We start from the raw sequence: 72,089 nt of genomic DNA, 5'->3' as shown, positions 1-72,089 counted from the left end.
TATTGCAGCTGCTGCATCCCAGCCTCAACTATGTGCTCCCGTGCTCGCTTTCTAACAACCTTCTTTTAAACAGTTGAAAGCAATTTTTCTTAGCTATCCTTTCCCAGGCTAAACAAGCCCTGCTTCCTCAGTCGTGGCCAAACGAGTCGAGCTGGGGAAAACGAACTTAATTTATTGCCAATTAAAATAAATATTTAACTACTGATTTGATTAGTGGGAAAGAAAGACGCAAACTCTGAAACAGCTTTCCTTTCCTTGTTCCCAAGGCCTGGCCTCCCCCCACACTGCAGTGCACAGCGACGCAGTCAGTCTGTAATGGCTTGCCTGTGACACTCTACCTCCCCTACGCTTCCCTCTGCTCCGGTGTGGGACCCTTTCCCAGTGCTGCAGAGGAGCCCTTTGTCTCCAGCCCCGGTTTTCCCTAAGGTATTTTCCTCCTTTCTCAGATACACTTTCCCTGAGGAGCGATTTGTTGGCTGCAGGGTTCAGCTGTGCCCTGCGGTGTGTGGGTCAGAGGCAACTGGAACCATCTGTGCCCGGCACAGGGCAGCCCCCCACTGCCAGCACCTCACCACAGACACTCAGCAGAGCCATGTAATTAGATGTTCCCTAACTCAATCCTCTTCCACTGCAGATGGAAGGCATCAGCATGACGCTGCCAGGAAAGATTAGGGGGAAGACGCCATTGCATGCCTCAGGCTTTGTTGTGTCCTTCACTGCTAAGTTGCCTGCTCCTTACAGAGTTTTAACTTCATAAATTGTTTATCCTCCTTTACCTTATTTATCTGCTTCTGGTACACTTTGAGAAAATGGGAGCTAAGAAGCACAAGCCACACCTGACCATCCAAGCAACAACAAAAACAAAAACAAGAAAGGGATCAAAAAGGGAACATTTTCTTTACTAAAAACAAAATAGGAATCAAAATCCATACTATTACCTCTGAAATTTAAATAAATACTGGAAGAACATGAAGCCATTTAGTGACATGGATTTAATATAAAAACCAGAAGGTGATACTTAATACTAGGATAATAATAACAGTTAGTATACATTAGCAGTGCTTCTCAGCATGGAAGACATCTGGCCAAATCCTGCCTAACTGATGGCTTGGGTAGTTTGCCAGGAGGCAGAGAGAGTGCCTCTGATTTGTATACACTGGGAAAAAAATTGGTGAATCAGCTTTCATTAAAAGCAGGCTTCATCTAGAGCCGTATCTTCAGCTGTGTGAAGCTGCCAGCAGTTACTCTCAGTACTCATTAGGAAATTATTTTCCCTGGGACTGTGGGCCTTGCAGACCTGCAGCTTACACTTACTGCCTTTATGAGACCATGATGAGAGCTGCATCCTACCCCCCGATGGCCATGTTTTTAGAGGGTGTTCAGTAACTGGGGAGGACTGCTGTGAACACACAAGAGCTAGAAATAAATTATTACCATTAAAAGAACCCCAAACAAACCCAAGCATAGAAAACTCAGTCCATTTTGTTTACAAGAGGAAAAACCATAGGGTAACTTAATTGCTGTGGTCAAATTTTGACACAAGAAGAAATGCAGTTAGTGAAGGGCTCTTTAGCCTAGCTGGGGAAAGGAAAATTAAAGGACTTGAAATTAGAGTCAGATATACAGAAGTAAGAAATAGAATGGTTCTCGTATCAACAGGGATTTGGCAGCACCCAAACATGGTTAAAGGCATTAGAAAGTCTGATAATTGCTTTTGACCTTAAAAATCAATGCATCTATACAGACAACATCAGCTAAGGCCTCGGTACACTTTGACTCAATATCGAGCAAAAAGCCCCATCACTTTTTGTTGCCAAAGCCTGAGCTGCAACAAGCCTTCTAACTAACCATCCTAACACACACTTATTTCAAATTATACACAGAGGTTTCTTCTACAGCTGAAGTACAATTCAAGACTGTTCATACCAACTAACTTAAAAGGTTTACTGGTGAAACAAAATAAAAGCAGTATCTGCTCAGCAGGATCCTACAAAGCACTTATTAAAGACAGAACAAATACAAGTGAGACAATGAATTAAGCAAAAGAGTAATCCTGTTCTCTGAAAAAGAAGCCATGATCCTGTTCAGCCCCTGCACAATGGGACCAGCACAATAAGACTAGCCACTCATTTCAGTCCAAGTGTTTACTGATGAGCAGTGGAAGCTGCATGTGTTTCCTTGGCTTCCTAAGTGCCAAGAGATCTTTCCTCAGGAAAAATTAGGAGTCAAGCTCTTTATCAAAAAATGGAGGGTTCTAGGCAGAAATTATCATCATCCCTGGATGCAGAGTATGGCAAAAATATTTGTAAAATATGTTCCAATCCTAAACTCTGATCATGAAATGCAGGCCCCATTTGATGGCTGTGTGAGATTCCATGAAGATTTCACTAGTTGAAGATGGGGCAGTCAGTAAAGTTAGAAAACAGAAATCTAGTGATGGCCTTTAATCTCTATCCATTTATAGATCAAGGGCAGGTGGATTCATTACACTCAATACTGTAATGAGCTTTCTTCTTTAGCTTTAATGTTACATTGAATTTTATACCATTACACTCAATGTCACTCTTGAGTTTTTCAGCACCTTTAAGATGAGTTACCACAAAGAAATTCCCACAATCTCCTCAAGCATCCTTACAGGAATGATCACTCCTGTCTCACCATACCAGGAAAACCAGCAAATGTTCTATTATTTTTCAGACACTTACGAACTAACCTTGTGGAGGCTTTTCCCATCCCAAAGCATCCACAAGTTTCTCCAGATGGAGGAATTTTGCTTAATGTTGTGTTGTGCTAGAGACAATTCAGTACAGTATTGATACAATATTGACAGCATAGTCTTTATGATACTTTGATTAATTAAGTTTGGTCTGTGTTGGGTTTTCTATAGCTTTAAAAAATTGCTTTTCTCTTTACAACTCAGCTTTGAAAGGTTCTGGAGGTTTCATCTGAAAATACAATAAAGGATTTTTCCACAGTTAAGTGCAGTCAGCATTTGCTTTAACACAAATGGGACTTACAGAGATCAGCAGTTCCCATATGGTAAAGAGATAATGATATTCAACAGCAGAACTGTACATCACTCACTTACTGCCCAGCTCAGTGGGAACACAAGCAGTGGTTATACTATGAGTGTCATGATAGCCTGAAATCCATGCACTAAAACAAGAAACCATTTACAGAAAGTTTTGTGAAGTAAAATCTGGCAAACTGCAGCAGAGCTTTCTGCACTGATTACTTGCAGAAAAAATAGGGCAGTCACAGGCTGTTTACTCCCTGTTGGGCTTGTCTTTACACCAAGTGATACAGGACAAGTAGCCAAATGGAAGATTAAGAGCCAACTTCATATTTAAGACTGAATGCAGGGAGATACTTTTAAAACTGGGTGTGCCCTGCTCAACACTGGTGTGCCAGCCCTACCCCACGGGATAGTTATTACTTGCTGGCTCTGGGCCAAGAACCTGCACAGTGTTATTTATCCTGCTGGCAAAGGAGCCTCTGCAGGGCCACATCATCCTTCCACTGCATTTGAAATTGTGAGCAGTCATCAAATGACAAGGGAGGAAGGAGTACAATATCCAGCTAGCAGCGCACAGGCACGTGTGGAAAATTGCATTTGTTCACGGGTGCTCAAGTGCCTACTGAAGACATGCCTGTGTGATATGAACACCCTCTGCTCCCCCAAGTACCTCTTTCATTCAGAGACAACACCACCTCCTGAAAGCTGCTACTGTTAGCCAGAACAAAACATTTTTTTTCCTCTAGCCAACCTCTGTGGAGTGTCTCAGGCAGCCCACACCTCTGTGCACATGACATGTAGTTCAGCAACTGCCCTAAAACAAATCTGTACAAACACCTGCAAAAGCTCAAAGAGAGTAAGGAACACAGGCTCAGTCATAGCTCAGCAACATAACTGTCCAAGGAGAAAACATTTCCCTTTGACTTAAAAAGCTTCACTGAGAAGTTTTTTATCGAACTGTTAGACACCGCTGCAGCACCCAGATGACTACCCTGGATAGAAGTTTTCCACTGACTCTGACAGTGCAGCCTCTGCCTTCTATTTAACAGGTTAAAAATGAGAGCAAATACATTTTAGAAATAGCTGCAGAAAAAGACAAGTATAAATCTGAATGGGCGACCAGGTTGTGAAAGTAAAACTCAGTTCAAGCTGGGACAGGACAAAGACAAAACAACCAAGATGAAAAAACTACCCTTAAATACCTGAACTGGGCAACAATTGTCATACATAAACACTCTTCATATAGCTAGATTACACTGAAAAAAACCAAAACAAAACAAACTAGCATTCAAATTTTCAATGAGCAAAAGAAACACATTCAAACTTTAAATTATAGGTAATTTCCCCCCTCTTTCCTGCACAAACCATACAGGATCTGCAATTTTAAAAGCATTTCATCTGCCCAACCTGCAATATAAGGAGCCACTCCTGCATCAGACTTGCTTCCACAGAAGACTTATGTAATGAATATTAGCAGAGCACTTTCTATCATCTTTTTATCCTCTCTGAATCAAGCTTTAGGTCAATATCAGTTATCCTGACTTTTATAGCAAGGGAGAAAAAAAAAATCTTTGAGAAAAATTTTGATAAACTAGTGCAAAGCTTCACATCCAAGACTAGAGATGTTCGGAAAAGATAATTTATTTTGTCTAAGCATTCTTGGATCACCAGATGTGAGAGCTAGGCAGCACAGCTGACAACCTTACATTGCAACTTTGCTAAATCCTGGTTACATTTCACGAAAAATTAATTGAACAAAACTGTGCTGATGCAGCGATCCTGCATGTTGCTGGTCTACAAGCAAACCGTGTAAAAATGAACCCAAGAGCAAACCCTCAGTTGGGCTGTGACCCTTTTGGGGAACGCTGAGGTTGGCTTTCCCTTCAAGCCCCAGACCAAGGATGCTAGTGCCCTCTTCTGGGCCTGTCCTTCGGAAACCATCAGGATACAGCGTCTTTCTGGTTCAACAAAACAAAAGGCTCAAGGTTTTTCCTGCACGGCTGAAGCCAGCTGTGCCTCTTCAGTAATCAGAGGTGACAATACACCAAAACAAAAGGCTCAAGGTTTTTCCTGCACGGCTGAAGCCAGCTGTGCCTCTTCAGTAATCAGAGGTGACAATACACCACGCACTGGGACAGATGTGCTGTCGGAAAGCGTGTGCTATGCAGATGTGCTCCAGAGTGAACCTGCTTCTGCCACCTCAATGCCTCACTCCACTGTCACATGCAGGAACGGCCCCACTGCTGCTGCTCATCTGCACTCTGTTTTCCTATCCATTCCATTAGTGCTCAGAAATTTCTGTCCTCTTTACAAGGGGGAAAAAACCCCGCAAATGGATTATTCTCTTTTGACATACGTGTAGCTACGTTGTCTACCTACACAGGGACGAGTTTACATTACTACGCTGTAAGGAGCTCACGTCGTCTGTTGAATGCTTTGGGGTCTAGCGCCCTCTCTTACTTTTCCAAGTAATTTACACATCAAAACACAAACAACAGTAAACAAGCAGAAAAGGCAGCTTGGCTGCAGATGGTGGAGGAGAAGACTGTTTCTTGCCAGAACTCAATGCTTCATCAGGAGCCTGGTTTTTCAGCACTCGGCTCCAGTAAGGCTCCTCTGTGTTGAAATAAAGATCAAAAAACAAGGACCGAGGACTCCTTTATGGTTTAACTAGGTATTTACTGGTATCAATGGCAGGGACACCTGGTCATTCTAGACACACTGCTAAGACCAAAGACTGCAAGCACAAGCTCTGAGCACAGACACCCGCACAGCCTTTTAGCTCACACTGAGTATTTTGTCTTGCTCCAAAAGCACTCTCCAAGACAAACCTACTTAAAAAGCTAGCCAGCCCTAAGAATCATGGAAACAAAGCCACATGGAGACAGACATTCGGCCAGGAACCAGTCCTTGCTCAGTCCACAATTATTTTTCAATACCAGCACAGCCTAACTAGGCAAGTGTTGACACCCTGTTGCAGGGTCCATACTGTTGTTTTCTTATCACAGAAGTTCCATACCTTCTTGGTGTTTCTCGTGCGCAGCCCCTCAGAGCACTGACTCCTTCTTCTTCCCAAAGTAGCCAACTGACTCCAGTTCCCTTCTCAACCAGTCACCCACTCTTTTATAGCACTCTTTTTCTGATTGGTTACAGCTGTGGCCTGTTAAAGTCAAGTTTGTTCCTAAGCTTTGATAATTGGTCTAGCTGCAGCTCCTTAGGGGTAAGATTACTTTCTGAACTATCTTTATTTTCTTATGTTCTATCCCTCAACAGGCAAGCACTGTACAAAACTCCAAGACAGAGCCATAATTTTAGCATCTTCAGAGAGATTAGGGCTAGGACTGCCTGGTCTTTCTTGGCCCAGACACAAGTTAATTTGATGCAGGTAGGCACGTCCTTTAGGATTAACCCTATCATGTGGTCAGTATCGGTCTGTACACTGTCCTGTAAGTCTGTCTGAAGTTTCTCTTCAATGTTTGCAGGGCTGCCATCTACAGGGAAAAACCACAAGGAAGAATAGCTGTGACTGGCTATATTACTTATCACACAGGTCTATGCCTAATCCACTGTTTCTGTACATCTCTGCAGTGTACATTCTCCATAAATTTTTGTCAGGGATGTTCATTGTGGACATTTCATCATGCAAAGTTTTGTCTTTTTTGCATTTTAAATAGATGCAATATAAACAAACATCCAAGAGAAAGTCAGAACTTGCCATACAAAAGAATTATGAAACAAATAACAGCTAAAAATAAGTATTCAGTGCATTTCTTGTCTTATGCAATGGGAACATTCATCCACTATAAACACTAAAGGACCCAAGAAACTTCAGAAGAGTTAGCTTAACAGCTCTAGAACATCTGAGTAGTACGGGATGGGTCTGTACTGCCTCCAGGTCACATCTGCTTAGCACAGTTTGTACAGCTCTTCAGTATAGGAAGATGATCTTGCTCTGGGGATGCAGGTGCTGAGGAAAATTGCAAATAAAAAGCTTAAATCCAGGAAGCAATCACTGATGTTGCTGGCTTGTTTCTCATGCTTAAGAGCAGTCCCACAAGCTGCTTCAAGGCCAGTGGCTAAAATAAGTACCCACCACAGTGATCAGAGCCAATTTGAGTCACTTGTAGAACTGAGGACAAGCAGGTATGCACACAGACTAATCACACAGCCAGATTTCCCAGCAAGGAAGACAACCTTCTGCAGCTTAACTGTTCTGAACACAATCAAAGCATTCTCTCTAAATACCTAATTACCTTTCAGACATCCTTAACTCACCCCAGAGAAAAGGAAAACAAAGGCAGACTGTAGCTTTTAAACCAGTACCTTCCCATAAAGTATCAAATTGCACTTATCCCTGTTAATCTTAGGGGAATAGTGGATCCACAATACATCTCCAGTTATAAGGACAGCTTTCTCAAGACACCAGAGATGGCTAAAATATTGTTAGAAATTATTGGCTAAAAATGTTAACTACAACACAGAAAACCACTATCATACAGCCAAGTCTCTTGAAAGTCACAGCATGATAATGTGGAAATTGCTAGATTAAAATTAGGGATGTTTGTGTTTGTTCTAATACCAGTGTTAAAGACCTTTTGAACTGAACATCGTGGGCCAAAGATAAAATCCTCAGCACCTCTCAGTTCCAACCTACTCCACCAGGAGTACTGAGTGATCCCTCAAAGCTGCTTGGATGTGTTCAGCCTGCTGTTTCACCGGTAGGTTTTGTCCCAGTAAATTTTAACTGGGGAAAGATACTGTGACCTGTATAGAAGTCAGTATTCAGCCTTTGAAATACCCATGCTGACATTCAACAGACTGACCTTCACAGCAGGGATAACTGAACATGATCATCGTTGGCATTTCCAAAACTGCCACAGTCAAAGTATTTCCTGAACAAAAATAACCCCAAACAAAAAAAAACCAAGAATACAAAAAAAAACCCAAAACCCAACCAACCAAAAAAAAACCAAAACAAACAAAACAAAACAAAAAAAAAAAAAAAAAAACCACAAAAAAACCCACAAAAAAAAACCCCCAAAAAACAAAAAAAAACCCCAAAAAAACAACCTAAAACAAAAAACCAACTAACCAACAAGAACAACAAAAAAGTTTTATTTGTGGCCATGGTCTACAAGCCACTAAGGATGATGGTCAAGGATTGAGACTGTCTCAGTTTAAGCTTTAATGCCCATTACCTTTTATTTCTTTTCCATGATACGACTGTCTTCAAAAGGTCTGGTTTTGTTTCAAGGTTCACACAAAGTTGTGAGCTTTATACGTCTTAGTTTTCCACACAGCACAGGCACTACATCATTGAAAACTTAAAGCTTCCTTTTGGGTTGCTTTCATCTCCCTCCTTATAAATCCATCTTCCCATATACCTGATTTTCAGTGCAACATTTAGTACTTCTACATGTTTTTGCATCTGTATTCATGTACTTAATCCATTAAAACAGCATTATTTCACCTTCATTACCACTTTATGCCCAACTGTGGCATCTTTTGTCACTTGATCTCGGGTATCGTCTGCAGAGAACAGCCCACAAGGGGTAGGCCAGAGTAAAGTGTGATGATTCACACTGAAGGAAAGGGGAGATAGCACTCAGTTTTCACCTTGGAAGAGTCAAGGCTCACTCCTATAACAGCAGTAAGTCTTTTTTCCTTGCTCTGAATAAGACAAATTCGACAAAAGGAAGTGAGATTAGAGTAGGAACTTTCAAAATGACATTATTACAGATCACAGATGAGACCACTTCAAGATGAGGTTCTTGTATCTCACAAATTAAAATTTAATCCATCTTGCCCAAACTCATTATTAGCATTCAGACTGCAGTATTATGTGATTCTGCATCTTAACTACTTTTTTTTTTTACCCTTTTTAGCCTTGGACTGAAACAATATTTAAGTGAAAAGCTGAGTTGAAAAATAATTACAAAACAAGAAAGCAGATGAAGTACAGTCTTCACATATTATGGCTAAAAAAAAAGCCAAAAAGCTCCAGTATATTTGTATATCAAAGAATTCAAGCTCTGAGAATGTGAAGATGCTGCAATAGCCCCACAGTTCTACGTTAAATTTAAGAAGGTAAAACAGAACAAAAGTGTGGCTTCTAGAAAGACTCCAGATGTTAAAACACTTAATAAATTCAGACTCCTACTTTGTTAGATGCACCAAATCTACTGCCCAGGAACATGAGGCATGACTGTGGTTATAGACTGTTTATAAGAACAAAAACTCATCTCTTCCCCATTACTGCTGCAGCATTACCACACGAATCTTTAGTTTCCTGTATCACAAGGAAAACATTCCTGCCCTTGAGACATTCATTTCTGCTTTGAAAATACCCAACACTACAGTTAGCTGCAGTTCAGTGAGCACAATTACTTACAGGTAGAATCTTATTAACATGGGGTTGCAGAATCTCTTATGTTCAGCCTGAAACACCAAACAAGCTGATACTCATAAGCTGGGCAGACTTAGCAACACTTGCTCAGGGCACTCAGCACTTCCCTGTGAAACAAGCGACCAAGAGTTGCCTGTTGTAGGTAGGTGCCACTGGCACAACTTTGCACTGAGGCAACCTCTTTAAAGAAGCTGACTGCAGGAAGGAGTGAAGTTCATAGCCCACCTTTAGGACATATGTCCACAAGCCATGAAATTCAGTGCATGAACAAAATCTACAGATTGAGTCCCCCACCACAAAATGAATGCCACAGACATCAGCATGGGATATCTGGTCACTTCACTGTCCATTATCATAGACATATCAAGACAAATTCACTCTACTGATTAGAAAGTGTTTGAAACAAGAGACCAAGAACTAGACTGAAACTACAGCACAAGACTGTGCTAGACTGAAATGGAATACTCTTCTCCCTTAAAGGATGTTTACTTTGAGACAAGTGAAGCAGTCACAACCACTACCTCCACTTCAGAAAAATACAAGAGTTTGCATTACTAGAGACATCCATCAGGCTGCATCAGGGAGGAATTAAGGGAAAGGAAGTCTTACATACATTGAGGGAATGCCAAAACTAAGAGCCTCATAACACACATATTGGCATAATCAGGTTTTAAAATTAAAATAAGAGGCTTGTTAGCTGCTACTTAATATGTCTGCTGAATTGCATCCTGGTATCAAGTGTTAAACCTGTTCTTGCTTGGAAACTCATAATGCACTCACTGTACAGATCACTCTCTTAGGAAGCAGTAAGTCCTGAAGTTTTAAACTCTTGCAGTACCAAGCACACCTCAGAGTTACCTTACCATTTATATGAGTAGATTATAGTTCTCTACATGTTGACCAATATGACCAACTGATTTTTAAACTACTTTGGACAGGGGTTGTGTTTGAGAGTACAAGGTGGTGTCCTGTTTGGATGTTTGGGGGTTTTTTAAGCGCTACCTAACAAATAACTGACAGTGGGACACAAGACCATGCAGCAGCTCAGGCTAAGACAGCAAATAGCTCTGTCCCATCGCCCTCCCTTCACATATGATCATCAGTGCTCTAGTGACATGAGAGGTCGTCTCAGACAGGTTTGTTATAACTACAAGAATTACTCAGGAGCCATCCAGATCAATTCTGCTGTTCCAGTACCTCATAGCTTTTAGCATTGCCCTCTAATGCAGTCTGTTCACCAGTGTATGAAAAGCTCCTAATGCTCTGCCAGCCACAATCTCCCAACTCCCTGCAGGGCCATCCCCTATTTTGTTTCCATAAAGGGAAGTCTGACTTTTACCTCAACACTGATGATCTACAAACATATTCGGAGTTCAAAGACCAATTGCATGTGGATGTTCTTGGTCTGATACGGTAAACAAGTCGCAGAAAATAGCTTCTGTTCATGCCCACAGGATCTTATCTCACTGGAGAAAGAACAAACAGGACTACAGCAAATCACCTGTGCCTACAGGGATGTCAGGTTGTGGTGGTTCAAGCTCTGCTTCATCCACTCCAGCCAGCTTATAAGCGCTTACAACTATTTAGTAAAAAACAAGTCCCACCCCCCCACACTCCCCCTCAAAAAACTAACAAAACAAAAACATTCAAAAATTCATTCCACTCACTCCTACTGCAGGTATTAACTGAAGTCAGAAGATTCACAGAAGTAGAGTGTAATAAGACATTTATTAAAAGTGCTTTCAGTTATGTTAAGAGCTATAGTCTAATACCTATTTTTAAAAAGGCATCTCATTAAAAAATATTAGCTTAAAAACCATTCTGATCACTGTGGTTACAGACACATGACCCGCAGTGCTCTATGAAATGTCAGACCAGCTTTGTTGATTGGGACACAGTAATCTTCAAGTCCAGGATCCACAGTATCTAGCGTAAAGGAAGAACAGCTGGGAGCTCCAGAAGAGACACCTGCAGGAACCTGGAACAGAAATGAAGTGACTACAGATATTGGCTTCAGATTTGTCAACTGAACTATAACCTGATTGTGCAATACATTGGAGAAGCATAATCCTGCAACATTTCAGAGAGAAGCATAATCCTGCAACATTGCATTGTCTGCAATGTTGCAGATATCCAATGTATCTGCATACTTATGGATTAATGACTTTTCTGGTCAGAAAAGTTTTCTCCTCAAGGGGCTGATGGAGGCTTCTATTTCAGAACTAGAAGCTGACAACTTTGAGAGAGCTACAACAGCCCCAGCCCAAGCTGGAGAAAGAATCATCCTATGCTTACAGCTATCCAAGACACTGGCATACTGGTTACTTACTTTGGGTGCTTATACTTCTGCTTAATAGCTTGCAGCTGGCAATGGGATGCATCAAGGCATGCTTTGTGCAGGTCAGTCAGGCAAGGCGCTATCTCACTTAAGGAATATCCAGTAAATGCAGCAAGTGCTTCTGGCTGGTCAGATGAGAAAAAACAGTGTTATTCTATTGTAGCCAGCAGCCATCTAGAAGATGGGTTTCCCACGGAAGCAGAAACTCTTCTCACTACATCAGAGCTCACTCTAGACTCTTTAAGCATGAAAAAGATTCAATTGTATTGTGCCATCAGTTTCACTCTAGGTCTTCCTTGGTGCCATGAAGTCTGACAAGCTCCTTCTGCTCTAAGCATGTGCATCCATTACATCTCTTCTGGATCTTACTCTGCACTAAAGTTATTTCTCCAACATACAGCTGGAAGGTCTACCAAGGCTTGTGGCAAAGCAGCCACAATTACACAGCAGGATAATCACTCAAGTAGACAGAATCAATTCTCCCCTTTCTCCCAGAAAGACCCTGAATTGTATCTGGGGGTGTAGTTTTGGACATTTGTGAGGCCTTTGGTACAGCCTTGATGTAAGTGAGCAAGACAGTAAAATCCCTTCTGTTTCAGAGAAGAGGCATGGTATTTCAGGTTTACTTAACAGTCATTTATCAGGTAGTCTCATTAACTCAAGGACAGCTACTCATCCTAGGATTTCAGCCTTCAGAACAATATACTTTGGAGCTACTCCTCCTCCTTCTCAGCTCAGTTCTAACAATAACAAAATGCTTGAGCTATTTATTAACGCACAGTTGTTCTTCTTACCCAAAAAGATCTGTTCACTGTATAGTTTGCTAAACAGTAGGCAGCTGCAGCAATTTGTGAAGGAAGGTACTTCAGAAGAGGATCAACTTGAAGGAGACTCAGCTCTGCAAGATACTGAACAAGAAAACCCAAGTTTTTCAAAAAGAATCAACCTAGTTTGTACAGTCAGTCCAATACTGCAAGTTTTAAAGTTAGTCAATGGTCTCAGTATGATGCACAAAAGCATAAACTATATATTTAGTGAGAAGAATTAGCATAGCAGTCCTGTTGATCTTACAGAAGATCCTTTATCATGTTTCAGGGGGGACAGAAAGACTACATTTTGCCAAAGCCTAACCCATCTACTCTAATCTAATCTGAAATTCTGGTTCTATCATCAGATCTGACTTGATTTTACAGGAAGAGACTCAGAAAAGTCAAGTTTTTTGAAACTGACAGACACACTTCCTATCTGCTAAGGCTCTTGTTAATATAGATAAACACCTGGACATCAGGGATAAATGGACAGCTCTAAGAGGCACAATATGGGTTCTGTTGGAGTAGAGTCATTCTGCAATCCTATACTTTTTGCAGAGAAGCAGCTGGTCAGATGTTTTACTGCAATTTTGTTGTTTCTAAGCATGGTTGCCTACTCCAGGCAACTGCTATGCAGCTATGCAGGTATATTCTGTGTCATTGTGGAGCAATACACAGTAGCACCAAATCCAGGACAGGCTTGCTACACAGGCACTGTTGAAAAAAACACCAGATTTTTACCACATAATTGCCTGGTCAGTGAATTATCCCTGACCAGACAAGATGGACCAAACCTAGGATTTCCATGAGGTACCTATCCAAAAGTCTCAGCACACAAGCCACTGCTATGAAACATGCGGTTTTAGGCCTGTTGCAGAGACAGTTTCAAGAAATGCAAGTAGTTCTCCTTTAAGGATCACTTCTTCCCCCTCAGTCCAAGAAGGCAGATAGTCCATACCCTTGCAAAGTTCTCTGTCCTCATACAGATTCCACGCCTCTGAATATACTGAAGAAGGAACTGGTTGATGGTTGGGGCTGTTAGGTCAAAACCCAGCACTTTGAGAAGCAAGTGTTCCATTCTTAGCAGCTGCTTCTTTGTGTAGGTATCATCTGTTATATAGACAAATTCATCCACATCTGGTGGGTAGATCTCTTCATACTTCCTGAAAAAGGAATATAGAAGCCACATTTGTCAGCTTTGAAGTTATAGTAAAAGAAATCTTTGTGCTGTACCCATGTCAGGATGAGAACATTACATTACTAAAACTTGTGGAAAGCTGTAATTTTACTTGTTCCTCCAGGCTAGCTAACAATTTAGTTTCAAACTTGGGCAAATATACTTAGAGGAACTTGAGTCATCAGTCTAGACAGACATACACTCACATTGTTAGGTCTTAACAGCAAGCTTTCAGTGGGCAACTCTCAGTAACACAGCACACTCCAGTCAAACACCCATGCACCCCTAAGCTATGTTGCTTACTCTGTCTAGTTAGAGCAGTTAAAGGCCAACTGTAGATTACAAATGAGTCCATAACAGCTTTACAGGCTAGCAGTTTAACACTGTACTGCTTCTGCTACTGTCTTGTTGGTTACAAGCTTTCCCCACTACAGTTCTTCACATTCAACATTAAATGTTTCATTTTAATAGCACCGAAGGAGCCCATGTTGCTAATCTTGAGACATCATGAAAAGCTACCTACTAATGCAACCTTTCTTCCTTCAAATTACATTACAAGACTAAGCCCAAAACCAGACTTCATATCACCAGGATTTCAGAAGATGAAACACTTACGCAGCCAGAAGAATTGCTGCTGTTCCTACAAGCTGTAACTTCCCTCTGAGAACAGACATGCAGGAAAGAAACCTGTCCAGGAAGTTCACTGCCAAGTACAAAGTCTCTGTCCGAAGTTTGTACTCTTCCCCTACTTCCACCAGCCAGTCTACCAGGATAGCACGCATTCCTGTTGTGATATCTGGCTGCTTCTTCATGTAGTAGGGCTTGGGCCTAAATCTTAGCTGTTTGGAAAGAGTTGAAGAATCAGGATGATCACTCTGAAGAGAACCATGTATGGCTGAGCTGATGAATATTCTTTATACTTACACTAAAAAGAGCAGGGGGTGTCCCACTCTTAATAACTGTAAGTACTAACTACAATTATTGTGCTATCTCTAGAAAATAGTATTTCTACACTGAAGAGACAGATTGAAGCTTTGGTGTTAGCAGGAGAATAGTAAAACACTTCCTGGACTATGGACAGCCTTTGCCATCAGTTGAGCCATTCAGAAGGACCTGAAAATGAACCAATCAGAATTTCTGCCTTCTTCCCATCAGGAGACTGCACTTCACTGCTCAGACACAAGAAGGCAGGAAAACCTACTGCTATAGCCAGAGAGCTGTCAGTGAGATCACATCAAACTGCTTTAGCATTTTTTCAGCATTCTACTCCCATTTGCAAGAATTCTTCATGCCAAACAAGTCAAGAGATGCTCCAATCATAGGAATTAACAGGGATGCATTAATCCTGAAAGAACTTATCACTGACTATATGCTGCCTTTTGAAATTACTTTTACTATTTACTTTATCTTCTTTGTATTCAGTGGCAGCCCTTGATCTCTGCAATATTGCAGCCTACCACAGATACCTATAAGCTTCTTACAGCAACTTACTTCTGCCTCTCGGAGGTACTGATGAATGTCTTCTGCATACTCTCCCACAGCCAGAGTTACAACATCTTCCATGTGATCCTCTGGCTGGGATTGGAAGGATGTGTCCACTATCATAGGAGAGCCTAACAGGTAATAGGAAGCAGCAAGACATTTGTACAATTAATCTCTTGACTTTCTCTTGCTAATTTTAGCTCAGAAGTATTGCCTCTCATGTAGACACAATCCAAGTTAGCTTGCAGTGTTATTTATTGTCACATAAGCTACTCACTAGCTTACAATTCACAACTCATAACCACCCTACATGTGGTTGTGCTTTGGACACCATCTGAGTAGTAACAGGAGTTACCTGAACTCAGATCCAGCAGCCGGTGAATACTGGATGTCATTGCACTGGTATCCAGTTCACAGTGGCTTAATTCCAGCTCTTCAGACACTTGGCAGCTGTAGTTTTCTTTATCTTCTGAGTCATCTATGTAGATAGCAAAACCTTGCTTTGATGCAGCACTGATGATGCAGTTGGGCACTTCATCTTTTCTAGATGAAGTGATGGTGTTTTCAAAGCCAGAGAAGCGCTTGATAACAGCAGCACCCTGAAGCAGAGCACACAGTAATGCTGTGGGAGGGCAGCTCAGGAGGAAAACAGAGTGTGTCACTTGTTTTCAAAAAGAAAATCACTTTCCTTGTGTAACAGACACCAATAACAGAAGTTCATATGAAAAGCCACCAACTAACTACATTTGATGCCTCTGAAGTTGGTGCCACTTGTTGCTGTCTTGCTGTGACAGACTCCTCACAGAAAGAATTAAGAGTAGTAAAAATCAGGAAACCAGGGGAGCAGCATCATATTCAGTGCCTCCCACCAAGGAGAACGAGAGTGCTGCTCATTTCCAATGGGACTGGGAGGTGCAGTCTGCTACATATTCAGTTCTGGCAAGGAGCAGTTGCAAGTGCAGCAAGTTAACAAAAGTGCCCAAGCACTGCCAACAGACTTAGGAAGGACTGCACTGGCAAGAAGGCACTTCAAGCACTTACAAACTTAAGTTTGAATTTTTGAGCTTAAGCATTGCAACCCCTAGGACTATGTGTGACCAGGCTACAATCCCTCACACCATCTACTGCCAGTAAGCCACGAGCTGAGTTAGGGGCTTTACACAGCCAAAACCAAGAAGAGTTTGTGCACACACACCAGCGCTATTTTAGGTCCGGACAATAACATTATCCCTGCCCCACGAGCAGACTCCAGGAGGGCTCAAGGGACAGAAAGGCACAAAAACGACATGTAATTAACTTGAACTTCTCGAAGTCTCTGGCACCCTGGAATGAGCACGGCTAGCCACACACCAATGAGAGCTTTGGGTCAGTGGACAGCCCTTCCTTAAACCACCCACAGTGTGGAGGGTAAGCGGCCGAACAGTATCCCTTCCTTCCAGGACGAATTATTTACGCAGACTACCTCCACGGGGAAACACCCGCAGGTTAGGGCTGTGCGGTTACTAGCAGGGTTTCTCGGGAAACTCACGCTGAAGAACTGGAGCCCGAGTCACCTTCTCACCCCGCCACGCCAGGTCTTTGCCGGCAGCCTCGAGGCAGGTGCGTGCACCGCTCATGCCGGCGGCTGCCAGCCCAGGGCCGCGGAGCTCAGCCGGGCTCTGCGGGCAGGGGGGCGGCAGTGCTGCGGGCAGCGGGGCTCACCTGGCCGCCGGGCCGCTGCTGCTGCTGCCCGTTCTCCGTCAGCACCCCCAGCACGGCCCGGCCGCCGCTGCTGCGGAGGGCGGCGGAGCAGGACTCCCGCCGCCCCGCACGGCTCTTCTCTCCGGTGCGATGCATCGCCCCGACGTCGGTACCTTTCGGAGGAGCGAAGAAACCCACAGAAATAAAACGAAATCGCGGGGGGGAATGATTAATAAAAAATCCCCCGAACGACCACAAATGCGCCCCTGGCAACCCCTTGCTCCCGCCCGCCCCGCAGGATGACGAGTGGCCCACCGCGCTGCCCGGGTCCGCTCGCCACCAGCCCACGGAAGGGATCGGCCGCCTTGCGCCGCCCAGGCCGCCCGCCGGCCCTGCGTAGGCGCGGCCGCTGGAGGCGGCGGCTGTTGGCCGCGGCCGGTTGGGAGCCCGGCGGCTCAACCCCCGGCGCGCCGCCCCGCCAGCCCCGCCGGCCGCGGGTCGCCATGGTGACCCCGGCAGGGCCCGGCCGCGCCGCCCGGCCCCGCGCGGGCACGGCCCGCCCCGCGCGGCGCCCGGGCCCGGAGCCGCCGCGGCCGCGCACCGGCTGCGCTCCGAACGCGCGGAGCGCAAGGATGGGGTGTGCGAGCCACAGCAGCGGCTGTGTGCGAACAGCTGGGCTCGGACTTCGATAAAGTTTGGTCTCTCTTTGTAAAGGGCGCGCGAGAAAAAAGAGTTTTTAGTTCGTGTAAGGGTGGGTTTGACTCCCCTGGTAAGTCCAAGCCGAGGGACAGCTATGCGACGACCTGGCTGTGCTGTTGCACGGCTAAGCAGCGCTCAGCTGCCAACACGGGAAACACAGCAGTTCATTCAGTCAAACCAGCAAAGTTTGTCACCAGTGATGCGCATAATGATACCTGCAGATTAAGCACGTGTGCTCAATTTGTGGGAAGGTTGTGGCCATTCTGGGGAACAGGATTAGATTTCTGAAACGATCTTGGCAAACTGGAGAAATGTTCGGGAAAATCAGGATGCTCCTGAAGCACAAGTGCAAGGTCAGAGCCAGTAAATGCAGAAATGCAGGATGGGGAACAGCCAGGTAGAGAGCAGCTCCGTGAAGAAGAATCAGGAGGATCAATCATAGCTGTCCGAGCAGGAACAAACTGGAGTGAAGCCAGTGTGGTGCATGAGCCCTCTGAAAGTCTGCAGTGAAGACCAAGGAATAAGAACTACAGCAGCTGAAACCTCAGCATGAGATTGAGGTTAGATGCCAGAATTGCGATACTCCAGAAGAGACAGCATGGGAAATTTCAGAATTTCCCTTGTTGCAGATTTGTAAGACCAAATTAAAGAGAATTTTGTCAAAACTGTCTGTACATTGATGAGACTTCTTGAGATGGTATCCAGGGATTGAAATGTAGAAGCTATGATCCAAAATTCAGCTATATCAAGCAGGGTCTTATGCCAGAATTGGTTTTTGCAGTTCTTGTGATCCAATCTGCATTAAAGGGCTGTATTTTTTCTTCACAGTCTTCTTTCATTTATTTTTTAACCAACTCACTCTGAACCCCCAAAAAAGATATTATCATAAGAAGCAAGTGGTATATCTGATGGTGAAAAATGTAACCTGATCCATTGTTCATGACACGCTATTTTTCCTTTTGGATGGGAGGGGCTCGATGTCCTTGCAGCAACAGGGTTGTAAGCAGGTAGTTACTGTAGTGGATCTGTCACAGCTACAGGTGTGGGCAAAGGCAAGTCCGGGGATCAGAAGATTGTGTTGTATATCCATGTTCTTCTCTGTCTTTAACTTCTAACCCCCAGGTTTGCACAAGGAGGACTTCACTTGGGGGCCATTATTTAAACATTTTCATGTCAAGTTTTAATTTCTGAAAAGAAATTAATGTAGTTTTCAGCCTTGCAATCAAATATTAGCCTAAGTTGAACTTTAAACACTCCTTACCCTTTTGTTTTGATGGGATTACCAAATTCATCTTCAGTCTGTATGCATTCTTTATATCCAAGTACCCATCATATCTTTATTCCATTTAGACATAATTTAGGAACCTCAGCTAGCCAACAGATGACTTATTCATATTTTTATATATGAGCAGCATATGGCTATCTTCACTGGTCATATCGTGTATTAATGTAGCTGAAACGCCTCTCAAATGCTTTTAATGAGGTTATCTAAGCTCCAGTTTCTCAGGAACTCTTTGAAATAGCCCAGTATGGATTAGTACCTGAGGGAGGCCAGTGAGCTTTGCCAGCCACTACTTAATTGTAGCAGCAAATCAAATAAAGCTCTGGGCCATTAGTCATTTGCTTCTCAGCTTCCCTTTGTGTTTGAGAGGAAGCTGAAGCCTTCCTGAGTGGACTCCTAGGGCTTCTTGCAGTAATCACTGTCTTACTGATGATTTCTAGGAAGACAGAGAAGTCAAAGCAATCCCTGACTTGGCGGGGATGCTTCCTTCCTCTGTACCAGTGGAAAAGACAGTGTTAAAGCACTTTCTCTCTTGTCTTGTCTGTCTTTCCTGGTTCTTTAGATCTTTCTCCTTTTTGCTGTCTTTGCTTCAAATGTTGTCCAGCTTTGGTGCTTTTTTCAGCTAAAGGGTCTTATTCCATGCTGTGGGAACAGGCACTGCTTCCTGCTTTTTCTCTGAAAATCACTGTCAATTCCTAGTTTTTACATAGCAAGCTCTGCACAGGCTTTAGTTCACAATCTGGAGCATGGATCCCTCTGCCCACAAATTAAACCACTGTCAGCTGTCCCCTTCCCTCTTCACCCTTTGAAGTATTTTTGGGTCCCTAGCATGCTTTAATCCCTGGGCTTTCAGCTTGGCCTAAATAGTTATTGGCCTGCAGCCTGGGATTAGCATCTTCAGTGACAATAAAACAGTCATAGTCTTACAATTAAGTGCAAGTATAAAATGAGAGGCAGTTCATGGAAGACTGTTGCAACTTCCCAGCCTTGCTCCTCTAAGTGTCACATTGAATTACAGCATGGCACTCATATAGGAAAACCCATTCAGGCAGGTTAGACAGAGTTACAATGACTTTGGCCAGGTCATATTTAATATTTCACAAGTCTTTCCAGACCAATGCATTGAGCAACCACACAGCAGGTCCATGTGTGGCCTAGACACTCTTCTGAGCTCAGCTTTATGGCAGAGCAACAATGGAAATCCCCCTGAACAGCAAATTTGATGCACAGCTGCATAACGCCTTGGAAAATGTGCTGTGGGAGCAGTCTTAGAGTCAGTAAGTTTCTAAAAAGAATTGTGAAGTCTCTTTGACATTAAGAGCAATGACCTGCAAGGTCCCATCAGGACTTTGTTGTTTGGTCTTAAAATACCAAAGAAGTAAAGAACGTGACTTCTTTCACATGGCTATGATTCCTTAGATTGTGAATAGTCCCCTGGCTCCAGTGTGTTCTAATTGTCCTACCAGTAAATTAATTTCACATTGCTTAAGAATACATAGACTGTACCTTGAGTTTTGGTGTTTTTCTGAACCACCAAAATCATAAAAATATTCAAGAAGTAAGACATAGATACAGGGCTCAGGAGTTGTTGGCCAAGGCATACAGATAAGACCAAGACATAGTCTTGAGCCACCAACTCTCCATATATAGGGCGATAGATCACTTTGCACTGTCTGTACTGGGCATTTGAACTATGTCCCAGACAGAGCCATAAGCATCTTGTTCCCTCTACATCCGGACTCTTGCTTCTGTCCTCTGTGCTTGCAGCTGTGTTGTACATGGTGTGGTTGATGCTGTGAGAAGCCTGATGCACACTGCATCTTTATTATCCCAGTAACTTGCCTAAGCTTGTAGCACAGCCTGCCTGCAAATCCCCTTGCCCTCATGCTAGATAATACAGGGAGCCTCCAGAAACAATCCTTGGCCAGTCTGTCTCATGTGTGATAATAGACAGAGCTCACTTCAGGGAGCAGCGGGACCTACCAGTGTGACACAGAGCACCAGCTGATACCCACACTAGGGAAGCAAAGACTAATGCCTTGAACAGCTGCAAGATTTTCCCCTTTGGGGTTGTAGCAGTCCTAACCAGAGCACTATTGTGCATCACAGAGTTAGCGATCCACGAGGAATGTCAACCCGAGCAGGCTGTGCTGCCCTGTGCTTGCACGTACAGTTTGTCCTTCAGGATAAACTCAGCAGGGTGATGGAATCAGAGGAGCCCACAGGCAGCTCCCACTATCTGTTTCCAATTACACCACCTGTGTGGCCTTGGCATTATCTTAAAGAAGAGCAGCAAGTTCTCATGTGAACATACTCTTGTTTGACAACAGATATGATGAATACATTATTTTTTGTCTAAGAAAATTCTGTAAGAGGTCTCAAAACCAAAATGTTAGGGAAACTTTCTAAAGGATGGAATCTGTACCATATACCCTGAGTAGAGGTCTGTGAGATGCTGCATGGCTCAGGGCTCCCACCAAATGAAGGGATGTAAAAAGACATAAATTCTTTCTGTTTCTTGTGTTAGCTCCAGAAAATGGTGTTTTTAGCAATAGCTTATGAAGTCTGAGTGCCTTTCTTACTGGATCATAAGGTACACTGAGGTAGCCTTGGTGCTTTGTACTACAGGTTAGCAGCAGAATACCCTGAAGTTGACCCCAAAGATGTTTTTGTACCAATTGTTGTAAAAGGTGACAAATAAAGCTCCATAGAGTTACTGCTTTGGGGTTGCTTCTCCACAGCAGTCTGGTCCCACTAGCTTTGTGACTATGTAGGATGCCCAGCACCACTGCAGCTACTCCCATTTCACCCAGAAGTACAAGAAAATGAGCTTTTTCAGTATCAAAACAATAATAGAACATAAACTATACCCTTTTGTGTTTCATGTGAAGAGAAAACATCAAACTTAAAATGAAACATTTCTGCTAACCGTATTTTATTCCCTTACAAGCTTCTCTGTATTGTAAAGCAGCTGATAGCAAGCTTTAGCACTGTGCATGTTTTAAATTAATGTCCTGCAGAGAACATTAATATCTCAACTCTGTTTTTCATTTCAGAGCTACACAGGAAAACACCCATAACTTTGACAGAACCTTGAAATGGTACTGCATAATTCAGAAACAGCTATTTCTGAATTCTTCAAATCACTCTCTTTAATAACCATCTAGCTCCACTGCCAGGCTCTTCTGCCAGGTATTGCTGAAGTGAATGCTGAAATGCCATTGCTGTATAACAGGTCTTTTCTCAGTCAGCCCCTAATTTATGTTCCCTATACTAATGCCATCTGTTACTCAGCTGGTATTGACTGGTACTGCTTATTTCTACTTAGAAGCTGACAGTTGAAAAGTTTCAAAAGAACCTCGTGTTCTGACTTGGTGATCCTGTGGAAGCTGACTCTTGGGGACTGTTTCTCGGGTTACAAAGCACAAACAAGTTCTCAGAGTGCAGCATCTGGACAGAGTGCCAACCATATCCTGGGCTGCATCCAAATCAGGGTGGCCACTAGGGTGAGGGAGGAACTCTGCTCCTCTTCTCTGCTCTGCTGAAACCCCACCTGCAGTGCTGCATCCCGCTTTGGGGTCTCCAGCACAGGAAGGACATGGATCTGTTGGAGCAAGTCAGTAGAGGCCACTGAGTTGATCAGAGGGATGAAACACCTCTCCTATGAAGAAAGGCTGAGAGAATTGGAATTGTTCGGCCTGGAAAACAGAAGGCATGATCTAATTGGGAAGGGAACTTACAGGAAGGATGGGGTAACATTATTTACAAGAGCATGTAGTGACAGGAGAAAGGGGAATGGGTTCAAACTGAAAGAGAGTAGGTTTAGATTAGATATTACAAAAAAATTCGGTACTGTAAGGGTGGTGCAACATGGGCACAACTTTCCCAAAGAAGTTATGAATGTTCTGTCCCCAGAGGTGTTCAAGGCCAGGTTGGATTTGGCAGCCTGGTCTGGTGGAAGGTGTCCCTTCTCATGGCAGGGGGATTGGAACTAGATGATCTTCAAGATCCCTTCCCAATACGAACCACTCTAAGATTAAAAGAGCCATTAATTTGTTTCTATCAGTTATATTTGTTTGTGTTAGTAATTCAAACATAGTGGTGTGTATATATAAAGCATATGAGTTGTGCATGATTAGTTGAAGTTCAACTATCTGTAACAAAAATTTTTAGTAATAAAACAAAATTTATAGTAATAGCAACAGTAATCTTGGAAAATAATTTCATATATGTTGTTTGGAAAAATAGGTGCAATGATCAACATCTATAGTGTTGTGAAGGCAAAGACTATTCATAAAGGCTTCAGCTCAGCACAACAAAATCTCAGAACAAAAACAATACATATTTTGGTTTTGGAGGAAATGATCAAACTTACAACTATTTATCAGAATGAATCATGACTAGTAACTGTTGCTTTGCATGCAAGATTTTGCATTGCTGGAATCTGGCAGTGTTTTAATTAAACTGCAAGAGTGGTTGTCCTCTGAACTCTGTGCCTTATGTATTAAGTGCATGACTGCATGCCCCCATGCACGGGTGAAAGGATAGATTAAACAGAGGATGGCTTAACAGAGCCATTGCCAGGTGGATTCATGTCCCTGGCACTCTTTCCCATGCTTTTCCTAGAAGTCAGTGATTAGACTCCTTAAAACTGTTGGATGAGCTCCAAGATGAGACATCAGAACATCCATGTGGATTCCATAACCTGTGAAGCAAACAGCCTGTACTGTACTGATCATACCTGGAGCACTGCAGACTCACTGTTTTCAAACTAAAGAAAAAGAACAGTGTACTTTGTCACAAACTATATACCAGGATTATTAGCTCTGTACAGTAGTGTTGAAAGAGGAAACAGAAATAGCCAAACTCTTTCTTTATTTGACAAGTTCCCCTGCTTTTTTCTTTGGTTTAATTGGAATACCTTGTGGTTTCTTCACAGTGTAGCGGAGAAATTTTAGTTGGCTCTTGATTATCTAAGTATATTAGTTAATGATGCTTGCTCACTACAATTACACTTTGCCATTGCAATTATCTGAACTCTGCTGTTTCAAGTCACTAATTCTGTGTCTGTGTTCATAATTGCAGTATATTGTTTGTAGTAGATGTATGGCCCAGCACTGCTTATGTACTTAGGCAGCAGCTACTATTTAAAGTAACTGAGCTCCCACGTTCTTATTGCTTGCTGCATGCTTTGCTAGTGATAAATGATAGCCATTTTTCTCTACCACAGCAAGGACAGAGAGTAAAACTCTAGATACCAATCTGATCTCACAGGTCACAGCCTGTCTGTGTAACCTGTTTCATGTTATAGCTGATAGCAGTAAGAGGTCTTTCATCAGCCTTGTTTATTTATGTCTGTGATTCACAGTGATGATTTGTAGAACTCCTGTAATTGCAAGTGTATATCTCTTACAAAAATGCAATGCAGAGCTGCAAAAAATGACCTTGTAGGAGGGAGAGATATTAAAAGTCTAGTGTGAATAAAGAAATCCAAACAATAGGATAATCCAATTACTAAAGATAGAGAAAATCTATATATAAACAGTGAAGATGGGTAATTAGTAGGGGAAAAGAGAGGACTGGAAAATTCAGCACATCTATTTTACATTGTTTAAAATTTAAAAATCCTATTCAGGTAGTCTTTGCTCTTTGGCTTGATAACATTAATCTTGGCTACATCTTGGAAAACTGAGAAGCTCTGGGATCACAGAGCTTGAATTTCCAAATTCAATCCAGTGGAGAATAACTCCATAATGTAGAAATTGAAATTATTTTAATAGGGAAAATATAATATACAGTACCTGCATATTAAAAAAGGGTTAAAAGTGTAGCAAAGGATGCCAAACAGGATAAATGCTAGGAAAATAATGTGGAGGTTTTTGTATAAAAAATTTAAAAGGGCTTTAGAGGAAGAGATTTAAATATCTTAACATCTTACTAAGCAAAAGACAGAAAGATGACAGGATTGCATTAGGATTCCCCTGGGAAGAAGATACCAAGCCTGCAAAGCCCATTTATTCTAGCAGACACTGAGATAATAAGATTCAGGGACAGGTACCTGAAAACAGTCAGATTTCAATTAGACATAGAGCAAACGTTTGTAACGTGACCCATTACAGCAAGCCCCCAGGGGAAGGTAGGATGTCTTTCAAGGTTTTCAGTATGCCTTTAGTTAGGATGTACATTATCCAAAAACACTCCTGCTACCAGACTGTATTCTGGAGTAATTGGGGAAAAAAAGATTTTGGTATGCTAATAGGAAGCTCAGTGAGATGATCTAACAGACCTTTGGCCTGTAAGATGAGAACAAGTCTTCTCTGAAAGTTAGCTCCTGCAGAGCTGTGTTTGGGCTGTAGCATCACTGACTGAATGACCCCAAAAGCTTTCACCTGCATGTTTTTTTTTTCCCAATTCCTTATGCTAGAAGCAGCTCTTTCCTCAGAAAACATAGTAACAAACTCTTTCCTCCCTTCTTACTCTGGATAGTCAAGAGATTGGTGTCTGTTCTGTTCTCCAGTTGCTGCCTTCTCCCTGTTTTCATCCTTCCCTACTTTCCACCCTAGAAGTCGACCCATGTCCTGTTCTCAGGCAGTGAATAGGCATCTATTGGTTCTCTCTAAAGCTTGGGAAAACTTTACCTTTGATAGCCTCCTGAAAAGAGATAGACATCTGAGAGGTAGAGCAAACTGTAGCCATTTTAGAATCCTGTAAGAATTCATTTGTTAGCCAGAAAAAAGAGGAAAAAAATCATTTTATCTCTGGCTCACAGACTACCACTGGGCTACTGATAAGATAGTGAGAAATAAATGCCTTTCTTGAAAAAGAATATACTATCAGAGACAGTACTTACAGAGCTCTCTTTCATTTCCTGAATTTAGGTTTTCTTTTAGTGTCTAGTATTCAGATTGCTTTTTAATATTTTTATACGTGCTTTGTGCCAAGAGAGTAAAAAGCTTTTATTTTTTTTACCAGCTTTTCAGAGTGTGCTGCAGAGAGCTTTGAACCTGATTCTTGCAATGATCTCAGCGCCAGGTGAAGGAGACATGGAATTGCACTGCTTTAGGGTGAATAAGGAAGCCTTAGGAGGTAGATACCTCAACACAAGATATAAATGTCACTGTTTTCCTCTTCTCCTGTAAGTAGGGTCTCCTTCTTGTTCATTTAATGTCAGTATTCCTTTCAGAGCATGGGAATTGTGAGTGGCCCAGAGTCTGTCATGGCAGGTCAGCCCCAGCAGGCAGGGACAGTTCCTCTGCACAGAGGTCATGCTCGAGCACCATGTGAATGTTCCCCTTCAGGGTTCCTCCCCAGCACACAGTGCCAGTGTGGACATTTGGCAGTCCCTGAATATGTTCTTCACCAGAGACCATCCAGACACAGTCCTAGATGTCATTTTTACTCTAGAATCATGAAGATGAGTTACTACTTTGTGGTTGTACAGAATACCTTTTCTAGATTCTCTGTGCACTGAACTTATTCCACCTGAGATAAAACATTTAATAAGCTATTTCAATCAGTAAAACGTATTAACTCCTTTACTGATTCTAAAAATTAGGTGTTCAATCTATCTTGCAACATTACTACTGCTGTTATGAAACACTTAAAATAATAAATAAAAATTCATAAAGTGAAATATGAAGGAGTTTCAAAGTTTTCTGAAATGAAAATATTCCAAAATTAAATACATGGAGAACTGTGTATATGAATTTTCATTGAAATAATATGATTTTGTGAGGGGAAAAAGGACCCAACAAATGTGTTTGGGCTAGTTTTCACTAAGCTTCTGGAAACTTTCTATTATATAAAGACAGAGCAAGCAGCCATTGAGTTTGCATTTGCAGGGAACTGTGGTTACAATAAGCTATTAGCAGTGCCAGGATTTTCAAGGGTCATGAATCACAACATCACAAAACCACTTAGGTTGGGAGGCAAATCTTGAGCTTGTCTAGTTCATCTGCCTTGCTCAAGCATGGTCAGCTACAGTAGGTTGCCTGCCTTCTGCCCAGCTGGGTTTGAATTATCTCTGCAGATGGAGACTCCACAGATTCTCTTAGCAATGTGTTGCAATGTTTGACCATTTTCACAGTAAAAAAAAAAAAAAAAAACAACCAAAAAAACAAAAAAACCCCACCTTTCCAGCTTTCTTGTGATCAGGTGGAATTTCCTGTGTTTCAGTTTATGCCTGCTGCCTCTTGTCCTGTTATTGAAGAGGAGCCTGGCTCCCTCTTCTTTGTTCTCTCCCATCACATTCTTATACTCATAGTGAGATTCCCACAAGGTTTCTCTTCTCAAGGCTGAACAGTAACAGCTCTCTTAGCCTTTCCTCATCTGTCAGATATTCCAGTCCCTTAATCATCTTTGTAGCCCTGTGTTGGCCTCACTCCAGAAATCTGCACCTTGTACTGAGGATCCCAAAACAGGTCCAAGTGTGGCATCACCGATGCTGAGTGAAGAGGACATATCACCTTCCTCAACCTGCTGGCAATGTTCTATCTAATGCAGCCCAGGCAGCCACTGGCCACCCTGGCAGCAAGAGCACATGGCTGCTTTGGGGTAACCTTCCTGTCTGTCAGGACCCCAAGATTGTTCCCTGTCAAGCTGCTCCCCAGTTAGTCAGATCCCAGCATATGCTTGTTCCCCTCCACACACAGGATTTGGCATTTCCCTGTACTGAACTTTATGAGGCTTTTGTCAGCCCATTTCTTCATCCTGCTGAGATCCTTCTGAAGGGCAGCACACCAATTCTCTGTATCAGTCACTCCTCCCTATTTTGCATTTTGCAAACTTGCTAAGGGTGGTCTTCCCATCATCCAGGTTATTCATGAGGATTTTAAAACAGTGTTGGCCTCAGTACTGACCTCTGGTAGTGATTTGCCTCCATCTGGGCTTTGTGACAGTGGCTACAGTCCTTTCAGCCTGCCATTTCAGCCAGTTTTCAATCCACCTCCTTGTCACTTTATCTAACACACACTTTGATAGAGCTGCCATTTCTTATATCTCCACAATCAATCCTGAAGGCTGCATGGATATGGCACATGAGAGCAACCCTCTCCCAGGCTCATGCCTTTAAATACACCTGTGATTGCTGTCTTAAGGCATTGTAACAAACTTATTTATTTAGTTTTTTGGGTACTAAAGTGATTCTTAGAACAAGCTGGATGCCTTCAATTCAAACTATATATAAATGTTACAGGACAAAGTGCTAAAGGGTTTGGAAGCATTGAGCAGGGTACTTCATAGTAGAGAACAGTACAATTCTTGAGAGCCAAAAAATGTATTTTTCATTCAGTGTCTGCATAAATGCAATTTTTCTTCAGACAGTCAGGTCAAGGTTTTAAAATGTAATATAAAGCTCTTATGAGAATATGAAAATAGGGAAGAATAAGAAGATATTAGTAAGTACATGACAGTCTTCCTAGCAGATCAGGGGTTCATCTAGTTGAACAGCACACCTCAGGCAAGGACCAACACTTCAGAAAAATATGAAGTGCCCATTGTGTGGCTACAGAAATTGCTGCATCCTCATTATATTTCAGATTTGTAGTCATTATAGTGATCAGTGGCATATAAATCAGAGAAAATGTTCTTGTAGTCCATGAAAAGTGTGAAAGTATAGGATGTTTTACTTGAAAAACTATCATCTATTAATGACAAGAGAAATTTATGTTCTTACAAGTAAAGGGAACATCTAATTTTAAAGTTGGAGCCTAAAGACTGAAAACCTGAGTCTCCCTCAGGCGGTGCCTTTCTCCCTCCTTTGGCTATAGACAGAGTCTCTCAACAGGTTATGTAAGATGAATACAATCTCTTGTGATTATTTTCTATCTGGAAGCATATGAATGTCTAAATTTTTCAAAGTCTAAAACTAAACTCTCAGACTGTGATATCTGATGGTAATAAGTAATATGTATTCAGTATTTAGAAATTATACTCTTATTATTTTCCCATGTGGGAATGCTATTTCTGCTTATATTGACACATCTAGTTTTGTTTTTGACTTCAGCTGGAGTCCATGCAAGCTTTTCATGCTCTTTATACTTTGTAACAGGTCAAAGATGATTCCTGCTTTCTTGCAAAATAGGAAAAGGGCACTAATAGCTTGCCCTGTGTACCCAGAAAGTCCAGTGTCTCTGGATTTTTACACTGTGAAAGATTTGACAGTATTTGGCCAAACGTCTCCTTCTAACATGTTAATGGAGTCATATTGCTTGTTACAAATATCCCACTGACTTCTTTTAGACATTCAAATGTAGCCATCCAAGCCTATTGCAGAACTCCAAGTAATGTCAGAATCATGCTGGGAGTGCAATTAATTATTCTTTATTTTCATTTATTGCCATTGAAAAGTTGTGCTCAAGATGTGCTCAGACAGAAGGGACAAAACACCCTTTCAAAGTATTAATTACAGATTTTATTAAAAGCATACAAAAGACTCGAAGCATAACCAAACAAACAATCACTGTTCTCTCACCCTAGGAGAAGGGAGAAAAAAAGAATTCCAGTGGCAAGGAGCTTAGTTGCTTTTGACAAGAAGGGAAACACAGGCCTCCTAATTAACAGTGCAGTTAAAGAAGGGTGAGCATGTTGTTGCCAAATGTAACCCCAGGGAAAACTGCAACTGCTGTAAACAAGGGAGTTATTTACCCAGTGAGTAAAAACAGGCTGAAAAAAATGCCATGACGCCCTGAACAACTGTGGTCTGAGAACAGGGAGTTACCAAGGAACATGGTTCTCCCTCAGTCCTGAGGAGCTTGGGTACTGCAGCAGGTACTGGAAGGAGGGTATGCTGTACTGCATGGGCAGTGTTGGGCACTGAGCTTGGATCTCATCCTTGTGAAATAAGAGAAACACCAAACTGAACATGTCTAAACACTATGAATATCCAAAGGGAAATGATGGTCTAAAAACTCCTCAGGTATTGATCCGAGTCAAGTTTCGGGCTAGCAGGTGTTGAACTGGGCTGCACCATTTTGGATTTTGTAATGAATCTCAGGAGATTTGAGTCTTCATCTAACCGTACATGGAGAAAAAATGAGGTTTCCCAGCTGTTTATTTTATTTATGTATTTATATATTATTGATTTATTGAGTTATTTATCAAGTCAGGACTTCATTAAAGAGCTAGTTGACCTTTTTCACAACATTGTCAGCATCTTTCAGAGTGTCCAAAAAAAGAAAGAAAATCACTTTCAGAAATCTCAATCCAAAAGTGATTGGGCATGCCTCAAAAAGGCAAAACTTTATTGTCTATGCCTTGGCTGATATTTAGGAAGATACCAGAAAATGTTCCAGATTTAGAGCTTGCCTGGCTTACCCTGGGCCACTCAGTGTTGAGTAACTCAATGTCAATTTTGAGTCCAGTCCTATGTGCACTTGTACGGTGAGAGACATTGATAATGGTCAACTAAATATGGGTCTTCTTTTTTCTTCCCCATCCATATTAGATTATCCAGAACATCTGCCATAGCCTCATTTCATAGACTCCTTCTTACATTCTTGATGTCTTGATATCAGATGGATCAGTGACAAACGGTAGTTAAAAAAAAGCAGTGGCTACATATTTGAAGAATATGTAATACTGTTGGGGTACCAGTTATTATCTTAGTGCTTATGAACAATTTCTTTCTTAGCTTCAGAAATATTATTGTGTTGAACCTTAGAGCCAGCTTCAGGTAATATGTGACCAGATTTTGGATTCTTTGGTACTCCTTCAGATAAAGAGGGCTCTAGTAATGAGGTGGTTGTGTAAGTAAGATTACCAGGATCAACAAGGATTTATGGACTTAGAGTGACATCTCATCATTCCTCTAAAACTGCCTTTTTGATTAGCTTTGATGTAATCTTCTCAAACGCTGCTACCAAGAAATCCAGCCAATACTTTTTTTGTGATGGCAGCTGAAGTAACAAGTAACATAAAGGTGAATCTGGAATTGAAATGGTTTCCTGCTTTTGGATGTCTGAGTAGCTGTGTCCATGCTGAAGTCTCTTTGTGAACACAAAAGATCAGTTTCCAAGCAGATTCCCCACCATGAAAGACACTTCTGAGATTAGTGTGCACACCCACCAGGTGTGAGTCATTGTGCTGAGAGCTACTTGTCCCTCTCTTGTTTTTACAGTGTAGCAACTACCTGGTTACACCAATGCAAATGAGTAGAGGATGACACACAGCAGATGTGACTGACCTTACTTTCTCATCCACACAAGTGGAAAGTAATCAGTGGAAACAATTAGATTTATAGTTATGAAAAAAAGCATTGAAGGCAAATGAAAGCTGGAAAATCTGCCTGTAAATCCATCAGTAAACTCTTCGGTTTTGGTTTTTTTTTCCCCTAAAAAATAACTAGAAGCAAGGTTCCTAGGTATCAGGGGCAATGATAGAGCAATTAAATGCCAGAATTTTTACCAACCATAAAGGCTGTCCCCATATGAGGCCCAGCTGCTAATGGGTGATTGCACATAGGGCTGGGGATCCACAGTCTCCAGGCAGGGCAGTAGCCTTATCATACACCTGTGGCTCCTGACTCATAGAAAGCTTCACCTCCACATGCCACAGGCATTGCTGCAGCATGGAGAAGATCAGAGGGAAATGGGGCAAACATCAGATCAGCATAAAACCATAGAAATGGCTAGCAGCAGATAGTTCCAGCTGAGCTGGGTGTTCATTACTCTTATTTAGGCTTTCTGTGAAGCAAATGCTGGGTAAGAGAAAACTTCAACATCATATAATCCACACAGCTCTTAACTGAAGCATGGTAGCAATGGCACCTGCTCACAGCACACATCAATCTCATCTATAAGTACTTCCCTCATTGCAGAACACAGTTACAGCTGTCTCCTGAAAGTATATTATTTTGTTGAGTGATGAATGACATTGTGAAAAAGTACCTATAATCAACACCCATTATGGCAAAGCTCATTAAATTTCTGACAAATCTAGTGTTGACAGCGCTTTAATTTTGGTTTATTGCCTTCTTTTATCTACACAATTTCTATCTCTGGTTTACAGTTAATAATGAAAGACAGCAAAACTGCACTGTGCTTGAGAATCAAAAAAATAATTATTCATCTTTTTAAAAGTCCCTGATTCAGGCCATAGGAACAGCGGGTACTAAACAATGTACTCATTGAAAAGGTGATTAAAGTTTAATAAAACTGTCAAGTGAAATAAACCAATCTCCTTGCAAAACATTCTGTTTGCCAGGTGCCTGGACTTCAGCTGTTAAAAAATTCTCTTTCCACAGTCTGTTTAAATGTGTAGCAGACTAATGTTGTGACTGCCAAGACACAATTCAGTTTTTTTGCATGAGCTGTTGAGACTTGCTAATAAGGCTGCTAAAACAACATACTCAGAAGCCACTACTACAAGTACTATGTAGGATAATTGCACTTTTACTTAATTAGTTGCTAAAAACATTCTCTTCTTTCACTGTTCAAGTTAGACATTAGAGGCTGGTCTTTCACTCCTGGCTTCATAGGTGTGATTCTCCACCCATCTGGTCACCTGCAAATGTCCAAACTATGTTGCTATCTGTCAGACTTGATGGAGCTTTGCAGCATTTTTTCCATATGCATATAATTATACAAAATCCAAGGTAGTAAGAAATCATATACATATGGATATAAAACCTGTAGTCCCTAAAATATGTAGTCCCCGCAACCATCTGAAACCACTTCATATCACAAGACTCTATTAAACTTTAGAAATTGGTTGTTATTAGTGGATTACTAATTATTAATTGATTTGCTATGCAGTACCTGAGGTAGCATTTTATGATTTTTTTGCGAGTTGTATTCTCTGTAGAGCTGTAGGTGAGCTAATACAGAATGATTCATCAGTGACATATTCCCGTGATTCTGCCTGACATGTCAGTGTGTGCCCTGTACGTCAGACCTTTCCTCCACGTTCTCCAGTGGCCTCTCTGAAGAAAACAGCTCAAACAACAGAGTTTCTTGAAGGTCAGGATGTTCCTGAGGGATTCACAGTTATGAGAACATCACCATGTTCTTTAATGAGAATATCACCTTGCCTCTCACAAGATTTTGCTGTGAAAGCAAAGCGCATCAGCTCCCTGATTCGGGGTAACCCTGGTTAACAGGAGCCAGAGACCTCAAATAATGAGGCAACAATGACACCCTGGCACTGCCCTGAGTTGCAAAGGCAACTTGGCTCTCAGGAAGACAAGCTTTTATGGGGGCACTCTGGAAATATGATGTGGCCTTGAGAGGGGAGAAATGTCACACTGAACAAGTCTGTCTATTCATCTCCCAGCAGAGCAGGCTTTTCTCTATTTTAGAGGCAGCCAGAAATACCCACCCAGCCAAATGCTCACTACATACACAGGAAATTAAAAGGACAACAGCCAAATCTATATTGGCTTCTGTGTCTTGGTGCTATCTGAGATATCCTGTCCTCTCCCCACATTCTTCCCTATCATTATTCCTTTTGCTTGCAACTCATTTTAAATTGCATTGCAAGGTTCTTGGGAAGAGGGTGGATGTCTCTGCATGTATTAGCTCAGGTTCACATGCGAATTTTGTGTTCCACGTGCAGGTACTGCTGCTATGGCTAAAACATACACATATAAAAGAGTTCTCTTGACAGGACAGAATCAGCTTCCTCTGCAAAAGTTTAAAGCAAAGATAGTAAAACATGCAAAATTAAAAGAATGTATGAATGTCTTGAATTTTTGATTTCCTCATACTTTTTCTGTGCTTATGACAAGATGTATGAATTTACACAAAACTTTAATTAGAACTAGATGGTGAGATCTGGGAAGCTTTATAAAAACACACTCATTTGCAATTTCATCCTAAAGATAATGAGATAAACTTCATATTTTTTCTCCCCTTGTGCTTGGCTTTTCAAGAATACTGCCAACATATACTGTACCATGTACAGCATTATCTGTACAAACCCACCACAAAGTAAGAATATAAGAAAAATAAGATATGCTACATTTAAGAAAAAATAATTTTGTTTCTTTATGCTTTTTTCAGTGGTTTTGAAAAAAGTGTGCATAGCTTCTTAGAAAGGAACATGCATGACTTTTTCAGCAGATCCTTATTAACTGATAATGCCTGGTAATCTGGGAATGCATTGCCAAAGCATCCCAGCTCTGCTATCTGGAGCAGGGCTACCAGTGAGGTTAATTCCTCCACTCTCACACTGATAGACACCCAAGGTTTGAATCTGCTGCCTGGTAGTTTAGATAAAGATTATAGATTTATGCTTTCTTCATTTCTGGCTTAACCAAAAAGGTCCACGAAAAAGCCAAGAAGGGCTACTAAGATAAAACAAGTATTTCCAGGGGGTTGCATTTCTTTTATTCTGTAACAAAGGAATTTTTTTTTTCTGAGGACTTTAGACCATCCAAAAGTGTGGGGAAAAACAGCTTAGGTTCATAAAATTGTTAGTGCTGCTGGTGACAATGCTGAAGTAATAAGCAGGAGAAGGAAGTTCAGTTTTATGACCTGGGCCACCAGGGGCTGTATGCTCATTTTGATTTCTGTATGTTAAACATCTCTTTCTGAAAAAACTATATTTAGCAAAAGTTGATATTTTTATGCTCAGAGTGCAGTCTAGACCTGAAATGATCACCTCATTCTTGATCTGCACTGTCTCAATGGCTTAGAACAGTCCTGAGGCTCCCATGGGGCTGAGAGTGCTACTGAGATTATTTGAATTCTCCATGGTGGGAAAAAGCAAACCACCATGTCCTGCTAAGACTGCCATCGCTAACTTGCCCAATGTAATCTTACCCTGCAAAATGAAGTGCTGGAATGCTGGGAGAGCTGTTGCCTACAAATTGGTCCCAAAGCTTACAGGAGATTCTGATGTGCAGCTTGCAGGGTCGGGATCTTTTGGCTACCCATGTTCTTGAACAATTTGTAACTGCTTTTTTTCCCCCTAGGAGATAGATGTTTTGGATAGACATGTATAGGAATTGTTGCAGACTATTTTTCTCCTGCAAATCTTTCACTGCTGGATTGCCAGGAGGATGAAGCAAACCACCCTGGCCTCATGTTGGCTCAATACACCTCCTTAATCCACAGCCTCACACATATGGCATGCTCTCAGACCACCTTTGCTGATTTGAAGGAAGATGAAGATCTTTCCCTCTCATGCTTTTATCACTGTTAGAACAAAGAGGTTTATTCTTCCTATCTCCCTCTAGTGAGCTAAAAAAAGATAAACCACAGAAACTCAAAGAAAAGCTGAGAAATGTAACTAAAAAGAAAAACAAAGAGCTGTCTGCTGCAAGGCACTGCAGGAGGGGAAAGCTGATGGTGTGTCCCATGCACAGCACCCCCTCTGGGCCTAATGGATGAAGCTAATGTGAGAAGAAAGTAGCAAAAAGATGATAAGGATGTTTGTCTCCAGTGCTCTTTGTTCTTTGTTTTAGCATTTACCAGGCACCTTCTCTGCTACTAAAATCTGTAACTAGATTTTTAAAAAAATATCTACAGCTTTTTTGTTATTGCTTAAAAATAACAGATTTGCTCAGTATATTTCAAAGAAATTGTTAATGCACCTGAAGCTCTGTGTAGATTTTATCCCTACTGCTGTACAAATCAAAATACCTGCTCTTCTAACCTGCAGTGTGTTTTAATAATAGTCTGCAACACCTTTGTAATCCAAGACCAGAGTACAGCAGTGACAGCCACACATTTCTTCAGTTCCACAGCAAGGTGCAGCACTGCTGATGTTAGCTGCTAAGAATGGTTCCAGCTGATGTGCAGTCCTGCTAATTAGGAGTAGTGTACACATCAACTAGTCTATGCCTTGTAGACACTCATACCAAAACCAAATACACAGGAGGCCTCTCTCTTCCACTGGCAGCAGCTTCTCTAAGAAGTCTTTCATAAATGGCTCTTTAAAAGCCGCCTTCTCCATGAGCCTACTGACATTTGTGTATTGATCAACATGGAATATTTATATGCAGTTTCCAGCTGATACTAGTCTCAGAAGGAAAGAGTCAATGAGTGATGCATATTGCTTCTTTACTTGCTGCCTCCAAGTCATAAACCGAGTGTTTTTCCAGCTTTAGCAGAAATCAGTGAAGTGATAGGATTTGTTTCATCATTTATAAGAACACGGGACACTATTTCTTAGTATAAATTTAAATTATTAACACTTGAGTTGTTGGTAAAGGTGGTGTATACCAGGAGTACTAAGGTATTATTAATGATTTTTTGGCTTAGAATTTGCTTGAAGGACATACAAACCAATTCAAGGTGATGGCTAAGTGTAATTTAAGCTGTAATGCAGTTTCCTAATGAGAGTTTATGTCTACTCTGTGCAATGATGACTGCTGAAACAGATAATACTGACACATCTAGAAAACTAAAGCAATAGAAAAGATGTTATCATCACATTATTCATTATTTTTATGCCTTTTTCCAAAGGAACCAAGCTAGGAAAAAAAATGGAGATAAGCAGTGTTTCAAAATCATTTTGGCAATGATAACAACATACTTAGGACGCTTCATTCAAAAAAGTTTTGCACTCAGAGATTTTAATTAACTGCATATACCAGACAAAGGAATCACAGAAACTCAGCCATTTCTGAGGAAGAGCTCAAGCGATTCTACAGATAAAGGATGAGCTGTGAAAATCAGTTTCTCCAGCTGATACAGAGGACTAGCTGCTTGCATCAAAGGTGCAGGGTCAGTGTAGGCAGCTCCCCCCCACCCCAGGCCAGTGGGATGTCAGGAGAGGCTGTGAAATACAAGAAATTTTTAGCTTTTTAGGTCTTGGCAGGGGTGAAGCAAGATGCAGTTCATCAGTTTTCAAGCAACTGCTGTTGCAGGAGCTCCCATAGCACATGCCTGCCCCAGATCTCACACACAGCCTCCTATGCCCTTACACCCCGAGCTGAGCTGGAACTGGACCCTACCTGTCCCTGTACCTGTCCCTCTCCTGTCCTTGGTGCCTCTCTGGTGCTCCCCCATTACCCCGCCATGCCACCCAGCACTCTCACAGCTGCCACCACTGCCTGACACCCCAGCTACTCCCAGCACAGCTGGCACCCCACATCACCTGGGCCCCTAAATTCCTGCAGATTTGCAACCATTACAGCAGACACACCTTCCTGCAGTTTTCCAAATTATTGATCCTGACTGTCACTTGTGCAAGAAATGCAGCTGCTTTGACAGAGATCAGTGCTGGAACGCCTGCCTGAACCTCCCCACCACTCCTGGATTTTCTCAGGAGCCAGTGTGACAACACAGCTTGATGGCCCAGCATACCTTCTTCTTTCTGTCTGGAGACTGAAAACACTTCAGTTTTCAAGTGCTCCACAGCAAGCCTGTGTATAGTACCTGTCTGACAGGGAGGCACTTCCTGGGCTCTGGAGAAAGTGAATCACAAGGCATGAACAAGGCCTTGCACATATGTCCTTTTCTGCTTCCAGCTTCAGAGCTCCCAGCCCTCATCAACTGCAGCCACCACTGCTGCTCCTCAGAAGGGGGCTACTGCACAAAGTGGATAATTGGATAATTTGTGCTGGCTAGCACTGCCAGCAGTAAGCCCTGCACTCTGCTTTGTACTCCAAGAACACACATGGCAACAGCCTTTACAGCAGGAAGTGCCTGTAAGAGTGGAAAAGTGGTGGGATTAGCTTCTGATTCTGAGGACTGTATTCAGTTATTTAACAAACAAATACTTTATTCAAAAAATTTTATGTCATGTACTCTATATTTTCAAAGTAGAATGTTTGTTTCAAGAATGTGTCCACAAAGTTAATCGATCAATTATGGGTTCAGGCTTATACAGTGTATTATTGTAAGATGATTAGCTAGGTTTTTCTGCAGTTCATGACAGAATTTGTTCAAGGAACTTCTGCATCAACTTTGGTTTGATGTATTTTCAGCACAATTGCCAAGTTTGATTTAACTATACCACGTGGCTGCCTGAGGTGCTTTAGATTGATCCAGGTTGACAATGAACATTTATTGGTCTATTGCCCTTAATTATATAAACCTTCCCATTACCTCATCAAGTTTTTCTGCTTTACAGTCAGAAAGAGTAGATAAGCATTAGGCTGGAGTGGGCTCTTCTCCCCTCCAGAGCCCTTACATTAGCACAGGTAGTGAAATGTCCTGATTATCACTGAACTGTTAGCAAAACTTCAGTTTTCCATTCCTATATGGTATTACTTCAGTCATACACTGTCTTTTGTTTCTTCTTTGCATATGGTATCAGCCTGCTAGCAGGTTCACATTGACTTCTCTTGGTTCATCAGTCTCTTTAAAAATTTGGTCCAAGACTTTATGGTATGTGGAGAGTGCAGTTCAGGCCTGGCTATTAGAAAGAGGGCACAGCCAGATAGATTTATTATTAATAGGCAGCGTGTGAGACAAAGGCCCTCAGAGGCAGGATATCCTTGAGAAGTGGGAACTCTGTGAGAAGTAGCAAACAGGGCGAAAAAGTAGGACGAGAAAGGAGAATCTGCACGTAGCTAGCTAGCTGCAAAGATAAGCAAGACAAACTACAGAAATGCTAATTAGGGAGGAGCTGACCTAGGAGCTAACCAATAATGAGCTTGGCTTTTGCAATATGCATGAGGTCATTATGAAATGTATTTAACCAGAACTATATGGTTAATAAACCAGTTTCGCTGATGAACCATCTGGTGTCTGCGTCTCCCTTCATCCGACAAATGGTGACTACCCAACGTGATCCCTGCTTCTCGAATAAAAGAAAACAGGGGAGGACGTCCCACGGTCAGTGAAGTAGCATTGGGTCCTTTAGCAGCGGGGACGGTGTCCAACAAAGCAAGGAGAGGCGCCCCCAAAGGCATATAGGTGCTTTGGGCCATACGTGTCACCGGAGCCTGAAAAAGCTGCAACAGCGCTGACGAATAACAATGGAACGGCAAGTGACATATGATTTATTTACAAATACCTTAGAAAAGAAAGGGTTAAAGGGAGTAGATCTTAAAAAAGAGCTCCCGGGATTACTAGCATGGGGACATTCAAAAGGTTGCTTTGTTAACCCCCACACAGTGCATGAGCTAACTGAATGGAAAAAGTTAGGAGATTTATTGTGGGATGGTGTTTTAGATGATGATAAGACCTTGAAAAAGTTAGCAAAGGCTTGGTGTGTTATTTATAACTTTTTGCTACAGCAAGTAACAGAGAAAAAGGCAGCAGAAAAGGCAGTTGAGGCTGGCAGGAAAAATCTAGGATACGGAGGGGAGGATGAGCCGTTAGCCCCAGGAATAACTCGGGTGTCGATTCCTGTAACGCCATCTGCCCCCCCTAAAGAAGGTAATAGCCAGACAGAGCCAGAAAGGCGTGAAGGTAGTAGTCAGACAGAGCCAGTAAATCCTGAGGGTAATAGCCGGACAGAGCCGGAAAAGCCTGACTTAAGCAGCCAGAGGAAAGCGGTCGTGTGGCCAGAACCCCCAGAACTCCCTCCACCTCTAAACAAGCTGGAGCCTGATCCTGTCCCTAGGGCACAGAGCGACCTGTGGGAGGAGATGGCAAAGCAAAAGAGGGAGGCTTGGAGTAAGGTGGCCCGAGAAGGGTTAATGTTGGGGGATGAAGACATGATCGAGGCTGCAAACTCCATGGCTTATCCAGTCATTTACAACCCGGTATATGATAATCAAGGGCAGCACATCCGAACTGATGCTGGCTATTCCCCCTTAGATTGGAAGCTTTTAACACAGCTGAGGCAGACTGTCAGTCAGTATGGGTTTAAGAGCGAGCCTGTGAAACAGATGCTGGACTATCTGTTTAATACACAGTTGCTAATACCAAATGATTTGAGAGGGCTTGTGAAGCTAATGCTTACACAACATCAGCAGCTACTATTTAATGCTCATTGGCAGGCACAAGTACAGCAGTCACTCTTGATTCAAAGGCAGCCAGGAGATCCACTCCACGGAGTGACTATGGAAGAGTTGTTAGGGCTAGGTCCATATCTACGGACAGAAGCGCAGCTATTACTGGGTCCAGACAAGATACAGGAAGCTATGAGGTTGGTTAGAGCTGCTATGGACAAAGTACAGGATACTTCTGGTGTACCAGCATATATGGGAATAAAGCAGGGGAGAGAAGAATCCTTTGGGTCATTTATTGGTAGGTGTGAAGCGGTGATAGATCGTGCTGGGATTCCAGATTACATGAAAGAGGCAATGTTAAAGCAATGTGCCCTGCAGAATGCTTCAGATGCTACAAAGAGAGTGTTAGCTACTTTAGGAGCAAATTGGTCCATTCAAGAAGCTTTAGACAGAATGGCTAGTCAGCCGGTAGGCACACAGGCAATTTTAGTAAAAGCTATAGAACAACTAGAAATAGGGTTACAAAAGCAGGCAGAATTGTTTCAGGCACAATTATTAGCCGCCCTTGCGCCTCTTTGGGCTCCGGCACCAGCCACTACCTCTGCTCATCGTCCAGGATCATCCATGTGCTGCTTTCGATGTGGAAGGAGCGGTCACCTGAGACGAGCCTGTTGGGCTACTGGAGTGTGGTGTCAGCAATGTCAGTCTGGGACACATAATTCTTCCACCTGTCGCCGGAGGTCGGGAAACCTGTTGCGGAGCGCAAACAGAAAGAAGTAGTCACTGCAGCAACAGCGTCATCTGCAGACTGCAACCCACCACAGCAGGCAGCTTGGGGCTCGATTTAACAGCCAACGTAGAAGTAACCCTGATGACGACGCGCCCCACTAAAATTCCAACGGGCACAAAAGGACCTATTCAAATTCATGGAAAAGCTTATGGTGCTTTACTAATTGGACGCTCTTCAGCCTCACTGGCAGGACTGTTTATATTACCAGGTGTTATTGATGCTGACTTTGTTGGGGAAATTCAAATTGTGGCTTGTACATTATTTCCACCACTTAAAATCCCAAAAGGACAGCGGATTTCTCAGCTGGTACCCCTTCCGCAGGTAACTGAGGGAATAATTCCACAACAGGATTTACCTAGGGGGAACCAGGGATTTGGGTCATCTGGACTAACATTACTCACCATGGACTTAAGGGACCGACCAAAACCACAAATTACAATCACATATGCTGGAGAGGAAAAGGTTGTGCAGGGACTGTTGGATACAGGAGCAGATACCAGTATTGTATCACCTCAATACTGGCCGAAGCACTGGCCTCTTTTTGCCACAGCGGATACAGTCACAGGTGTGGGAGGTTTTACCTTGGCAAAGAAAACACCTCAGGTCTGGATTCAGGTGGATGGACAAGGACTATCTACAGTTTTGTCGGTGGTCCCTTTACCTCCAACAGTGCAGTGTCTGATTGGAAGGGATATTTTAGCCCAACTGGGGGTGGTGTTGTCCAATAAGCACCCTTTGGGGTAACTGCCATTGCTTGGACTTTCCCCATTCCGCTTACCTGGACTACTAATAACCCAGTAACGGTGAAGCAATGGCCATTAAAAGGGGAAAGCTTATACCAGGCACACCAATTGGTGAATGAACAGTATCAACAGGGGCACCTTAAATTGTCTACCAGTCCATGGAATACACCAATTTTTGTCATCAAGAAGACTCATTTATTAACCCTATAGTTCTGGTTAAATACATTGTCAGATGAAGGGAGACGCTGACACCGGAGTCATGTTATATCTCTATTTGAGTGCATTTAATGTAGACTAACAACTGGGATCATGCCCTGATCTTAACATCAGGTGCTGCTGAACAGGGTAGCATAGTCAGTCTGGCTAACAAGTGAATAGAATTATTTTCAGTATGGTTACAAAAGTCAAGTATGTTTTTTAGGAGAGAGCAGTCCATGCACGTAATTAGGGGAATGCGGTATCTGCCATACTTGTTGCTTTACATGAGGTTTCCTTTTGTTGTATACTCGTGTTTAATCTCGAGATCTTTTTGTCTATAATCTTTTCCAGAAGGGAAAATTAACTGCAGGGCAATAGCTGATTTCTAGAAAATGCTTCTTCTACTGTAAGTTCAAAAGCTGAGACAGAAAGACCTAATACGAGAAAATGAGAGTGCTATGTTTCAGAGGGGTTAGAAGTCCTCTTTAAGTATTTCAAACTAGACAAAGAACTAGAAGTTGTCTCACTTTAATGTGTGTAGTCCTGTTAATTCAGTTCAATAAGGATGAACTCAGATTTAGGTTTCAACTGGCTCCTTAATTTAATTCCAAAAGTATTTTTAATGTACTGACGTTTTCATGCCAACCAGACAAAAAAAGTATACAGGAAGGGTTTTGGTTTTTTCTTTTTTTTTTTTTTTTTTTTTTTTGATAAAGGCTTCAAAAAGCCAAGGAAATGGTATAAACAACTTAGCTACCCATCCTTGAGTCAGGAGAACAATGTTCTGCTCTTGAATATCTATTTTTTTTACTCAGGCAGCTCTTGAAAATACTTACAAAATGTATGCAGTTGACAAGAATAGTGGAACAAGTTCCACTTGAGTAAATATGTATTGAATTTAAAGCACTTTACAAGTAAAAACAAGTCACAGAGAATGAGTATCTTCAAAACCACATTTTCTTTAACTTAGAAGAAAGTAAGCATTTGAACAGTCCAAGAGAAACATGGCATATTGTGAGGAAAGCTAATTTACCTCTCATTGTGAGGTGCTGTACAGGTACCGTGCAGAAGTGTTCTTTTCCCAGATGATGCAAGCCCCCATGCCCAAATGCAGGTGCCTCCCTGTGCACAGAGGTGTGCCTTTCTCACAGCCCCTTAGTTCTGCAGAGAGATCCATGTCCCATTGCTTCTTGTTAGCTTACGCAAACAAAAGCAATGAACTAACTACTGCACACCACAGAAACAGCCTAGAGGGGATATTTTAGATCCTTAGGGTGCTGGTGGTGCTGCATTTTCTCTGGCAGCAGGACTATTTCAACAAGTTTCTCAGCTCTGCGCTGCAGTTTGTTGTCCCATCAGGTCTGCAGATGATGGAAACCTACCTTAAATGGCATAAAAGGCATGAAAACAACTGTCAAATAAAAGAAAAATAAACAGTTCTTCATGTGTTGTTTTTGTTTGGTTGGTTTTTAAACCAGGATGATTTGACTGTTAAAGTCATTATGCCCTTGGCTTTTCTGCATTTCACTAGTATGCAAACAGCATGAATTCCTGAGTACTCAAAGGGTGAAGGGACTTTTATTTCATTTGGTCTGCAAGAGGGAAAGTGAAAGGATGTTTTGGTCCTACAGACCAGGTATACAGACTTCAAGCCAGGTTAATTCCTTAATAACATTCATTGAGATGATGCACATTTAAAAAAACCCTAGCTTTAATTAAGCTGCATATTATATTTTCTTAAATATTTTTTAAAATAAATAATATTTGAGGTAATAAAATAATCATTCTGGAATATAATAATGTCTCAGGCACTGAGGGAATAGAGTATGAAACTCATTAAAATGTAATAATTTAAATATTACCTTGTTACTTGCATTTCAATATCATGCACATACTTTATCTTGTAGGTTAAAGAGTTCTCAGTGATAGTTATTGGAATTTGTTTGTTTTAAATTAGTCCCAGAAGGGTTTTCCTTGTATTCCCTTTATAAAAAAAGCAGATAATAAATATTTCAACTAAAATAATTCTGAAGTTTAATATAAATTCAAGAAAGTTAAAAAATACCAATTTCATTTCAGGGAAGTTTCATGTCCACTAAATTTAATACATATTTCCCTTCGTTCAAGAAGATTGAATGAAGAAAACAGGAATTTTACTGTAGCTTATTTATACAGTGGAACAAATTGCCAACACTTGTACTAGGCAGTTTACCTAAAGGAAGTACATAAAGAAAAAAACTAAGCTTTTTTTTAAAGTTGAACTTTTATGTTGTAATATCCGAGCTGGAATAACCATGAGACGTGTCTGGGTAAAGGATGCAGCCTCCTAACCTAAGAAAGAGGAGTTGGCATAAACAGAGGTTAACAGGTCACAAATTTTCTAGACACTTGGACAAAATCCTACAGATGTAGGTCCATTTACAGCAGATCAGTCCATTACATTTTGGAAGTACTTAGGTGTCTGTGTCATTGTTGTCTCATTTTTCTCTATGTTTCAGCAAATTTAAAAATAAATTCAATCATACTACAAACTAATGTATTACCTAGCATGTTTACCTGTATGTTCAAGGTCAAGGCTCCTCACTGAGTTTCCTATCTATGTATTAATACTAGAGCTGTGAACTTTCAGGTGGCTTTTTCATTGAGCTTTTATAGCTTCTGATAATTAGACTGAATTAACTATTGACAATTGTTCCATATTATGCAGCTTTTTATTAAGAGATTTACTGACCTTTACTTGATATTACCCATCTTAAGAAACTTTGGAGCTTTATGTCAGTTTATGATGGCAGTTTTTGTCTATCAAACTAGTAAATATAAGTATAGGCATTGGATTTACAGAAATCAAGAAAAATCAGGAAGTTTTTCGTCTATGGGTTAGCAAGTAATGGAGTAAAACAAGGCTGTAAATCCAGAAATACTGAATTGAAAGCTAATGGTGCATTTCAGCAGATAAAATCATGCTTACATTTTACATTATGACTCCAATGGCCACAGTACAACCTTCAGTGTCATGCAGAAATATTGAAAACAGGTGTAAGTATCTCTCTGCTATCCTATAGTTTGCAGTAGAGATGCTGAACAAAGCCTTATTTCTCACTTCAGTATTACTTCTTTTCAGGCTCACACCTCTGTACATGACAAAACTATCCTGCTTTCCTTTCTGCAGTTTAGTCCACAAACAAGAGATAAAAATGTACAGAGAGCAGCCGAGAAGGTTCTTCCAATCTTTCAACAGCTTCTCCAAGGACAGTTAGCTGAAATACATAAATAATTGAACTGTGGTAGCAGAGATAAACTCAATCCTGTTTTGACTGCTGAAGCCACAGCAGCAGCTTACCAGAAAAGACAATGTCAGGATCTCATTGTGCCTCCAGACCAGGTCAGCACAATCCTAGAGGTTCCTTCTTACAATGTGGGATTGTTGTGACCCAAGTGCAGCACCCAGCACTTTGCCTTGTTGAACCTCACACAATTGACCTCAGCCCTTTGGATCCAGCCTGTCCAGATCCCCCTGCAGAGCCTTCCTGCCCTCCAGCAGGCCCACAGCCTGCCTGATTTGGTGTCAGCTGCAAACTGACTGAGGGGGCATTGGATCCCCTTGTCCAGACCATTGATAAAGTACTGAGGGAACACCATTAATAAGGAACACCATTAAGGACTGGATGCCAGCTGGATGTAGCTCCACTCACCATCACTTTCTGGGCCCAAGCAGCAGGCCAGTTTTTTACCCAGTGTCCAAACCATGAGCAGCCAGTTTCTCCAGGAGAATGCTGTGGGCAATGGTGTCAAAGCCTTTACTTTGATTTACCAAGTAGTGTCTGTGCTGCACAGAACCATTGCCCATGCCTATTTGTCTCCTCCTTCCCACCCATAACACCCATCTCCCTGCTCTCACTCCTCTGTGTTTCTGTCCAGTCAGACCTTTGCAACTCACTCCAGTCTTCAGCTGAGTGCAATCAAAATCTATTTCTGATAGAGCACTGGGCATCCAAAGCTGCAAAAAATTGCAAAGCAGGCTTTTAGCAAATGAGCCTGAGGGCTCAGGTCATCCTGCAGAAAGCTGAAAGGACAAGGTGGAGACAGCCAAAGCTTTGCTCCCAGTAGAGTGTTCTGTGTATATCTCAGATTGTGTGAGCGAGAGGGGCCCAAGCTCCCTGTCCTGGGTCTTCCAAGGCTCACCTTCATGTGGGCTGACATGTTAGGGACAGGATGCTTGTGTGTGTAATAGCCTAGACTAGACAAATAAACATCTTCAACAAGTAGGGAGAAAAAATGCCTAATGTTCTGAAAAATGACATTGTCCCTTTACAGGGCAAGGAAAGAGGTGGTGGGGTTATATTGAGGAGATTGGTAAGGCTTGGGATAGATGATAGGAGGAGCTAGTTGGACATTCATTTACACTTTGTTGAATAAGTATTTTGTTCTGTAACAGAAGGGAAGTTATTTTGTGTATCATCCAAACAAGCTTGTAGGTTGTTTAATGATACAAAAGTCTCACACAAATGGAATCTTGTATAAGATACATCAAACCTTGATTTCAGGCTAAACATTAGCCTGTTTTAAAAGATGTAGACACATAATCAAATTTTTATCCTTTTAGATAAATGGGTAAGTACTATATTTCATACTCATTATCTGTAGGGCCAAAGTATAAACCTCCAGTTTAGACACCTAAATGAAATGGTCAGATTTCCAAATCGTCAGCCATTCTCAGGCAGCACAGTTCAGAACCAGACCATGCCATTTAACTGTAACAGAGCAGTCAAATCATACAAATAACCACAGTTTTTCTCAAAGCAAGTGAATGCTGCCATCTAGCTATACAATATCAGCATATCTCTAGTCCAGTTCTGCTAGTCACAAACCATTTCAGTTTCAGTTTGGAACAGAGGAGAATAGAGATACAAAAATTCCAATTGCACTTCTGTCAATTAAAAAAGTTGACTGCAGCATTCATTATAAAAAAGAAAATATAGTATTATAAAATACTAATTTAACAGCAAACTGAAAGGATAAGAGGCTTATGAAGGTTTATACATGCCTTCAGAAAAATGGACTTAATAATAAAGTTAAAAACACATATATGTAAACTAAAGTCCAGATCCATTTCCCACATTAAGATTTATTTACCAAAGATCAGCATTTCTACAAAGCACTTTGTTTAGGAAATATCCATTTTGTTATGTTTGATCCATAAACTCTTTGGAAGTGTTTATGTAGTGTCAGCTGAACCCTCAGTATTCCCACAATACTCTTTGAGTTCTGCCATGGCCACATGGAGGCACTCTGGGATGAATATCATTGTACACCCAAGATGTTGATCCACCAAGCATCCCTCTTGGGATGAACACCTCTTTGGGTAACCTGTAGGCGAGACGGGGGGTGGCACAGTCGGGACGGACAGAGACGAGAGATCTCTGAAGCCAGGTCGTGGAAGTTGCGGTTTATTGCAAAGGGCGTGGGTGCAGGGCCCTGCTGGGAGCTGCCAGCTCGGAGCAGGCCCGAGAGAAGAGAGGGGTAGAGAGGATGAGAGGGTAAGAAGGTAAAAGGCAAGAGCTAAGAGACAAGAGGTAAGAGCTAAGAGCACAGAAAAGTAAGTAAGAGAGCGAAGTTCCTGTTACAGTACAATAAATCATCTTCTGTGTTGAATATTCTGATTATCACTAACCAATCTAGTACAACATACAAATCCTATAGCATTTACATACAGCCTATAAGAATCACTACATTACCATACTGTGCTACATTTTAAACTCTAAATCTACTCTTTGGACCCCTTCTGCCAAGCTGGCAGGGTCTGCTCCAACCCTTGGACCTGCCTGCTTGCAGAGGGTATTGTTTCATCAAGAGGGGATTACCTTCAGCTGGCCACACCATTGTTTTCCCGTTGTTCAGTAACTAAGGGATCTCAAAGCTTGCTTTCATTTCAATCTTGCTTATAGTTTCTATATTCTCAAAATCTTTTGCCAGGCAATCATATTTGTCAGGCTTTCCTGTTTCATCTTCCCCAAGAGTAACCGAAGGACCAAGAGACAGCAGACAGTGCACAGGACTCGTCCTGATACTGAGAAGGCCATGGGTGGTCTCAACACCTAGACTGGGAAACTACAAGAATTTTCACATTTCATCCAGAGTATTATGTACAGAGCTGGGCAGAGCCAGACTGCTGTTTGAGTTTACTCAGTAGATAACTACAATCACTCTGGTTGAACTCCTGCCCATCAATTTCAGTAGCTTGTATTTCAAAACAAATAGAGATTAATGACTACTTCAATTTTTTTTCCTAGGTGGGGTAAACAGATGCAAGTACAGGACAGATATGCCACCTTGTTAAACACACAGTCTAAGTACAAAGTTGTTGGGAAAGCTATCCACTTTCCACCTGAGGAAAAAAAATCTCCTTCATCTAGCACACACACACTGAGACTCTAAACAGATTGTGAAATTTATCCAAGGGCAGACATACCTTAAACATAAGAGGAGAGGAAATCTATATAAGCGGATCTTTTTAATCTAGTATTTCATAAAACCATGCCAAATAGGACATAAAATATGACAAATATCCTTGCATGGGATCAGATCATAAAATTCTCTAGTCTAAAAACTGGCCAATACCAGGTTCATCAAAGGAAGATGCAAGAAAACATGCTGTCATTTACAAAATAACAGCCCTCAAGCCCATTCTAATTTAAGTAACAGGAAATAGGTCTGAATTTCAAATTGTGAAGAGCCGAGACTAGAAGAAGATGACCCAGAACTTCCATGGACAGGGTCACAGATTGCTTCATCTAAATCATTAGGAGAACAGATGTTCCCCCACATCATCTGTAGCAAAATCTTGATGAAATTTATTCTTAAATACAGTATATCACAAGGCCCTAATTCTGCCAATATAATTTTTTAAAGTTTAGGTTTATGTGCTTTTGTACACACACACACACACACACACACACACACACACACACATAGAGCTAATTAGAATTACAGCTTCTAATTAAAAGACAAAAAGACTACATGCAATCAAATCACTAACTCAATTTATTATAAAGGCAAAGCCACTTGGACATTGAATAACATGGAAAAAAACAACACTTGATTTTACTGGTGCTATTACATTAGTTTTCAGTTTGACATATTAGTGCTTGATGCTGATGTGAGTGACAGAAAGCAGAAGACAGAAGTTACCTTCCATGTTCCCAGAGAAAATAATTTATGGTGAAGTGCTATCAATATGCAGACTTCTGTCTCTCCTAAACATCAAGAGTATTAAAATAATTTTAATTATGGATTAAGTATGAGATGCACTGCTTCCTAACTCTGCACTTTCAATCTTGCATTTTTATCTTCTGTGTAGCCTTCAACCCCCTTCAAAAAACCTGTAAAACAACAACTAAGAAACCCAGGATAAATGTCATAATTCAGTATTATTTATTAGCTGCATACAGTTTCACTCCTGCACTTATGAAGTGCAAAGTGCCTCTCAATAGTCTCTCTTTTTTGACAGCAGCATACTTTTCCAACTTTGGTGCTGAAAGAAATATATTTCAACATCTCTGCTGCTTTCTGCAGTCTGACAGTATGTTACATCATTTTGGAAAACATATAGCTGCTATCTAATAAAGCGTCCACTATTCCAAGTACCACCAAGGGGGCATGATGGAATAGTCACTCCATTAGCATTTGAATTTATTCTTTCTCTGAGCTGAACAACCAGCATCTCAATATTGTATCAACACGTCTGAATAACTTGAGTTTTGTGGTGCCCAGCTTTGCTGTGGTCTGCCACAGAACCTATAAACCATCCAAGAGAAGAGCTTTGTTACCACTAGTCTTTACATAGCCAGATATTTCACTGGAATTTCCTCTTCTGATAATTTTTTGTCAACTTATTTTATGTATTGCTGAATAAACAAACTGAACTCTCAGTCATCTTAAGCTGGTCCATCATCTGTCTCTCTTGTTCTCCAATTGCTGTCCCCATTAGCAGACCCTCCAAGATCACAGATTCCTTTCCAGAAACATTTTCCTTTGGTTGCACTTGAGGACCATTTGTAGTATCTCTGACAGTCATAAATGTTAAATCTGGGGTCCCATAAAATGGTCTCGGTTTTCTGTGCTTGCTCTGCAGGTGTAACACAAAAATACAGCAGACAGGGGAGACAGCATTTAGTGATTACACACATGCAAATAACTGCTTCCACAAAAAGGCAGGGAAAAAGATGGCAGCAGCCTGGCATATGGCCAAATGCAGTGCATAGATGCTGCCTGCACCTGGATCTGTTTATTTGAACTAGACTCTCCTTCTTCCCAGGGCTGTACTGGTAACATCCAGGTTATTCCATCACCCTTTGGGACTGGCCATCCCAGATGGGATAGTTTCAGGAAGTAGTGCCGTTCCAGATGTTTCATACTTGTCTGCCCTAAGTGCATTATCCCTGCTTGTAGCTCAAGGCTGTCAACACTGTACAGAGATGCTGAAGATGTGTTCTTGCACCTTAACAAAGTGCCAGTTCAGTCTGAGGTCAGTGGCTGCCACAATTTCAAAAAGGTGCAATATTACCTTCATCAGACAGCTGTTATTGCCATTTCCTTGCTTGGCCTCAGGATAATTTTTCTGCAAATGATTATGGAGTTTGAAGTCAGAGAAAAGGTAATAATCACAGTGAGATCATCTATTCATCTACCACAGAAGTTTTTACTATTGTAAGGAGCTGTGGAATAACTACATATTCAGTTGTACCCACACAACAGTGATTTATCGTGTTTCCATCAGTGATTTGGGGGCTACTGACTTAAAGCACTCTGTCTCTGCATCCTGATTCTCTATGCATCCTGATTCCCATCAGATGTGTAACCAGGTTCCAGTTGTACTGGCATTTGGTGTAAGTCAATGAAATTTATTTTCATACAACTAAGTGGTTTGGGAGAATTCTCACATCATTTTTACTCACAGCCTCACTCCCCCAGGTTTGTTAGCATTTACAGATCCGTTTGAGATCCCTCAATGATTTTACTGATTGTGATGCTTAAGTAGCTTAGAAAGATATATACAGGCCTATATACCTTAATACAGATATATTCACAGATATTGCCTAGCTTGCATAGAACTTTATGGTATTAAAATATAAAAAGAAGATATTTGGGGAAAATTATTTTTATGAAAGTGCAGACAAAAATTAAGCAAGCCCACGGTGGATGTTAAGATTGAAATCACTTAAGATATACCTTACCATAAGCAGAATTAGCATTTACAAATGAGGTTGAAGACTTGCAGAAAAAACACACAGTTTAAAAGTTGCAGATTCAGGTAAGGCAAAAGCAGTTTATTTCTATAGCAGTAGGAGGGGACATGTCATGGTAGCAATTCAACCCTCAGTCTAATTCTGACTCAATGCAAAAGTACTGGGGCTTTTATAAATTCCCAAGAGATACAAGCTGCCATATGAGGTGAGGGGTGATACAGCAGAGCAGTGTCTGGTGGGAGGAAAGGCTGTCAGGGCACACGTGCCCATGTGTTCCTGTAACAGCTCAGGGCACAGCCTTGGTACTCACCTGTCCAGCTCATCCCTCCCTCCCTTCTGACACTGCTGTGCTCCTCATTAACTTCTGCACGATCTGCTCCCACAAAACAATGTTGGCAAAGGTACCCCTGCATGGCTAAAAACCTTTAAAAGTCCTTCTATTGTCTTGTGGCCCTAGTTCAAAAGAAAGTGTCACTTTTTGCTATAAAAACATCTTTTATTTCCTTGTAAGCTTTGTGTATGTAGACATAACAGAATCCAGTAACATCTGATTACCTGAGCGCAACCTGTCATCTGGTTAAACAAATGTTGAGGGCCCTCTCCACCAGTCCAAACCCTTATCTGTCCACACACTGCTTCATATGTAAATATTATCCTCACTGCAGTTTGGAAAGAGAAACCCTCCCTGATTTGTGGACAGCTTGTCTCTCATCATCACTGCTGTTCAGGAAGAGGAACTCTGCCTGATGTGTGGACAACTTTTTCTCTTTCAGGCTGCTCTGTGTTTCTTGTCAGCAGGAAAAAGACTGAAGAGTGGACACATGAAAAGTCTGGAACACAGAATTCCTAGAAAAATGTTATGCTAGAAACCACAATGTGTGACAAATTTCCAGAGATACTTTGGAGCTAAATGAAGCTTAGAGGTAAACTCGTCTGCCAAAGGGCGGGACAGGGCTGCCACTATGCAAAGTCAGTATTTACTATGAATTTCTTATGGTTTGTGGTCCTGAGTGTGTTAAATGACGAACACAGTCATATACACACACAGTACCTGAGAAAGCAAGTTAGTGAGCCTTAACAGGGCTGGAACCCAGCAAGTTCTGGAAGGAAGAGCTAGTTCTCAGGAGGAGCAAGTTCTTGAGAAGAGCTAGCACAGATAAAGTCATGCACCATGGAATGCACTTCTGCTAGGTTTAACCAGGCTAGAAATTTTCCACTTAGAAGTCAAGCTACAGAAGAATTTTAGCACTGATTATTAAAGCTGCAAATCAGTAATATACTGCCAGATTATACCCAGTAATTTGAGCAGCTGTTTCAATGAACAGTTGGAAGTTTGACTGAAAACATGACTGTTCATGCTCTAAGGTCAAGGGCTGGATGTTTATTGAGATATTTTTCCCTTTTGTTTTTTCACAGCACCAGTGCAGAAATGCAGATACCCCTTCCCACAGCCCAGCACTTAGGGCAGCAACCAGCTCCACCTTGTCCAGGCTGGTAAATAAGTCTCGCCTGGAGACTTCAGAAGCACAACCTTGCTCAGGGCAGCCTGCCACTTCAGCAAAATTAGAGTAAGTCAGAATGAAATGTGAAAACATTACATGAAAGGGGACACTTCAGAATGATAGCTTTTGGGCCTTATTTTTCCATTTTTTGGATATTCATTCTATCCATAACTAGAATTTGGGTATACGTGCTTTTGTACATACACATGCCTAATTAGAGTTACAGATTCTCATTAAAAGACAAAGAGATATATGGATTTAAATCATTAGCTCAATTCCTTACAAATGGCAAAGCCACTCAGCTACTGAAAAACAATAGGAAAAAAAACCCCATGGTATCACTGGGGGTATACATTATTTTTCAGTTTGACGTGACCGTGGATGGTGATGAGAGCCACAGAAACCAGAAGTCAAAAGAAAAGCGATCTTCCATGTTCCACTGAAATTACTTTATAGTGAAGTGAAATCAACATGCAGACCTCAGTTCCTCCCAAACATCAGGAGTGTGAAAAACACCAATAACTTGTTTTTTAAAATTTTAAATATTTAATAGCAATAAAATAGTTATAAAAATGAGCAATGAAAAAAAATGAGCATAAAAAAAAGAGACATAAAAAAAAAAAAAAAAAAAAGAAGTTTAAGTCGGGATACGGTACGAGACGCGCTGCTTTTTAACTCCGCATTTCCAATTTTGCTTTTTTAATCCTCGGTGTAGCCTTCCAACCCCCCCCCCAAAAAAAACTCAACTGACAAAAACAATCCTCAAAAATACAAACAGACAAACAAACAGAAAAATAAATAAATTTAAAAAAAACAACTCCAAAACAAGGACAAACTGCACGCTTCAGCGTTATTTATTAATTGATAAAGCTCCGCCCCGGGCTCAGGCCGGCCCGCTCCGGGTGACGCCACAGCCGCGACCCTTCGGCCCCGCCCTCTGCCGCCTGTCCCGGGCGGGGGCGGTGGCGCAGGCGGGGCCGGGCCGGGCGGGGCTGGGCCAGGCCAGGCCAGGCCAGGCGTGGCGGGGCTCGGGGCGGTGGAGGCTCCCGGCTCGGTGAGGTGGGCGTGGGGTCAGGCCGTGCCGGGCTGTCGGGGTCCCTGCGGAGCCGAGGGGCGCGGGTGGTAGCGGGGCGGGCAGGGGGAGGCACCGGACGCCGGAGGGCCGGGAGCCCCCGCGGGCAGGTGGTGGGAGGGAGAGGCGGGTAGGGCCGGGATCTGGGCAGGTTGAGGTGACCCTGGTGGTAAATAATGTATTGAATGTCTTGAGGGGTTATTTGTCATAATACTTCGGAAAGCCGCTCCTTTTATTTTGTCTTGTTTGTTTTGTTTTTAAAGGATTCGTGTCAGGCCGTTTTGAGTTTCTTGAATCTGGTAAAACGTTGTTAGACACCAGAAACCGGCAGGCGCACATAGCTAATGAAATAGTATTAAATAGCCGTCTTACATAACACTAAATTTTCCATGACGATCTTGCAATGTTTTGGAATGGTAGTACGATGTCTTTGTACTTCGGTGCTGCGAAAAACGTCAGTGCTGGGCAGCGCAGCTGCGAGATGAAGGGCATTATCTGCCCTCCTGGTTTTCTGCTTTCTCTTTTAGAGAAGTGACAAGTAGGCACCCGGGGCCTGAAAGCTTTGTGGTGACAGCATGTGATGGAGCTGCAAACCAAGGAGTCCAGAAGGAAGCTCTTTTATTTGGACAGAAATAATCTTAAAGCAGCAGTAGATGAGGAAAATTAAGCGTGCTGGCTGAGTGAATGTAGGTGCTAGGATGCCACCAGCCTGAAAAGATGATGTAGGCTGAAATGTCAGAGGATGACAGTTTACTGAAGTATTTGGTAATTTTCAGAGGAAGAGTTACTTTAATAGCACTAATTCTTTCTGTTGTCTAGTCTGTGATATTATCTAGCATGACAAATTTTCTTTCTTTGGTTAAAAACTAGGAGTAGGCCACCACTTAATGAAAAATTTAAAGGCTTCTTTAAGCAATTTAAATAAGCTAAAAGCACAAAAACGTAAATTTCTTAGCTAGTACTTGGCTGGTATTAGTTTAAATTCTAGATACCATTTAATTCTTTCAATTCTTAGAAGTTACTAATACTTTCTTACTTGCTCTTTTCATAGAGAAATAAGGCTTAAACAATTGTGTTTGCATGGTACTTCTTAGTTGGTGGCTGAGAGAAAAACAGTTTGACAAATAAGAAGAACTCGTGGATTACAGGTGTTTTAGTTTGGGGTTTTTTAAAATTTGATTTGCATTTTCCTCCCCTGCTCTCCTTCAAAAATAGTGAGTTGGCAAGTATATCCTGCCTCTGTCAGTCAGGCAGTTTAATCCTCTTAATAAGCCTTAGACTTCATGTTTACAGTCTAGCAGTGAGATCTACCATTGACCTGTATTTTTGTTAATATACATTACTTTTTAATGGAGTGGACTTTCCTTCTTCAGAGGATGGATGGGTGAGATGGTAGCTTACTATATGAAATTGAACTCGGGTTTCTTTGTTGCACTGTAGCCTCCTTTGGTCAAGTCACTTAAACCACAGAGTATGCCTGTGCTGGTAGAAGAAAAAGGGCTCAAGTGCTCGACTGATCTGTGATTATCTACAGTGCCCTTAGTTCTTGCCTCAGTTTTGGACTGGCTTTCTCTGAGACAAAGTTCCTTTGAATCTTAATTAACGCTAAATGGTACAGATCTGGGCTGATCTGAACAGGCCATAGGACCAAAGATTAGTTGGCAGTGCTCTCAGTATTGTAATACACATTTTCCCATTCATTTCAGCTTTAAAACAGAGGAAGTGAGATTCAGCATTGTACAGGAGTGGATTACAGATTAGTATTAAAATATGCAGGACACTTGAATGCTATATTAAGATCGTACCCTGAAAATAAGAGTGAATAAGGATATTCCTTGGATATGATCAGATTGCTATTTAAATGTTCTCTTTCAGAGAATATTTATTCTTGTGTTGTGAGGGAGCAATTAGTTAAGCTTATTTAATTCTTTTGCATTAGTTTTTATCAATTACTAAGAATGAATGAAATTCAGTTCTTCGGGCCGACTTTTAGTTCTCACATGTTTAGCATGAAATCTACTGTGATGTCCTTCCTCCATTTCCAAGTGCTCTGCCAACCAAATGCATTATTTGGAGGTGACTGTGCTGCACATATACTGCAAACTTGGGATGTTTCAGACAATCAGAGTTCATGAGCCAGCTTTTGTAGCCCTGCCATGCACCAGTGCTCTGTGGACATTGATGGTGCTGACATCTCCGTTTCCTTACAGACCTTTTATAGTGTCATTAAAGACTGAGCTTTAGCAAGAGCGGTGCTGTTGTCAGTATGAGAACTATGCAGTGAAGAGTAAATGAATTAAATATTAGGTTGAAATGTAGTTAGGATTTTACCTGATGTCGCTTCCAGTCGCGTTATATGCTAACAATTGCTAGCAAAAGTATTATTTGAAACCTGCAAAGTATCTTTGCATTAACCTCACCCAGGAAAAAAAAACAAATCAATAAGCAAAGGTCAAAGGGGACTTGTACTGCAGTTGTGTTCAAACCAATGAATCATTTACTTCAAGCCTTGAGAAGGGACTTTATACAGGCTTCGGGATACTGGCACTAAAATTCTTAAACCAGTACATTTTGCTCAATAGAAAAGTAAATGGTGATGATACTTGTCTGTCCTTCTCAGTCTTATAAACATTTTCTGTGTTTTAATTCTGAAATCACAGTCCTAAAATTCTCAAATCAGAGTCTTTACTGTTAAATTGGTTTTCATCTTCATACCCTAATTAAAAGGAAAAGTGGATTTTTCCATAGCAAATACAACTGTTGACACACAGTGATGTGGTTTGACTGTCACCATGTTTTTTTGCTGTAAGAATCCAGCTATATTCACAACCTTGGAAGGAGTTCTTTCCAATTGCTTTTACTCGAATTGTTTGCTCTTGTGCTGGTCAGGAGCATACTTTTAACTTCTAAAGGTGATGTCCTTGGTGGTTAGTAAATACACACTTATGCCAGTGTTGTTCTTTAGCTTAAAGATGCTGAGCCTCTTGGCAACAAGTGACTGCAGTAAATAGCAAACTCTCCTCTAGCCCAAAATTTGCTACGTGATGGGCAGTGAACCTGGTGGCTTAAGCTGCTGCTGACCCACTCCACTGGGCTGCATTCCCAAGCACCTCTGCTATATTCTGCGCTACATATCTGTTATTGTGCTGAAACCACACATCTTGACTTTATGTGAAATTTGATTTTGTAGCATCATAAAAACCGATGCCTCCCAGATTACATGGCATTTCTGTTGTGTGACTGCAGAGGCATAAGTTACCTAAATGCTGTCTGCATTTTCATTATAGAATGTGGGAGTAGAACAAAGTATTCTTTGACTCTTTAAAATCTTTTCATGACCTGCACTTTGTAAGTTTCTCTGTTTTTGTTGGAGTAGGGGAAGGATATTTTCCAGATTATTTTTTTTTTTTAGTTTGTTGATCATCTAAAACAAGAAGAGACATTAAGTAAACTTAAATGTAGGTACTATTTCAGGATTTTATTACAAGTTTGGGTTTAATTCTTTTTTCTTTCCAAGTAATTATTTACTAATATTGATTTACTTTGTTCTTTTCCCCCATTATATTTGTAGAGACTAATCCAGTCTCTTAGCCTTTGTTGTATTGCCTTGGTAAGCCAAACCTACACCTTTCTATGGAAGAGTGGTTGATTCATCAGGGAAAAAACCTGCCCACCTCTTCCTCTTCTGGCATCTTCTTGGATGTGGCTCAGTGTATGAATTCTCACCAATGCTCTGTATGGTGGTATTAATGCTTCTGCCCATGTAATGGAAATATTTTCAGTTTTGCACTTTGTATTTTACTTAACCCCATGTTTTCTGTGGCTTAATATCATTGTGATTGACAGATGTCTCATTTCATTCATCTCCTTTACAGCAGAGAATCATGGTTTTGCTTGAAAATATCTGCTCTTTAATTTAATACAGTATCCCATTTTTGTTGCCCACAGTCATTATTGTCTTCTAGTATAATTGCCTGAATTTCCTGAATTGACAGTGCCTCTCAAGGCTACCAGCAAAAAAACCACAAACTAAACCCAAATTCATTGGAATTAATTATTTGCATTTCCTGTGTTTGGCCAAGACCAACAAACTGTGTACAGTTAAAACAATGAGTTAACACATTTTAGAATTCAAACAAGCCTACTGGATTCTTTTCTGCTCTTCAGTTGAAATACATCAATCAGTTTGAGGAATACATTCCGAAACAGACCTAAGAACCTGAAAACTTTTGTATGTTGGTACTTCTAATTTTTGTCGCCAGGGGTGCAAGGATTGTAAAACCCAATTGCCTTTTCTCACTCTATAAGCACTGTAAAGGAAATAAGTAATTCCATGCTTTTATTTTGTAAAGCACAGCTTTAACTGTTCAAAGTATTTCACAGTTTTGTTTGTTGATGTTAGTTGATCGAGATCTAAAAATCTGTTGAGTGCTTTCTCTTAAATTATTCAAATAGAAATGTACTGTTTGTAAGTTCAGCTTTTATTTAAATAGACAAAATGGTAACTGAATTTTTTAAAACCTTAGAGATGTTTTTGGGAAAGTTAGATTTTTTTAAAGTTATTTGTTTATTCCTCTTGTTTGCTACTGATCTTGAAGATGAAAAATTTAGTATCAGGCATGTCCATGTTCTTCTCATGTTTAATTTTTAAGAAAGAAATGTCTGTGATGTAAATAGATTTGATAGTTATAGATTCCTTGTTGTCTTGGAATCATGTCAGCTGAATCTGAATGTTATTAGGAGATAACCATAACATATCAGACACTCTTCCAAGCAACTAGATAGTTTTCTGCTAATACAGGCAGTAGAGTCATCATTAAGAAAACATTTTATTCTAAGGTAAACATTGTTTGGCTTTCTGTCTGTATATTCTTATTGATTTTTATTCCAGTTTGCAGTAATGGAACAACTGCGGGATCCGGTTATACAAGAAGATGCAAATATTAAAGCCATTAATGAAGAGTACAGGAAAGCCTTTATTTTTATCAATAAAGGACTGAATACAGATGAACTGGGTCAGAAGGAAGAGGCAAGAAGTTACTATGAGCAAGGGCTTAACCACTTGCTCCGGGGAGTTAGCATTTCATCAGAGGGTCCTGCGTGCGCAGGGTCCCAGTGGGAGTCTGCCAGGCAAATGCAACAGAAGATGAGAGAGACCCTGCAAAATGTTCGTGCTCGACTCAGCAGTCTAGAGCAAAACACCCCACCAGTACAAGCATCTCCTGCTGTGATGGATGCCCCTCCTGGCGTGCCCAAGTTATACCCCTCCATTCCTTCCAAAGAAAAGCCAGAAAGACCCCCTCCCCCTAATTCTCTGTTTGTTCCAAGTCAGTTGCCTGCAGCAGATGGAAGTGTTGCAGCTGTGAGTCAGGGGCAAATTCCAGCTATGAGTCCATCATCTGCAAAACCTCTTTGTCTGCCAAATGAAGCACCTCCTGCCTATACTCCTCAAGCTACCAATGGCCACTTTACTGTGTCCTACGGCACAGACTCTGGGGAGTTTTCTTCTGTCAGCGAGGACTACTACAGCAACAAATGTACTCAGCCACCTCCCCTGGAAAACCTGGGAGTGGATGCAGATGAGCTGATCTTGATTCCCCAAGGAGTACAAATATTTTTTGTGACTCCTGATGGGCAGGTTAGTGCTCCTTCATATCCTGGATATCTGCGCATTGTCAAGTTCTTGGATACAGATAGTGAAGCTGCTCGGAATCGTCCACCAGCGTTTCTTCAGGTAACAGGAAAATAATTTTCTCCTTTAATTAAAATTTTGAGAACTGTCATAAAGGTCTAACAGGAAATCTTCTTAGGTTCTTGCCCTTGTGAGCCTAAATATCCCTGTGATAAAACAAAGGATGTTACAGGTGTTGCAGAAATGGTTTTCTGCAGGTACACACTTCTACAATTCTTTCTGTGAAAAGCACCTCTGTGTCTTCCCAAGGTTTTCAAGTGCTCACTGTTCTGGTGAATTCTAGTATGTAAAGGACTTGACTTAACATGTCTTTCCATTTCATAAAATTGACTTATTTTGTCACATAGAAAAGACATTTTGATTCACCTGTTGTAACAAATCAGGATAGAATGGGGTTAGGTGCTACCCACTTCATTGTCAATTAGTGATGAAGTATTGCAGTTCCAACTGATAATTTGAAATTTGAGGGTCCATGTTAATCCAGACTCAGAACTACAGATAAAAGATGCATTATTTGTACTTTTTCCGTCCTTACTTTCTTCATGTGGGCATGTTCTGTAATGAACATAATATTTCTGGTCTGGATTCTGACTTTGGATCTTCTTGTTACAGCTAAGATTGGCTGGTTTGGGGTCTGCTGGATCAGCTGCACTCATGTTTGGTGTCTTCAATAGTAGGCCAGTGACAGCCATGCATTTTTATTTGTCCTGTCATATAAACCTGTCCTGAGATCTGCAGGCACTGTGAATCCTGACTTATTTGGCAGTTCTTTTCATTTGGGCCTCAAGATGAGACCTCATTTAAGAGAGTACCAGCCTGAATTCTAGTCCTGTGAAAATTAATATTTTCTCTATGTTGGACTGTCAGAACTAATCAAGAATGATAGTTCCAGAATCACATGGGGATTGTTTTTCTTTTTTCTTTTTTTCAAGATGGTATAAGACTTTTTATTTTTCATCATAGAATCATAAAACAGTTTGAGTTGGAAAGGACCATAAAGATAATTTAATTCCACCCCCGCTGTTATCAGCAGGGAACCTTTCACTAAAAGGTTCCACTAGAAACTTTATGGAAAATCAAGTTTATGGTGTGCTTCAGTATGTTCTGCCTATATTTCTTTTTTAAAGCCTCCTTTGATCCTTTGTACTTGTTTTTCCTAGGTCTGTGACTGGTTGTATCCTCTGATGTGTACCCAGTCTCCTGTTCTGTGCTGCAATACTGGGGTCTACATGTTCCCCGACACAATGTCCCAGATACCAGGGTCCTACGTGGGAGTAGTGCTGTCTTCAGAACTTCCAGCAGCTGACAGAGAGCTGTTTGAGGATCTGTTAAAACAGATGTCTGACCTACGAATCCAGGTAAATTTCTGGGCAGTCTGTTATAAGCCAATAAGGAAAGGTATAAATCATCGATATATTCTCACATTTACATTTAGTTGTGTAAAATGACAGATTTTTGTCTTAGTGGTAAGCTCATCTGTGAGAAATTTTAAAATACTAAATTGTAAGCACAGAGTGGAGTTCAAGACCATTTTTTATACTTTCTCTGTTTTTCTGAAAGAGAACACAGGACCCAAAACGAAATTATCTGTTCAGGAGAAAGCATGCTTTTCCTTTATGTGTACATGCACATAACTCTGCATAGTTTTGATGATGGCATTCTTGGAATATTGTGCCCAAACATCTTTACAGTTCAAAAATGTTAAGCCACTTCAGAGAAGATCTGTGAAAATAGTATGTACCTCACTCAGAAATCTGCCTTCCAGTGGGATTTCAAAGTAGATAAATCTGGTGCCGTATTGCAGTAAGATGTTGACAGGTAGAGAAAACAAACAAAAAACCCCCCCATAATTGAAAAAATGTGCAATAAAATTCAGTGATTTGTAATAAAGTGGAAAATATTACTGTAAGAGCCCTGGAGCATAATTTCAGGAAGAGTGGTGATCAATAACTACTTAAAAGATTATAGCATGATTAAATCTTTTCATGCAAGAATTTGTTGAATCACCAAAAGCTGAATTCATTGATGATGAAGGACCCGTTTGGGGCATCCCATGAGGGCAGAGTTCTGTTATGGTGTAAATCCCGGTGAGTTCAGCAGGGAATTTCACTATCACAGGAGGCCATTAGCTTTTACTTAAAAGAGGAAAGTACTACAGAATTATGTGATATTTGCTCACTGGATAAAATTCTGTCATTTTTCCTGCGTAGAAGTAGTTCAAAGTGGATATCTTATTAGTTCCATTTTTTCCTAAAACTTTGTGTTTTTGTTAATGTTCCCTGATGCGCTGTCACAGGTGCCAGGATCCCATGAGAGAGTAGGGTTACCTTCAGAGCTCCCAGCAACTATGAGAGCACATTTTGAAGATAAATTTAAACAGAGGTCTGGCCACAAAGTCCAGGTAAATCCCAGGACATTCCAAAATCCTATAGTAAAAAAAAAAAAAAAAAAAAAAAAATCACAGAAATGCATGTTAGAATTGCTGATTTGATTGACAGCAGATGTGTATGCTGTGTCCTCTGGTTATTTTTTTGTTGGATGGCTTTTTTGTGTTGTTGTTTGGTTTCTTATCAAACACCAATTCTGTTACTGCAGCTTGCCACATTTCAAATCAGCATATTTCTGAAGTCTTAAAACTGTGATATAGCACAAGTATTCCAAAGCCTACTCTGATGGCTATTTAATGTCTGTTTTACATAGTAATCATGAGGATTTAATTGACAACTATATTTAATATAATTACAATACTTAGTCCCCTGTCTTATTAGAGAATCCATTTTTGCTCCTTAGGGTAGATCTTAGAAGTCTTGTTGACTGGTTTTCCTTATAGTGCCCCAACCTGTGGCGTAACTAAATTACATCTGAAACATAGTTTGGGTTTTTTAATAGTTTTTTTTTTGTTTTTACCTGTAGCTGTTCATTGAGGTAATTTCTCCTGTTCAGCCCTCAGAGTGCTATGGTCACATGCTGAAGACATTTCTTGAGCACCAAGATTTCACATTGCTGTGAAGCAGTAAATGATGATGTAGTACATGTCGGTGATACATTGTTAACCTTCTGGGTAGCAACCTCCTATGGTTTCATCTACTCTTTCCTGTTAATTTTGGTACTACAACATTCAACATGTGCAATACCCTGCTTTTGTATCCAGTAAATATTTCATGGGAATTTAAGAATTCCCTGTAATAGCAAATACTGCTCTGTATTGTGTATTCTCATCTGCCTGTGGGTTTAATCTATAAATGCTCTCATTTAGACTCTTCTAGACTAAACAAAAATGTTTTTTCTTTCTGTCATTAACTAGCAGTGCTTTCAATCTTTGAAATGCTTGAGGGGCTTATTTACTCTTACATTGAAAAAGTTATTTTAACAAAAACTTAAACCTATTACAATTTTTTTCGGTTTCTTTAATTAAAGTTTAATTATACATTGTCTGTGAACTGTGTAAAGTGATGTTACACATTTTAGAAGTGCTAAGCACCCTGTGGTAGTGGTTGCTGTGTTTTAATGATTAACATCTACTCCAGAAACAGTGGAGTTTGACATGAAGTAACAAAGGACCTGTCCACCCAGCCTTAAATAGGGGTCAGTATTGTACACAGTTTGATGTTTTCCTTGGCTGTGCCAGTCTGAAAAAGCAGCAACAGCACACAGCATGAATAATCTCCTTTCTTTTTGAATTTGGGAGGAAAGAATGAGGAACAAAACAATTGCAACAGCTGCATTCCTTTAGTGTAGCTGCATTCTCTAACCAGAGACCATGCTGAATAACAACAGAGTTGACTTCTGTCTGAGAAGATAAAAACAAGAGATGGACAGTCTCTTATCTGTTTTGCTGGTGAACTAGTAGTGTAAATTTTCCCAGCTTAGTTATTTGGCCATATGGCTGCATTGGCAAGCAAACTTTTCGTTGTAGCTGGATAAAAAAAGTGTACAAAAAGCTGACCTGCCTGATAAGCTTTTGGATGTCTTGAATTTTTGTGGAAAAAGTAATTGAGTCTTAAATTTAGCCTGAGTTTCTGTACACTTACCCAAGGCATGCACAACTTTAGTATTATTTGACAGTGGATGTGTAAACCAGAAATACTGATGATATGTTGCAAAGTAGATGCTCAGATGTTTGCTTTCACTTGTCAGCCTTCTGAAGCCTCTAGTGATGCAATTCACTTGCCTCAGACTGTACATATCCAGCCACAACCTGAAGAAGCTGAAGATCAGAAAGAGTTACCAGAATGGAGTGAGAAAGTTGCCCATGGAATCTTGTCAGGTACAGCTGTAATAAGGGGACTTGTGTTGAAACAAATGCTAGTGACATTTAAACAGTATTTTCACCTAAATGCATGGGTGCTGATAGAAGTGGAGGGATCCGAAGTAGTTGTTCACTAGTTCCAGTGTTGATTCTCTAAAGGATGCTTTGGTGAGCTTTATAAAAAGCATGCAGAATATAAATCCATTGCCAACAGTTTGTTCATTGCAAATGAGTTTGGCTTCTCGTTTGACTCTATTAGAATATCACCTGCTGGGACTCAAACCACTGTGACAGAACAATTTTACCCCTGTATGAACACATATTACAGTAGGCATCTGTTGTGATTTCTGCAGATAAACATGTGTTTTTTTTCCTCTGAGAACCTTTGAAATTTACTGATGACCAACAGCTGATTATATATGAATCTGCAAGGAGGGCTAGAGGGTTGGGTTTGTATGTTTTCCTAAGTGCTAATAGCATTGAGATCTGCAGTTCTATCAATTCTAACCCAGTTGGTGCTTGCATATCCATGAAAAAACTGAATATCTGTATTGGGCCAACATTTGGATGTGGGCTGGCTGTATTAAATAAAATGAATGTAAAAAGTGGTGATAGAGGTGCAGAAATTACTGCAGGACTTCTGTGCTGTCCCATACAGGGCAGAATATAATTGCAGACTCCTGTCAGGAATTTTTCTAAACATTCCTGTTTTGCAGAGGCAGAGGGGGATAGCTGAAGGAAGCACAATCCATAAAATTGTACATACTAAGAAAAACAATTTTTGCCTTGAAGGTGCATCTTGGGTAAGCTGGGGCCTAATGAAAGGAGCAGAATACACGGGTAAAGCTATTCACAAAGGAGCTTCTAAACTGCGAGAGCACATTCAACCAGAAGAAAAGCCAGTGGAAGTCAACCCAACTGTAGCAAAGGGACTTCACGTAGCAAAACAGGCTACTGGAGGAGCTGTGAAAGTCAGTCAGTTCTTAGGTAAAAATTTCCATCTCATAAAATATAATATTTTGCCTTAAATAATAAAAACTTCATAAAATGCAAGCTGGTTTCTCTAGCCACTAAACTAGAGGAGTTACTGACTTGATAAAATTCAGAGATCAGTAGTTTGTGCCTCATTATCTCCTGCAAGAGACATGCTTTAAGACTAATACATACTACTTGGCCTTGAGACATCCTTTTCTTTCCTAAAAGAATAGTCTGTATAGTCTTAATTTTGAAATGCTTTTCAAAGTTTTAGGCAGTTAATTCAAAATGTCTTTTCTTTTTTTAAGTTGATAACCATATTTTTTAAACCTCTATTCTCTCTGGTTACTAACATACAGTAACAAGAGAATGCGTGTATGCATATTTTTAAACACACACAGCTGAAACAAGTCTATCTGACTATGTATAAATATCAAAATAGAAATGGCCTGGATGGTCAAAAATGGCCAGAGGTGTCTGGAAACCCTAACAACTCACAATAATTTAATTTTGTTATTTATTTGCATATAATGTTTATATTTACTGTCTGATGACCCATCCAAGTTTAAAAGTAAATTGTGCTGATCTTATAAACTACTTTGAAGGGTTGGAATGCTTGTAAGAAAGACTTCTACAGAAGACAAGTCAGGAAAGCAGCAGCTTGTTTTCTATCTACAAATTAGAGCTAACAAAGCAGTGGAAACAGTTTCTTGAGTGAGAGATGTGGATATATGACTGTTTATTCACAAGGCCAACCTTACATGTTTCTTAGGATTTGCAGCTATGTAGAACCTGAAAAATAAAGTTGTTTTGTATCAGTTGGGCACTTAGATGTGGATTAAAGTCTGCCTTTCATACAAGCATATTTAAATAGAAACATCACTTAAGACTTCACTGAAACTTCCTGTTAATTATGATTAAAGATTTTTAAAGAAGGATGTTCTATGTTCTCACTAAATAACCTGCATGCTATTGTTTTATGGTAGTTGAAGGGGTGTGTTCTATAGCGAGCTGTGTTGGAAAGGAGCTGGCTCCACACGTGAAGAAGCATGGCAGCAAGTTAGTTCCAGAATCGCTAAAGAAAGATAAAGATGGCAAATCTACTTTTGATGGTGCTCTGGTTGTAGCAGCAAGTGGAGTTCAAGGTAATAAAAATTCCTTACACTTTTTTTAATGACGTATTTTTAATGGAATGAACTCAAATAAGCTGATTGTTTCTACAGGGTTTTCAACAGTGTGGCAAGGTTTAGAAAGTGCAGCGAAGTGCATTGCTAAAAGTGTTTCAACGGAGACTGTAAAAACGGTCAAATACAAGTAAGTTATGTTTTTATTGTTTTCATATACAGCATACTGTTATTGTCTCTGAATACTCGCAAAAAAAAGCTTATGAAAGCACAGGAAAGTTAACTGAAATGCCTCCTTTGCTGTACTTCTGTAGCATGTGATAAGGTGGTGCGCAGTAATGAGCATCTCTTGTATGCAAAAATCTGAAATGAGTAAATGATTGTAGGAAGTATTTTTTTAGTTCTTTGTAGAAGTATTACAGCTTCAGGCTGTCTTACAAACAATGTTCAAATTTATATCTTTGCTCTGTTGTATAATATTATTATGAAAAAAAATTACTGGTTTAAACCTCTGAACTCTAATCCTGAATTTATGCCAGCTTAGCTAAATTTATGAAAAATAAAAGAACTTTGTCTATCAGCAGGTTTGGCTAAAGCAAGGCAGTACAAAAAAAGAAAATTTTGTAAGGAAATCTAAGGCATATATAGCAATAATAGAACAGCCTCACTTGCAAAATAAAGAGGTTCTTAGAAGAAGTTAATGGGGGAAGAGGACAATAACATTTGGGATTAAGATGATGATTCTAAGTTGATGGAAGGATGAAAGCTGTATGCATGCACTGGAATATGCTGTGGAGAATAATGGAATATATTGAAATAACTGTGAAACATGAAATGCATCCCTCACAAAAAGGGCAGTAGATTTAACAGAAAGTGAAGAGTAAGCATAAGCAAGCAGTTTAAATGGAATTGGTGATAAGTGTAGCAAAAGAGATATATAAAAGGATTGCTGAAACTGCATACAGGCTACAAGCCAATAGTAACAAGATAAACATCAGCATACAGTATTAAGCAGATTGGCATTCAGGGTTGTGTTGTGATGCATTTCAAATAGGAGGCTAAATAGCAAAGTCCTAGTCAGTTGTGGTTTATTGCTAATGTTTGTTTGCAGTAGGAATGTCAGGAGAAATTGTACTGGTACTCATTTCACATAAATTCACATTAATGTTGTTGTTTTAGATACAAATATAGAAAATATGGAGATCAGCAGACAACAGACACTTAAGAGTGAAAAACAGTAAGTAACTACCTATTACAGCTAACTGCAATATGATTGAAAATATTTGATATGGAATCTTTAAAATCTATCCTTATAACTAGATTAAAATTTTACATAATCTCTCTTCTGTAAGCTGTTTTTTTATTTCAGTGACAAGGATATCTGTCACTCAAAATACCAGTGAATGCGCTAAATTCCACTTAATGGAAACAAAGCTAAAGGAGCACCATCAGTGTCTCTAAATAAAAAAAAATTGGCTAAAATTTAGCTGCAGTATCCTTGTGGATGGAATTTTAGAGATGCCTATCATATGCATGTTGATTAGAATGGATGGGAAAACGTAGCTTTAGAAGTAATGTGTCTGCAAAGTCCCATGCTACTACCTTTATTTAAAACTATTTAAATAAATGCAGTGTATATATCTGCACAATTTTTTGAAAAAGAGTTAAAAGTTATGCACTTCAGGCAGGCAAACTAAAAAATTAGTGATCAAACATTAGGAAGTTGTTTCTTTTACTGTACTGGACAAGCTATAATCCTGCTTTAAATGAGGTCACTTATTTTACTGATGCTATACTGTCTTATGATGTTCCTGATGTGAAAATAATCAAATTGACAAACTAATCAAACTGACAGGTACTTCTGCTGTGAGATTAATTCTCTGACCTGCAAATCCAGTGTTGATGATTCAAGGCTGTTGCTCTATCAGAGAATTAAATGCTAAACAAAAAACCCACAAATTCTTTTTATTCGGTCTCATTGTTAGTTCCAGCCACATGCTCTGGCTGCTGTACTGATATGTTATAGATTTTTGGATTCTTTGATATTCTTTGCTTCTCTCTATCTTGAGGTCCTCAAAGAACCTCTTGTCATAACAAGCACAGGGAAAAAGTAACTCTGCTGACTGCTGGGATTCTGATGCTGCCAGGAATATTTCCCTTTGCCCTGGTTTGTCTGACTGCAGTGCTCTCTGGAGAAATGTCTGGCTACCCAGAACAGCTGGAGTTACTGCTCTCACTGTACTCTTGTCCTCCTTGATTGTGCTCTCTGTGCACAATTGAGTCCTTAGTGCGAGACTGCCAACTTGCCCACTAAAGCACAAAGAAGCTGGACTCAAAACCCGTGGGAGAGACAAAAGGGTTTTATCACTTCATAATTTTCATTGTGTCCTCAAGATAGTTTTGTTGGCCCTTTTGGAGTTCTGTGTGATGCAGCACTCCAGGTGGGGGTCTCAGAAGAGAAGAGGAGAGGGGCAGAATCGCCTGCTGGCCATGCTGCTTTGGATGCAGCCCAGGATACAATTGGCTTTCTGTATAGAGAGTGTAGGAATTTAACCTAAGAACTAAGGTGAAAAAGAACCTTTAGTGATTGCACAAAACCGCTCTCCCCTCCCTTCTTATCGTTCTATAAATAGGTTTTTTACACTTCAAAATTAGAGGGGAAAAAAGGGAGAAAGACTGGAAGCATTCTTGAAGAAAAAGAGTAGAAGCATATTGGTATTTTCAAAGAGCAATTGATCTGATAGAAGAGCAGCCTTTATTCAAATGGCTTCATAAATTTTTATTTTATTCTTTAGACATATGGGCACTATGCTTATTATTTTTTCTTGGTAATGCCTGAATTTTACCCCTCAAAAGAATTCCCACGAAGGTTAAAATATTAAGTATACAAATCTACAAAACTGCTGTCTTTCCTTAGGTATGGAGAAGATGCTGGTGATGCTACAGACAACGCTATGAATTCTGCAATCAATGTTGGTGTTACAGCATTTAACATTGAAAATATTGGTATCAAATCTGTTGTAAAGAGAACTGCAAAGGAAACTGGCCATGCTGTGCTAGATGAATATAAAGTATTGGATAATGAGAAGAAGGGTAAAAAATGAAAGCAATTAAATACTTCTCAGAGCCTTACATTAGAGATTAAATTTCCTATTTAGAAGTAACTACACTGCTCATCTGATATGGAACATAAGTCACACTGTACTTTTCAAGCAACTGTTACTTAATTTGACAGGAAAATGAAAAGTAGGAAGAGCATTTGTAAGAGGAAAAATTAAAGTTGTCACCTCCTTGTTCAGTAAAGAACAAGGGGTTTAAACAACTGGATCAGGGCTTTAGGCAACTGGAAGGATATGAGTTTGCAGTTCATATACTTGCATCTTTAAGCACTTTTTCAAAATAATATATGGAGTAATAGATTACTATAGAAATACTATTGTGAATATTTTTGTAACACTTTATATTTATAAAGAAGGTGGTGATACAGAAAGAGTAGGATTGCTCATTCTGGAATAAGTAAAATTTCCAGTTTTGGCTTCATAACTATCCTTAAGAATTAGTTTTACTAATCAAGCCTTGTCTTATTTAATATGCACTACTAATATAATCATTGTGTTTCATTGTTTCATAGAGAATTTCTCTTTTTACCTACAAAAAAGCTGATCTTACACAAAGTTCATGCTAGGAGAAATGAAAGATGAACCTCAGGTAATTAGGTAGTCATTCTCTTTCAAACTTTTTTTTTTGGTCATCCAGCATATAAGTAAACCAAAGATACCAAGTATTTTTTCTAAAAGAGGGTATTTTCAGGTCTAGAAAAATGCATTTTCCAGTTGACTTCATAAGGAATATACAAAGATTCTTTGAAATTCAGGTTTTTGTGTAGAGAGGATAAAAGTATGGTTTTGCATAAATTAAAGTATTTTTCTGTGAAAATATTAGAGGGCACTGGGAAATTCTATGCATTCTGTACTTTTCAGCTGATCCAGAAAGATTCAGATTATATATCATGACTTCATAATGGAAGACTCCTGATGTTTGAACAAATAATTCTAATGGTCATCATCTTTATTCCATTAAATTGATAGTTGCACAAGGGTGTGAAGTGTTGAAAAAGACAATGAAGACAAACCCTTTTAATGAAGAGTTGTGTAGAACAGACACTTCTGTGTAGATTTGTCATCCCATTTGTTCCACAGTATAAAATAACTCAAGATGTTAAATCCTTGAGATGCTTTGACACTGCTACTTATTTAACACTTTACTATTGAGTTTTAAAGCTACTGCACATTCTAATATTGGCTGGACCTGCAACAGACAGAATGCCAACAACTTACAACTTATCTCCATTTAATGTAGGTGGAGAAAATAAGTATAAATTGTTGTTGGCAAGTGATATTTGTAGAAGATTGAAAAAATACAGTAACAACTACAGTCTGTTAGAATGGTAATAGGTGCATATTTTGTGGTAGCTACTGCAGGTGTGTGCTTAAGGTGAGAAATGTGAAAGGATCTAACCACTTGAAGTGTAACTTAGATTTATGCAAATAAAGATAAAATCTGTGCTTGACCTTTTTATGATATGAAGCTACTATATGGATCCGTAAGTGGAAGAACTAGGACTTCTTTAGAAGTAATAAAATAGCAGTATTGGGGTATATATACAGTATAAACAATCTCATCAACTAGAGCTTGAATATTTCAAACTAAGTTCCATCCAAAGTACACTGCAACAATTTCTGTTACTATAATCTGCCACTTGCCAACTTGTGTAACCAGTTAAAGACTGCTGAAGACTTAACACTAGCAAAAGCATTTTTTGTTGTTATGAGCTGTATTTACAATTATATAGGATATAGATATTTGTATCTTCTTTCTCCCTCCCATTTCAAGGTTTTGCATATAGCTCATACTGTTCAGTTTCATCTATAAACCATCAAAGCAAAAAGTTCCATTAAAACAACAGTTAAGATCAAAGTGTTGCAGTCTTCAAGAGACCACACTGGAGTACAGTGAGGAAAAACAACATTTAAATGCCATCAGTATCAGGTAGTGGGGTCTGGCTTAACCTGTGGTTTTTCTCTTCATGTGTATGTCTTTCAAAATGGATTAAAACTATTTTTTGAATTATGCCTACCCCATTTTACAATTTGTAATGTGATATATCCATGATCTTCCCTTTTACATTGTTCCAAAGTTTAGTTAATTTTCCCAGCTGATAGTATGATGCTTGAACTTACATCGCTTCACCTGCCACTTCTTAGGCCCAGGGTAGCAACTCCATAGGCTTCTCCTCCATTCTTCCACCGTATACGACAGCCTTCTCACATTTTCTGCCTTATCTCAGCTCTCCCTTTTATATATTAAGCTCCCAAAACCTCCTATATTAGGTTGGCTTTCTATTCATAGCTTGGTTTCATTTCTTTGAACATCTTTTGATACATAGAAGTCCTAGAAATTTTACTAAGCCGTGTAGTGTATTAGCTACTACGTGATTTCCTAAGGCATTCTTACTTCCAAATTTATTCAAAGACTTTTCTGCTACAATATTGGTCTCAAATCTTGTCTTTAGAGGATTACTTTCAATGATCCCTAAGTCATTTTAAGCAATGGCCATCTCTGGAATTTTCATTATTGTGTAGATATAAACTATGGTTCTTATCTCAAATGTAAACCCCTCTATTTGAATGGATTCTTCTAGATTCCAAGGGTTGATTGATTGCTTTGTTTAATGCTAGTTTAAAACCAACTTGGAATAGGCAGGCTATTTTTAATGTTCCCTGAATAAATCCCTAAACCCTTAAAAAGAATTGGTAAACCTACCTTCAACTACAAAAAACATGCTGACCAGCTTATGACAGAATGATGAGGGCTGGAAGGGAGCCCCTGGTCTGTAATCCTCCTCCTGCTCAAAACAGGTCCAGCCTGGAGCACAGTATCTACCCCAATTCTGCTCATGTTGTGATTATCTTCAAGGATGGAGACTTCACAGCCCTTCTGGGCAACTTTTACCCAACTTGACTCTGCTCAATATTTCCCCTTATACTGAGCCAAACATTTTTAAATGCAGGCGCATTCTATTGCATATCCTTCCATCATGCACACTGGAGGAAACTTTGGCTTCTCCATCTTATTTAGACTTTTCTATTACATAGCTAATTACAGCATTAAGCTCTCCTTATGCCATCTCTTCTCCAGCCTGAACAAAGGCAAGTTCCTGACCTAATGCAGCCCTTGGGACTTGTTTGGGAGTCAAAAGCTAAGCACTTCAGCATGTGCTGAACAGAGTGGAAGAACTGTCTCCCTCAGGCTCCTGGCCATGCCCTTGCTACAGCAACCCAGGAGCCCTTCAGCCTTGTTTGCTGTAAGCTGATGTTGGCTCATGGCAGCTTCTTCACCAAGAAGGCTCTGTCTTCTACACTAGAAGACAGAGCCTGCATTCTAGACACTACTCCAGCCTTATTGATCCATGGGCTTTATCCATGCCAGATACTGGGCTTTGCACTTGATTTTTGTTGAATTTCATTGGGTTTCTCCAGGCTGTACACCTGCCCATGAATGGTCACCCTTTTCCTCCTGCATACTAACTGCTTCTCCCAGCTCATCACTGTCATCAAATTTGCTAAGCTGGTGCTCAATCTTCCAGGTTTTCAGTCAGGAATCTCAGGTATTGATCCCAGAGTCAAGCAGTCATACTGCTGATCTCCACACTTCAAGCCTGATGGCCCAGACAATTTTCCAGGAGCCTTATGAACCAGTTATCCAATCCAGAACTCACCAATTCAGGTGTAAAAGTACTGCAGGAGACTACATGAAAGTCTT

At 40.6% G+C, this 72,089-nt stretch overlaps 2 protein-coding genes across 5 annotated transcripts; one reads left to right on the top strand and one right to left on the bottom strand.

The window, feature by feature from the left end:
- Positions 1-11,348: 11,348 nt before the first annotated feature.
- CCNA1 (cyclin A1) lies at positions 11,349-17,064 on the bottom strand. Its single transcript, XM_030234691.2, has 8 exons — positions 16,930-17,064; positions 15,584-15,827; positions 15,238-15,359; positions 14,362-14,585; positions 13,528-13,732; positions 12,555-12,668; positions 11,752-11,885; positions 11,349-11,400 (listed from the first exon to the last, which is right to left on the bottom strand). Exons 1-8 carry the CDS (start codon positions 17,062-17,064, stop codon positions 11,349-11,351), a joined length of 1,230 nt encoding a protein of 409 aa, XP_030090551.2.
- Positions 17,065-53,133: 36,069 nt separating this feature from the next.
- Positions 53,134-69,837, top strand: SPART (spartin). Of its 4 annotated transcripts, XM_030234414.2 has the most exons (10): positions 53,134-53,214; positions 58,119-58,961; positions 60,080-60,277; positions 61,216-61,320; positions 63,057-63,186; positions 63,961-64,155; positions 65,130-65,288; positions 65,367-65,457; positions 66,447-66,504; positions 68,185-68,326. In XM_030234414.2, the coding sequence occupies exons 2-9, from the start codon at positions 58,128-58,130 to the stop codon at positions 66,490-66,492; spliced, it is 1,758 nt and encodes a 585-aa protein (XP_030090274.1). In that variant the 5' UTR covers positions 53,134-53,214; positions 58,119-58,127; the 3' UTR covers positions 66,493-66,504; positions 68,185-68,326. The 4 variants fall into 4 exon arrangements, with proteins under 4 accessions (XP_030090274.1, XP_018764100.1, XP_030090273.1 ...); XM_018908555.3 differs by lacking the exon at positions 66,447-66,504 and having other exon boundaries at positions 68,185-69,837; XM_018908554.3 differs by lacking the exon at positions 66,447-66,504 and having other exon boundaries at positions 53,141-53,209; positions 68,185-69,837.
- Positions 69,838-72,089: the final 2,252 nt, after the last annotated feature.

Source organism: Serinus canaria, chromosome 1 (assembly GCF_022539315.1).
Source record: "Serinus canaria isolate serCan28SL12 chromosome 1, serCan2020, whole genome shotgun sequence".
Classification (NCBI taxonomy): domain Eukaryota; kingdom Metazoa; phylum Chordata; class Aves; order Passeriformes; family Fringillidae; genus Serinus; species Serinus canaria.
The sequence above is the reverse complement of the archived record's forward strand: the minus strand, read 5'-3'. Positions and strand labels throughout refer to the sequence as shown.

Bases quoted from the DNA above. Each gene is read 5' to 3' on its own strand.
- CCNA1 (XM_030234691.2), bottom strand. From the start codon at position 17,064: ATGCATCGCACCGGAGAGAAGAGCCGTGCGGGGCGGCGGGAGTCCTGC. The intron at 12,669-13,527 runs GTATGGACTATC...TTTCTTGTTCAG, and splicing joins GGACAGAGAACTTTGCAAGG to TATCTTGCAGAGCTGAGTCT. The intron at 11,401-11,751 runs GTAAGTAACCAG...TTTCTGTTCCAG, and splicing joins CAGAAGTATAAGCACCCAAA to GTTCCTGCAGGTGTCTCTTC.
- SPART (XM_018908555.3), top strand. From the start codon at position 58,128: ATGGAACAACTGCGGGATCCGGTTATACAAGAAGATGCAAATATTAAA. The intron at 65,289-65,366 runs GTAATAAAAATT...TTGTTTCTACAG, and splicing joins AGCAGCAAGTGGAGTTCAAG to GGTTTTCAACAGTGTGGCAA. The intron at 65,458-68,184 runs GTAAGTTATGTT...GTCTTTCCTTAG, and splicing joins GTAAAAACGGTCAAATACAA to GTATGGAGAAGATGCTGGTG.